Here is a 70950-nt window from a genome sequence, read left to right on the forward strand (position 1 = left end):
TGTATTTTGTGCGTGTATGAGGTTCAATGCACTCTGTTAATAGCATTATTCATTATATTGGCATAGTTAAGGAGTCTTAACGTTAAGGCTCTGAGTCTCGGAACAGAATGACGCAGGGAAGCAACAGGATTAAATGTGTCTGAGATGCCACACAGTGCCGACATATTACGAGCCATAAAGAATCTGACTGTGGGGAAGTAACTCCAAACACACACATACATAAACACATACGCACACTCACAAACAAACACACACACACACACACACACACACACACACACACACAGCAAATACTTTTTTGGAAGTAAGTGTTGAAGTGTTGGGAGCAGAGGCCTGAGCAGCAGCAGCAGCCGCAGGAGAAGTGCGGCCCAACACAACCACCAAGAGACGAGAGAAAGACATGAGTAAAACACATGTGAACATGATGCGATTATTTAGACAAATGGCCCAAAGGGAAGTTGAAGAAGTCAGAGGTGTTTCATTTTAAGATATTGACGATTATGGAGACAGCGTGTCCTGGAATGAAGAGAGGAGAGACACCAATAAGAGCAAGAGGGAAAAGACAAATCATAAGAGCAGATCAAAATGATTTCATCGAACCAAACCTTTTAGAAATTGAAATAAGAAACTCTTGGCATTGCACCTTTACGATATAATCCCATGTAAGAGTCTTCCTCTGTTTCTTCTCTTCTTTCATAACCAACGTGTCAAACCTCAGACTTTTTCTAAACAAACATAAACATTTGATTTACATATGATAAATACATCTGCTGCCGCCTCATGTGACTGTTCCCGCGGTGGTCCTCATTGTCCGGACACCAAACCAGCACCAGATTTATTTCTGCCTGTAAAATCTCGTTGCGTGTGTCGTTATCTGTCTCTTTTTTTTTTTTAAATCAGACGTCTAATGACATTCCTCCAACATGACGGTTTATCAATAATTAAATGTTGACCTCCCCACACATTTGGCCTCATCAATTATTCAGTTGTAATTGAATTTGTGATTTGTTTGTTCTAGTCCAATTCGGGAGATTCAGTTTAACGAGACGATGTGGTGATATGATCTTGTGAGGGCTTTTGGAAGAGTATTTTGTTACTATTATCTTTACCATTAATTCAAATATTTTAATATAATGGAGGCCGCATTTGGCCTTTTACTCAACGGTGATTTCTAGTTTTTGTTTAACGTAGAAATCCACAGAGACTCTTCTGATAAACCTTGGTTCTGTAAATTGGACTTTAGAAAAAATACAAATAATTTGCAGTAGCCTACATCAACTATAATGTACTTTCCCTGCAAGTCAATTTAATCCTATAGTGGCATATGACCATTGACTGATATACGACATGTTTTGTAATGGATTAATACATTTTCTTCAATATTTCGATTTTATTTTGAATACATAAAAAAGCCTCCTTTGCCAATTTCATTTTACTTTGAAAATAGTGAGTCTAGAAATGTTCAGGTGCTTAAATATGACTATTTTGTCACACGTGCTTTTTTGTGTGACACGTGTGGTTAAAAAAAACTTGAACCTTTTTTCCCAAATTATTATTATTATTTTACGAGGCTAATGATATTGTAATTTTAAATGTAACATACAAACAATGTTGCTGCATAGACTCGTTAACAATGCTGGCACTCACGAGACTAATGGAATATGAACTGGCGCAAGGCTGAATGGAATAAAAGAAAAGAAAAAGAAAAATATCACATCAACTTAATAATATTAATTTTAAAACTGTGATAATAACATTAACAGTTATAATAATAACAATATCAACATTATTATATAAACGAAAAAAAACAATAATGATAATAATAATAATAGCCACATTCATTTTTCTACAGGTTTTGTTGATTTATTGATTAAATTACATGTTTGCCTATAAGCGGGAGTCTAATTTTCCAAATGTATACAACGACCTTCTCAAATGTGTTTTTTCGTTTGGTTGAATATTAATTCTCATGTCTTTTTTTACAGATGCTGCTTGGAGCCCACACACGCCTGACGGCCTGTTTGGAGAATGACCAGACGATTGAAAAAAAAAAAAAAAACTGCCTCTAAACCCTCGAATAATCCCACTACACGACTTTTCCAAGTCTTAACCCCCTTCATTCAATTTGCAAGTAGAACAGTTGAGTGAGACCACCCCGTGTCCGAAGATTGGTGCAGGCCAAACTGAATCTATGGAAACCTGCTCCTGAAACATGTCAATGCAATCGAGAAAAACGTGTTTGCAAAACGAAAAAAAATAATCTACACCTGTATTTTATATCAATCTGGCTACAATAAAAAAAAAAAAATGTATTAGTGCAATCAGACTGTCTTTATGCTTTATCACACAAACAGATTGTGTATTTGAAAATCGACTCAGCACCAACCAAAGCAGTGAAAAAGCTTTTACAAGTAAATACAATTTGTTTGTTGTGAAATGGCCCTGAAACAGGATATTTGTAAAAATCTAAATACTGCAGAAAAAAAGGAGAATTACATTTTCTCAGCAACACACCTCTGTAATTCAACATGGGTGGAAAAAAGAAAGACAAACATGTGGTCAAGTCATTTAAAAAGTAATAGTGCATGGAGTTTACTTAAAGATGTTTTTGAGGAAAAAAAGGGGTCTATATAGCAAAATACAACTAAACTTAAATTGCACTGTTGAAGAACATTAACATATTTTAGTATAGAACAAAGAGCAACAAATTATAGAAATATATAATAAAACAGCAACAATGGTCTTTATTTTCAAAGTATATGGAATAAAAGTTGTGAAGTTGTTTAACTTAATTAAGAATCAACTAAATTCTTCACTAATCCCAAATCTATACTCATCGTATCCTTATCGACTCATTAGAGGAAACACACTTGCATTTTTCTATTAATGTGGTTGAAATAATAATTTATACTCCCTCCTTCTGAGGCTGATGCACCATATGCTTGTAGCAGCATGACCTAATTTATATCACAATCATTCTCATGTATTTCTAAAAAAAAATGCAAATGAAATATGGTCTAAGTTCATGCTCCGTGAACTGTTTGGTTTAATAAATCAAAATCAACACAACTGTTATGGAACAAAATGATCCATATCATTTAGTCATAAACCTTTTACATATTAAAGCAGGATGTATGAAATCAGCCACCCACAGACAAGTTAACGTTCTGAGACATTCTGAATAAATAAGAAAAATAATTTGTTTTAAAAGTAAAAGTAAAAAAAAAAAAATTAGGGAACTGCCATGACCCTGATCATGTAAGGCAACCTATGAGCGTCAATTAGGCTGAAGTGTGGGTTAATGAAAGCCCTGAGCGCTGAGTCTCACCACAGACCCCTGAACCCGTCATTACTGCACCACAGTGGCTCTGATACCACGCTGTTATAAAGACCCAGCATCATGTGGGCACTAAGTTCCACAAACCTCAGGGAGAGAGAAGAAATGAACACTGTGGGCTCGGGCAGACAAAGTTCCCACAACATGCAAGGACCCACATTCTTGTCTGTGAGACCCCCCCAATATGAATCAGCCCATACAAGTTGTCCATACCAGGCAGGGATAAGACTGCAAGAAGAGCCATGACTGACGAGATGAAACAAATGATGGTGGCGAGAGATAATGCTCTGCACTGCTGCGGTCAGTGGATGGCACTGAGTTGAGCTGCGGCAGGTGAATGAATGTTCCCTTCTCAAACATGGACATGACCCCAACACGTGTTTACAAAAGGCTCAAAAGAGGACAAAAAAGAACAAACAGTGCAGAAATTGAGTCTGCAGACAAAGTGCAAGCTTAAATCAACAGGTATGTATTTGAAAGAAATCAGTGAATAGTCATGTTAATAACGAGGAAAATAACATAAAAAAAAGCTAAATAGTTTTCAGGTTTCAGGAGAACAACACAGCATAGAAAGTCTTTAGCTGTGAATCCTAGACTACGCCGAAAAGAGTTCCTCATGATGAACACAAAACCATAAACAACAACTACTAACCATAAAAATGTTGACAGAGACTATAAAAGAAACATCTTGAGTCAATGTGGTGCAACCACAAAGAACGACCATGGCTGTGAGGAATTTAGAAATCAGTCAAACAAAAGTGACACCTGTCTAAACGTGCTGTAAATTTCATGTGTCCTCCATAAATCACAGTTCTCTATTTGTGTGTGAAGTGATGATCTATTGTTGCAAAATCATGATATCTTTGAAAACGTGTCCTCAACCCTGGCTCCCCTATAGCTCACACATGCGGAAAAATCACACACACCAACACTGGCAATAAGCAAAGTTATGCACAAAAGCGACAGCAGAGCAGCAGAGTAGATGTGGGAATTAAAGAAAAGCAAAAGAAGCTAGAAACCAGACGGCAGAGCAACAAAGTGCAACAGACAACACAAATAAAAGGCCCCGGTCCCACTGTGGCGGTGCTGCACTGACGTCAGAGGAAAATGAAATGCTCCCTTGGCCTTAAACAAAATGTATTCTATACCAAAACCATAGATCAAACTCTGTTGAACTATTTTTCCCCCTCTCTACAATCTTCATACCTCCCCCCGCTGAGAGAAATGGCCCGCAGAATTCTGCGTCTCCATGCGAGAGGTGCAATAAGCAGTGGAAAGGAGAAAAACACAAGGCTCTATTTGTCTGCGGCGGCCGAGGTTTTTTATCCCCAGCTTTGCCGAGCGTTGTCTAGCATTACAAATCTCTGCAGCCCTGGCCTGGATGGACACATGCAGCCGGGCTCTGCATGCTGGCCCTGCCTCGCTCTGTCTGCCTCCTGCCTTTACGCTCTGCCATGCAAATAAACCCAAATGAGAGAGAGAGAGAGAGAGAGGGCTGGAGATGGAGGGTTGTTGAAGGAGGGGGGGGAAAGGGGGTAGGAAGGAAGGGAAATTAAAGGAAGAATGAAGGGATGAGGACGGCTGTGAAGGGGTAATGAAGAAATGTATGTGGCAAGTATAAGGGAGGAAGGAAATGGTCGTTCTGAAGGAGTTGCATAGGGACAAAAAAAGAAGAGAAGTCTGTGTGTGTTTGTGTGCAAGAAGGGAGGAGAAAAGGAGTGAGTACTAAGCGGCCTTTGGAGGGGTGAGGAATGCCCGGCCCTGGCACAGGAGAATGGGACGGAGGGTGGAGTATGTTCACATCGCTGCTGCTGCTGCCAGCCGAGCACATTCCCTCTGCAGAGTCATGGAGACTTTTTAACCTACAGATATTGAACAAAGTTCCCCCCGGGAGAGTTTCCCCACTGCGGAACAATAATGTAGGTCTTAAATGTGGCTTTGTTTCCAGAAGGGGCTTGGAACTCTCTAACAGGTGCTGAAATAATCTGCTCAGGCCTTTTTCAGAAGATGATATTTTTGGATTTTTCACTTGAAAGCAGAGAAAGACAGCAAATCAAGCAAGGTGCTTTAAATGTATGGTGTTCCATCGTGCCTGTGGAAGGATCAACCAACCACCGCTCACATAGGAACGGCCTTCTATTAGTTAACAATGAAACATGGATTTGTGATGTCATGAAGCACTAAGGAGTGTGTGTGGTCAAGGATATTTGCATGAGCCTTGAGGATCTGACCATGTCATTAAAGCTCCTCAGTTTCTCTTATTTGACAACTATTACTATATTAATACACATCTTCTCACATCCCTCGTCTGCTTGAGTCAATTATGTGTAACAAAAGTTAAATTACCCAAGTGCTTTACTCGAGTACATTTTTAAGGTACTTGTACACTGCCTGAGTATTTCTATTGTATGCTGCTCTACACGTCTACTCCACAATATTTCAGGTGAATATGGTCCTTTGTTGCAGCTCATTGGCAATAGTTAAAACTAGCTAGTTAAACTAATAATTTATAATTTAATTTTTAAATGATATAATTTAATACAAGACTGACATGATGAAACAAATGATATTTTGCTGCAGTCAGTGGATGTCACTGTTAAACTGCTGCTCATACATATTACCTTGGAACTATAATTTTCAGCAATATTTAATAATGTAACCCAGGTCCTCCCTTTGCTTAATGAGTAATTTTACATTTACATTTTGCTACATATATATTGTCTTTATTACTTTTACTCTTAAGTTAAGGTATTTATACAGATTCACTGCTTTGTCATACTCTGCCTTTGACAGTGAGAGGTCAGTGGCAGAGGTCACGAGCCGGAGTTGATCAGACGTGAGGAACGTGACGAGCTGTTCGTGTTTCTCAACAGAGATCTCATCTTTCCAAGTATTCTGCTGTGTGTGTGTGTGTGTGTGTGTGTCTTTGTGTTTCAGCGGGTGCAATGGTTTATCAGTCGCTGGCATAAGGCTCAACTTTGATAACACACACACACCCACACACACACATACAGTTTTACTTATGAGGCATGAGCTCAGTTTTGAATCAAATAGTTGCTACGAGGAAAACGTTGATTAGTCACATGACAACAATGATAATATTAATCAGATTAATCAGAGCAGAATTGATTGGTCGATTAGTTGATCAACAGAAAATGAATACGAAATATTTTTAAATTCTTAAAATAATTGCATATCTTCTTCTGATGTAAAAATGCTTAATATTTGCTTTTTAATCTTTGGGTTTTTAACTGCTGATGGGGAAACTCGAACTTTTGATAAATTATGGTTGGTGGTTTTAAAGTTTCATGCACATTTTACAATACAAATATAAGAATATAATACAATTTTAAGAGATAATTGATTAATCAAAAAATAATTGCTTATATAATTGATGATTGATGATTGATGATAAATTAACTAACCTTTGTTGCAGCAATATAATTATAATAAGAATGCTCATAACACCACAATAATAATTATAATAATTATAATAATTATTATATCAAGACATATTAATGATAAGAATTGTTGTCCTTAGGAACACACATACTCTCAAGGACGCGCAATGACACAGGACTCGCTGCAGTTTCTATAAGGATTGTGTTTCCTTGTGAATTCCCTGTGAAGATTCCCTGTGAGGACAGATCATCCCTCACATCTTTCTTCTTTGTGTCGCACACAGTTACACATCAACGTGAACTGATGTGAGGTCTCCACGTCTCCACCCACTCCCTGTGAGCGGGGACAGCTTCAGTACCGAGTGGATTTGTTCTGGGCCGGGCAGGTCAGCGACGGGTCCACTGTAAAAGTTAGTTTTATGTTTTTCTGAAGAGGGGGTTTGAATGGAGTTGTGTGTGTGTGTGTGTGTGTGTGTGTGTGTGTGTGTGTGTGTGTGTGTGTGTGTGTGTGTGTGTGTGTGTGTGCTCCCCCAGGAGAAAAGAGGACTCCTAATCTGTTTTCCTGGCTCTTCTTTAAAGGAAGAGCAAGACACACTAGAGGCTCCCTCTGATCTGCTGCCCCATCCATCCCTCACTTTCCCTCTCTCTCTCTCTCTCTCCTCCATCTCTCCTTTTCCTCACTCCCATCATCTGTCTCTCGCTCCCTCTGCTTTTAGCCCTCGTTTTTCTCGGCCCCCTGTCCCTATGCTCTCTCATCTGTTGTGTTGGCCCGCGCTGGTCTTTGTATGGCGACAGCCCCCATCTCCAGATACTGCCTAAGAGCTCTGATTCCACTTAATCACTCCCTTTTTTATTAGTTTTCCCTCACAGGGTATTTTGTGTTCTGAATTGTGTTTATCTATTATGCTGTTTCAGATTTATTGCTTTAGGAGGCAGACTGTGTGGCACGCTACCCACCAATACGGTACACGATGCTGTGATCTCTCTACGTCTGCCCCTCTTTATGCCTGTCTGCTTTCATCCCTTCAAAATTAAATGAACAAATACACAAGTCGGGTGCTGTGCCACACTCACTCACAACTCCTCTCCAACTTTTTTGTGTTCTTGTTTCTCATTCTTTTTTGTTGTAATGGGCGCCTCAAACATCCAAATGCATTCATTTACGGCGGAGTATATGCGGCATCAGTTTCTCGGATGGTACCCAACACCAGGTCCGTCCAAACTGGCATCTTTTAAACGCTTTGCTTCACTTTTCCAGTTTCAAAATGAAAATGAAAATCCGAGTGTGGCTTTCTCTGCCACAGATATCTGTCCTTGAATGGAATTTATAATTTGCTGTGTATTTAGAGAGTCTTGACTGTGGCAACATTAAATCACATTGTGTTCCAAACAAGGCGAAAATGTATTGTTTATTATTCATTCATTGTCTATGTGCTAAATACATTTCCAGCAAATGAACATGAACGCTCGAGGTCATTTCGCTGCCACGGCTTTGCACTGCAGTCTGAAACCATCTATTTCTACTCAATTATGAGACATGGCACACATGCTGAAAATATTTTGCCCCAAAATGGCGGCGCATCATCCCGGCCCTCCATTTTGTCGTCTCGCTGGATGGAGTCTGGATCCTGCACCTGACTTGTTGGATCAGTGTTAGCATTTGAAAATACCCTCTCAACGTAGCCCGCTGTTACTATGCGCCTCTCCTCCGGTGACTGGTCACCACGAGTGTCGTTAACCCGCCGCACCAATCGGAGCGCTGCCCTCTGACTGACGTTCCCTCCTTCTCCTCTCTGCTTCCAGAGGGGGGGGGGGACATGGGCACTGGCCATCACCTTAACCAAATCCAGAACCTAAATGAGGGAGTGAGACCGACAGAGACAGAAAGACAGACAGAAGGAGACAGAAACAGAAACAATGAATCAGTGAGAATACAATGAAGAATTATGATTATGATGATTTTTATTGATAATGAAGACAAAACAAAAAATCCCGATGGCCATATCAACCATGAGAACTCTGCTTTGAAAAAAAAGAAAGAAAACAATGAATATTCATGACCCTGTCCCTCCCATCCAAATTCAGCACCCTCCCTCCCTTCCCACCCAAATCCTCCCTCCTCCTCACTTCCTCTCCCCTCCATTGGGTGGCAACACTTGGTAGGGCACATGGTGAGACAGCTGTTGCAGGGCAACATGGGCATCTGTGGTGCTGCAGAGACGAGATAGGGTGTGGGGAGTGTTTTTTAGGAGGTGGAGACGGCGTCAAGAGATGGAGATGGTGTCCTGTCTCTGCATGGGCACATATGTGCTTGTGTTTGAGTGTGTTGTACAGTTTCAGAGGTTAATGTTGGGTCTATGGGGAAGTGTGGAGAGGTATTTCAGGCACAGACAAGAGAGAAAATGTGAATCCAAAAGAGGAGGCATCACTTCTTATCCTGTCTATACGGGCAGCTGAGGTAGAGGAGTGACACCTGTCCTCCGGGCTGTGACAGAAACGACATTAGCATAAGAACACAACGATGGAGGCCTCTATGTTAGAGCCTCCAATAACTATATCACACTCACGCACACACACACACACACACACACACACACACACACACACACACACACACACACACACACACACACACACAAAAACACACAAACACACACACATACACACACACACACACTCACAGACACACACATGCACAAAATCTGCACTGTCTGTCTTACAGGCACACACACAGACGAAGAGACGACACCCAACCTCCCTCGCTCTGCACCTTTCCCTTCAGAGGGAGTGGGCATTTTCCCAGGGTTATTATCACATGCCAGGTGCCCCCCCGGCCGCCAAAGACCCCACCCTGCAGGCTTCATATACACATACACAGACGCACACATATATCTCACCCCCACCCATCTCTGTTGCTCGCTCCTCTCCCCTCCTCTCTCCCAGCACCTACCACGCACCCATGCCATTTCTCTCTTCCCCCAAAGCGCCAGCGCTCGAACACACACACACACACACACACACACACACACACACACACACACACACACACACACACACACACACACACACGCACACACACACACAGACACACACACTCATGCAGCTATCTAGGGCACCAGAAGGCCCAGGCAACGCCAAGGCAGAGGCTGCCCACTTTGGCATCATGAGGTGGGGCTGGGTGTGTGTGTGTGTGTACGTGTGTGTGTGTGAGAGCACTGGCCCAGCTCTGTGCGGACAAAGCCAGCCCTTTAAACTGTGTCAAGGCTCCAGATGCTGGGACAGACTCAGATTAACACAAGCGTTTGTATGCAGACATACACGCTCAAACAAACACACACAAAACAGTCTGCGGGCCCATATATTGCATCATACTTCAAAATTTTATTTTCTGTCGTATGTTTTGACCAAACAGTCAGCGACTCTTAGACACACACATAGAGTACGATACAGACAAAGAAAGTAGTTCACTGCTTCAGTTTTATCAAAACAAATTCACAAAGCGCCACCACATCAGCTTCCATCACTCTTAACTGACGAACGCTCTTTTATGACATTAATAAATTGCTGGATCAGACAGCGAAATGTATGAGATGGGATACAAAGGTATCAGAGATGCTATGGCGAACCAACACAACCTGGCAGTGCTCGGAGATGATGCACTGATGCCAACGCTGCACCTCAGAGAGTGGATTTGGATTAGGCAGACAGAGAACAGGACCTTGGAGACCTGACATACACACAAACCCCAGTGTCCGTACACTAGGCCTTTAGCAGCATGCCACTACCCTGAGGGCAGACACACCAACACAAACACACACACACACACACACACACGCACTTACACACAAACATACACACACACACGCACACACAAATGTGCAAAGACACACACAAATACCCACCAAGCGTCCACCTACTGTTTCTTTAGTAGCATGCCACTGCCCTTAGGGTTTGCAGATCTACACACACACTCACACACACACACACACACACACACACACACACCAGCATGGACATTCCACTGGTGAATCATTGCACCTGTACGCAACAAACAGGACAAAAGGGATGTGAGTGATAGCGAACTACCAAGATATAGTCCCCTGAAAGCTAAGAGAGGCTACAGACTGCTAATTACAAGTATACAAGCGTGTGTGTTCAAGTGTGTGAAAAAGAGAGAGTTCAGCTCTCTCTCTCTCTCTCTCTCTCTCTCTCTCTCTCTGTGTGTCTTGCTGAGCAGTAGTTGTGGTTCCAGTTATGGAGTGTTTGCCATAGCAGGGAGCTGCCTTGGCACCGAGCCCTAATTTAGGGGAATTAAAAAGCACTAGACAGGCCCTTTTGTGGCACCGTGCGCCCGCTTTAATCTCCCCACGCCTCAGCGGGCACCCACAGCACCAGGAGTGGGCACGGTGCCCACATGACCCCAGGCAATATGGAAATCGCCACCAAAAATCCCAACTGAGCGCCGAGCCCTGCCCCTGGTGCACAGTGTAGCCCGTGCACACAAGACATGTGCAAAGAGATGCTATCAAACACATGCATGCACACACACGCACACACACACACACACACACACACACACACACACACACACACACACACTGGTACAAGAGGAGCGACACTCAACTCACAATGGTGAATGCACACTGTAATCACACATGCACATGCACACACACCTGCATGTTTGTATGATTAAAAACATGAGAAAGAAAAAGCAGCCTGTTCACACGTGCACATAATTACACCAGTGAGATACACACATAGGTGTTTTGCAGGGTCACAGGGGCATGAAATGAAATACTCCTGCTGCTGTCCCTGTTGGCACATGCCAGCATGTACACACAGAGACACACACACACACCCTTTTCCACTCGCCCAAAGTTGGTTTGCGTTTGCTCTCTTTGAAGTGAAGGTGTGTGTAGTGCTTGTCATGAGGTCATCCATCAGGGCTAATGAAACTGGCAGACCCTGACACTGTCTCACTGGGCAGCACCGCTGGCGCCGCGAGCTAACTCAAGGAGAAATGGACTGATTTAATTACACAGAGAGGGCACATGTACACACACAAACACACACACACACACACACACACACTTGCAGACTCATGCACGGAGAGATGACATACATGCACATATACCATCATTACATTTACCTACGTAACCCATGTGCAAAAGTGCAATACGCCAAATGTTGGGAAGCATAGGCGAGGGCGTACGCATGCACACCCACACACACGCACACACACACACACACACACACACACACACACACACACACACACACACACCAGCAACACTTCTTCAGCTACTTCTTGCCAACACCACGTAATGACAGCTCGCACACTGGCGCAACTTTCTAAAGGAGATAAAACAGAGTGATCTCAACATCCATGTTGCTGATAAGCGGGTTTCACTACATCGTCATAGTAACAATAAGTAAGGGTCACATCTCTATAGTAAATCTAACTGAAGGCACCGTTAGCAAGCTAGCCCCCCCCCCCTCACTGCAGGTTCACAATGTTCCCTTTCCAAAAACAAAGACCCACTTTGGCCCTAGAACAGGACGCATGCACTCCCATCTCTCTCTCTCTCTCTCTCTCTCTCTCTCTCTCTCTCTCTCTCTCTCTCTCTCTCTCTCTCTCTCTCTCTCTCTCTCCATTTGTCTCCCTACTGGTTTCACTTAATAGGCTTCAAATGTTTCTGGGCAACGTGGCTTTCACTAAAAAAAAAAGAAAAAGAAAAGTTACCATGGCATTTTTTTGGCACACGGCATCTTCCCTCTTGCTGAGGATATGGGGTTGCCATGACATCGGTGGGCACCTTATAAAGCATACAATTGTGTACGTGTGTGTATGTGGTGTGATGGGCATCTTGTGTCAATCTCAGCTAAATGCTCAGACAGTGGCTGGGCGGAAACCCAGGACTGCAGGAACGCTAGCGACAGAGTTCAACTTTCCCTGTCGACTCATGCTTACGGACACATGCACACAACAAACACTATTTTCCCACTGCATTCTAGTCCCTTCTGTTCAGATTACTACTTTAAAAGATCCAGGTTGAAAGTTTGCATTTGCTCTAATTGTTTCGGCCCTTTTCAAAATGTTGATCTGTGAATCTGAAATTAAAATAGCACAACATCTTTGTGGCTTTGACACATTATTGATTAATAAACTCAACAACAGAAGTACTGGCTGAGCGCAAATAGCGTCCATGCATTTTCTTCAAGTACATTCTGTGTTTGTTTTGGTTAAACTTACTCCAGAGAGTCTCAAATCCAAGAGCTAACTTTAAAATTGGCTCTGGATTTGCACGGATGCTTAATGTTTTCATTCTGGCATCTCTCTTTAATTCTGCTAATGTTTGAGTGTGTGTGTGTGTGTGTGTGTGTGTGTGTGTGTGTGTGTGTGTGTGTGTGTGTGTGTGTGTGTGTGTGTGTGTGTGAGTGAGTGTCTTTCTCTTCATAAACAACCATCCAAAGTAATTAACAGTGAGTGCAGACACAACCTGAAATTCCCAAATTGAAATAGACAAGACTGACTGTGTTTAATCCAGCATAGAGGTATATAAAGGTCTGAGCTAAAGCAACTATGACAATAATAATTAGGATCATAATGACTATATGATAATAATAATCCTAGTGTGTGTTTTTGTATTTAAGTAATTTATAACAAATTGGTTAAATGATTCCTCGACATTAAAGTTGTATTGGCTTAAAATGAAAAGATACAACTTTGTGGTTCTGACTTTTTTAGTCACTGCAAACTTCAGCCAAATTCAACCTCCATGCATGTGAAATGAATTAGAGCTGTGAGCGACTGCAACACAATTCATGATCTTAATTAAAATGATCCCTTTTCTAAATTGTGTAATAACTAAAGCCCTCTGTCTGATGACAGCCAAAACCGGACTTATGTACTTTAGTGGGTCACTGCTGCTGATAATCACTGCTGATTATTGCCCCACACATGCAAGTGTATTATCTATACATTTTATACATTCCGGTTTTTATTGAGGTTTGTTTTATTTATTTGAAAATTTGGTTTTAGAATTGTAATTCCTTCTTTTTATGGGCAACGATTTTTACTAAGTTTTGTATGTGTTTGATACTCTAAATTGCATTGTGAGTGTGTGTGTGTGTGTGTGTGTGTGTGTGTGAATTTCCTTCTTGTCAATGTGTTGGTCAACTCTTTTTATTTGGCAGTAAGCTAAATAGTGATTTTGCCCAAATTAGGTCGAAAAGTCTTTATTGCTACAGAAGGGGTCTAACTGGGTGAAATGACCAGGATTTATCTGAGGTGCAGCAATGACAAGAGCTGTTTGAAGTCTCTAAACGCTTAAGACATGCAGGTGCTTCATTGCTTCCTGTCTTATCTCCTTCAGATTAGTCCAAACTGAACCATACTTTATTAAAGGAAAGGAAGTATTGTCACCCCACGATTCAGTTACATGGAATTGCTTCTTTTAGCACTGTGGGTATCTTTTCCTTAATTCTTAGGAATTCTCAGTTTTTATCTGTTCTTGATCTCATTGGAGAACAGGGAAAAGGGTGTGTGTTTGACTCCATCACAGTTCTGGACTAAAGGATAAACTGATTAGTCAAAGGTCAAAGATAGACAATGACCTCACGTCCGTCTCTGAGGTATATAACTGGAGCCTCTGGAGGGAATTTCATTACATCTCACACAAACGTCCACGTGGACTCAAGGATGAAATGATTAGAAATTGGTGGTCAAGGGTCAAAGGTCACTGTGACTAACTGAATTTGACCAAATACACTTAATGTCCTACTTATTCTTCATTCTTTTTCTTCAAAGTCTTCATTTCATATATTATATGAGTCTGGACTGATGTGGATAAAACGGCAAACCCAACAAAAGTGGTAAAAAATAGTAATTTGCTCAAATATTTTTTCAGATCCAGTCAACTAATTTTAAAATCATCCGTCACGATCGTGTCTTAAAAACAGGAAATATTGTAGAACACCTCTTCGGGACAACATGCCTTCATACGCTCAGTACAGCCATGCAATCCTATGGACAGGGCCTCTAGTGGCCTCTAGTGGCCTCTAGTGGTTTATATATGATGTTGCTGTGACAATACATACGGTATTCTCTGGACCCTGTACACAACTGTATCCAAAAATGCACTTTACATACGAATTCTGTACGTTCTGTACTACATTAAAAATCATCAAAGTAAATATATCAACATAATAGAACATAATCAAACTTTAGAAAAAGGCTTCAAATTTTTTTCCTCAATATTTGTACAATTGATTCCCTTTATCAGCCGGGGGCCCATGTTTCTCAAAAAAATACTTTGATTGGCAACACACAAATTCGTGTGTATTTCATATTAAATTTGATATGACTAACTTGATCAAACTAATTTATGTGTGTGTATCCAATTAAGTATTATTAAAAGGTGGTTATAAATTGATTATGCTTGGAGCCAGAATATGTTTTGTAAGTAGGGTGAATGCAGAATTTTGCTTCTTCAAACATCCCACCTGGCATGGGCTACATGTAGATCTATACACTCTGAACAACAACATAAAAAATATGATTTATTATGCAATGAAAACACAAATGCTCATTCTCTCCTGATTAATAGAGCACAAATTGCAGTGGTGGAGTAGGCACATCACATTACACATTACAAACCAGAACCTTAGCTTCAATCCTACGCTCTGTTAATACCACAATCTGCCACAAACAATCCTGTTTTCATCATCATCCAACGATAAAGTCATATCCTTAAATCATCCTCAAAAGAAATGAAGAAAAGGACTTGGCCTAAAATCTGCTTCATGCTGCAACTCTTAGAGAGAAAGTACTTTTGTAATTTGTTTTTTTTAGAAGAACACCAACAGACCACATCAAATCCCTAAATAAATTCAGATTGTGTTTTTCAAATCAAAAGCTCCAAATGCGGCCTAACAGCCAGAGTTTATTTTTCTTACTCCAGAGGAGAAAGTCCTGATGGTGTCTGTAAACACCCGCGGGGTTACAGAGGATTTACCGAATCAGTTTTAAAATACTAAGGAAATAAAGAGAAGCACCTTCATAAAATTTTCAGCAAATGTTGGTATAATCTTGTGTTTTCCACAGAACCGGTGCCATCTGTCCTGCGTCCGTTGAGCTCACTGTCCCTCTTGTGTGCTCTTTCGAAGCTTTGTGTGACCTTTTCCAAGCAAAAAGGATTGTGGACCATCTCAGGCTCTGCCAAAGTTTGCCTCAGTCCCCCCCAAAACATGAGAAAACACTGCGTTACACAAATAAGCCGGGATAAAATAATCTTTCATATATTTAATAAAGATCTAAAAACAAAATGTTGGCATAAAACTTTCCGGAGAATGAGACAAATTCTGTTTTCTGGGTGAGATGTGAGCAGAGATCAGGCCGGTAATAGGGGAACAGAGGATTTTAAAGGCTTTGGAAATAAGCCTCTAACAAAATTCTGCAGTTGCAATCTTAAATAATTTGTGCACAACACACCCGAGCAGTATGAAACACCCTGCAGAGCTCAGGTCATATAATTTGCCTCCTCCCAGAAGAAAACCCCGCCTCAGGCCCCTGAGCATGAGTTTAATAGTTATTCTTATTAGCCCGTACAACTGCTGGGAGCCTGCAAAATAAAATAGCTGTTTCTCTGTTGATCTGTTTACGCTCGCCTGAGGAACTTTACCACCGAAGGAGCCAAGACTACAGAGCAAAAAAAAGAAGAAAAAAACGGAGACCTTTCTCTCCCTCACAGCCAAAGTGGACTTATTATGTTACTGATGGCAGAATTCCCAGTGTGGAATTAGGACTTTGAGCTCCGATAACGTTCCTGAATCCCAGCACGACGCTGCTTTTACTGGTGGTGGTCACACACTGCTTTCTGTCTTGCCCTGAGCCAAACCAAGCCGAGGAATTAGTCACTAATAGGGGGACAAATTCAGGCGGCTACTGTTTCCCATGCTGATGAAGAAAGAATATAATTGTACAATGATCTTTGTGATGTTGTGGGGGGTGAGTCTAGAAACGTTTCAGTAGATGCATGTGTCTTGAATTCGTAAATTCTCTCCCTATGGCTCGTTTTGAGGATTTGAATGTGAGACATTTTCACTTCCAGCCTCCTACGAGCTTCCAGACAGCTCCTCGTCTGCCTCCCGGCCCCCATGTGCCCTCCTGCTCCTCATCGTTAGCCGTGAAGCTCTGTGTCCCTGTGCAGCCATAGTAAAACAATGGAGTGCAAATCTTCCAATCTCCTTAATGTTCACTAATCTAATGAGCGTGGCAGGGGATATTAAGCAGATTGCTGAGCATTTACGTTTTACCATTAGAGACGCAGCCACCAGCTATTTCAGCACTTCTGAGCCCCCCCCCCCCCCCTCCCCTCCCACAAGTAAAAATCTGATTTTACCATTATTCCTCCAGTCTGATCCTATCGGCCTGCTGCGTCTTGGGTAGATTATGATTTGGCATGATGGAGAGACGTAATCAAATCATTCTGCTGCCGCTGGTTACTGCTGAGTGTGGGAGAAAGTGGGAGTGGGAGAATGTGTCACCATGTGTGTTTGTGTGAGTGTGTGTGTGTGTGTGTGTGTGTGTGTCGGTGACAAGAAAGAGAAACTGGCCTGATAACAAGCCAAGTTAATAAAGGGAAACAATTAGGACATAAAAGATTGATATGGTTCACATATTCTAATGCCCTTGTCTGTCTTAATGAAACCCTCTCAACTATATCTGCTTCACCCCCCCCCCCCCCCACACACACACACACACACACACACACTCATTATAGTGGTCTCACTGCTTCCCTCAGGCTCTCCCGACAGGTGTGGCTCCCACACACAGACACACATAGATAAACAATCACAAACACATTCACACTCTCTCACATGCGCTCACACACCCCAGACCCTACAGGGCATTTTCCCTATCCTGGGACTGCACAATGGGCACTTTGTACACCCTCCCACCTCCCCGCCCCAGCCCTTACCATCAACCCCCCACCGGCTTCCAGCACATCCCTCTTTAAATGGGAGATTATGCAAATGAGCTCACACCACAGCGGCACCCCACATATAAGTGATGTGCATTCAGCAATCCGCAGTCATGTCTATGGGAGCATGCATGGGAGTCAGCGCATGAATGTTTCCTCTCACTGGGAGACGGATGTGGCCTAAATACACAGTCCAAGTCCCAGGTGTTGGAACCAGAGTATTTTCTCTTAGTTCCGAGCTTCAGTGCTTTATTGTGGCCTCCTAGTAAAAAATGTCTTTCACCTCAAATATGTTCTGAAAGATTTCTGCTTACACCAGCAAAAAATATGTCCCATGCTTGCAGGCGGATCTCTGGACTCGCTGCTGAGAAAATAAAAGATTATCTGATCCGCAGCAGCTGTGAATGGACTGATGGAAGCTCACTTACAATATGTTGCTTGGAACAAATTTACCGAGCAAGTAAAGTCGAAAAATGTGCGGCATATCACCAGGACTATTCATTTCAGCAGAGGACGAAGGATTCAAACCATCGGCTTCAGTAAAAGTATAATGTGTGGACACAATCAAAAACTACTTCATATGAATCTATAACGAATCCAAATAATGCAGTGTGTTCTAACAAGTGATCTTTGCATGATTTTTTTTCTAAAGATATTTTAAGAATAGGAACTAAGAATATGATAAATGTAGTGAATAGAAGTATAAAGTTAACAGACTTAAGTAAAGTATCGTAATCTGACCTTTTACTTAAGTAAAAGTAGTGACTAGAAAAGCTCAGTGGAGCTCATACAATGCCAAGGCCCAACTAGCTGCACTACATTTTACACACTCATAGACATCAAGTATCATCGACTTATGTTCTTATTATGCCTGAATTTTCACCCAACCATTATTTATTCTCTGAGAAATCAGTAAAAAAAATAACAAAAAAAATCTGCACAAAAATGTCGTGGATTCCTCCCTGACCCAGACGACAGCCTTCCACCAAGTGTCATCGTAATCTGTCCACTTATGTTTTTGTAATCTCGATAACAAACAATCCAAAAATATACAATCAAACTGGCCGGGGTGAAAACATGACCTCCTGAAGAAAGGTAATAAAACTAGTTAGTAACAAGTAAAACTCTTGTGTCCAAACACGTTATTCAGCCAAAGTAGCCTACCAAATATCACCAATAATATGTGAAAAAATTCAGATAAAAGTAAAAGATATGGAGGAAGAATGGCTCGTGTCATGTTGTATGTCTAAGTATTATATGCATATAAAGTATTTATTATGTAGATAGTATTAACATTGATTCATTAGTGTGTGAGCAGTGTTATACATTTCAGCTGGTATAGATAAAGGTCTTCTCAATATTTGGTTAAATTAAACAATTATAAATGTATTTCTCCTGATCTACACAGAGGCTTTTCATGGCTTCATATGAAAAAATTACTGGAGTATTATTAGAGTATTAAAAGTTTGCCTTTAAACTGATTCTGCACATGTGCAAAAGAGCAGAAATGAGCCCAGTTGATGAAATAGTGGAGATAATAAGTGTGAGGATCTCAGCGTGTTGGGTTCGACTTTAATCTGAGAACTCCAGATAATGGTGGGATCATTGAAAACCACCTTGGCTCCAAACTCGAGAGCACTCCTCTCAGGTAAAGTAACTGAGAGTGTGGCTGCTGATGCTCACTTCCACTGGGTGCCGATTACATGAGTGTGTGGACCGAGACGTACCGGAGATAAACACACAAACACACACACACGCACACACTACAGGCTTGTTACATACAGCAGCTAGGTTCGGGGTCAGGCTGGGACACAGGTTACCACAGGGTTAAAGCCTCGTGCACATGAGAAAAACAGCAGAAACAGATTTAAGAGAGAGGTGGATGCCAAGAGTGCCATCTGTTTGAGTTACCCCCCTTTCCAGTTTCCTCTCCTCTCCTCTCCCGCTCTCCCATGCCTCCTCGTCTTTCTCCATCTTTGTCTCCCCTCACATTCCCGCGTTACCCAGCTCCCCTTCTAAAGCCACATACATATTTTGTCAATATTACCATTCATCGTTTGTCTTCCACGCTGCTCGGGCGCCGATAATAAACTCAGATGGTGCAGATACAGGGACACGTGTGGGGGGTGGGGAGGTGTGGATAAGATAAGTCCAAATCTGGCAACCGTCTCAAGTGTAATGACACCTCCATCTCTATGGAGAACCATCCCCTTTTGTCTTCACTTGCATGGGAGCGCTTTCTTTTTTTACTGTTTTGTTCCCAGAAAACCCATGGAACATTTGCCAACATTTTTAAGAGCTGCGAAAAGCAGGATTTTTTTTTTTTTTTTAAGTCTTCCACCTCGCAGGTGTTTCTTTTTAAGGCATGCTCGACAATGCCAAGCTCGTCTTGGCTCGTCTTGAATGCCGCAGGCCTCAGGGGGGGGGAGAGAAGAAAAAGGAAAAAAACTAGGTTGGAGAAATCTTATTGATTAGCAGTTGTCGCTTCCCTTTTCTTTATCTCACTATGGCTCTCCTTTACTGCCTCATTTACTCTATCTCCTCTCACTTTTAAGTGTTGACAGGGGGGATGAGGAACCTTTGTAGGACAGGCCAACAATGAAAAAGATGGCAAAACAAATCTAAACTATAGAGGAAAACCTATCTCCTCTCTCTCACTCTTGCAGGAACTGACTGGATGGGAAATGTGAGAGCTGCAGCTTTATTTTAGATTTTTTACGAAGAGCCATCATCACACATCTGAGTGTGTGAGCGTATGAAGCTCACGTGTCAGGAACTCTGTGGAAGAGCCCAACTGAGCTGGAGGCCTGAACGAGGGGCTTTTTATTAAGTGGTGTCTAATTTCCTCTCGGACCTTCAGGCGAGACACTGACTTCACAGATGCCGTCAGATCTGATTTATGATGCACGCCTACGTGTGATACATAAGATGAAAAAAAGAAAGAAAGGAATAATCAATCTTATCTCATTCTGATGTGCTCATGTTTGTCTGATTAGTATTCTGTGGGTAATTGACACGATCGCAGCCAAAGCTCGGTTCATTAATGTTAAGACAGATTGCTGCTCGTTAGAGCCACCATGTGGTGCAAACTCAAACAGCAGCCATGTCCCTGAGAGTGGAGGAGGTAGCTCTGTAGGCCGTGTTCAGTCTGAACAGAACGCCGTGGAAAAGTAAGTGCAGTAAGTAATAATGAAATCGTGTTATTGCCCTTGAGAGACATAAGAGATGATTCAGGTATTTAAATTGACGAGGGGGGGGGAGGGGGGGGCAAGGTAAACAGGTGGAGTGCCAGTCAGGATCAGTGATTCGTCGACTGGATGGAAAGGAACAGGACAAGAGGGAGGGGGAGACTCAGAGAGAGGGATGAAAAGAGGGAGCTGGGAACCATCTGTTTTTTGGGGACAAGGAAGATAAAACTGTGAGAGGCGCTCTGAGGCAGAATGTATGTGTAGACTGAGGGTGGGAGAGGACGCTGTGTACAGGGGGGAACTACAAGGGGCACGGGGAGGTAAGGGAGAGAGGGCAGATAAGTGGGAGGCGCACAGATGGAAGACGGGAAGATGAGAGAGGGAGAACGAGTGATGGAGAGTGGAGGAGGAGGAAGAGGAGAAGGGGAGCAGAGATTGGGTCTGGCAGTGGTTTGAGCGCACTGGGCACGCTCACATCAGGCGGGGGGGACATGACTCGACATGCCGGCTCAGCCCAGCTGGGTCAACGCTCGGCGCTGCCATGTTGCTTTGGCTTGGCACCCGCTTCTCCAAACACACTCACACACACACACATCCAGGCTCAAACACACAAACCAACAAACAAATCCAGTTACCCCCAGCCTGCTCCCTCATTCTCCATCTCTCTGCTTCATATCTAGACGCACACAAGCTCACACACACACACACACACCAGCTCACACCCAAAATGCCATGGTTTTGGCGAGCGCCGGCCAGGCGGGCGAGGGCCCTGGACTAATGGAAACGCCAAACTCGTTACTCTAACGCTGGGTGACAAGGGCACCTTGGGCTGCAGATGTTCCTGCTGATGACAGATGGAGCCTGGCACTGCCAGGGGACAGTGGGCCAGGCCTGCGCCAGCTCCATGCCACCTGCACCCCTCCTCTGTACCCCTCCACACAAACTCCAACGTACACACACTCCCTCGCTTTCTCTCTTGGCCTATCTCTCTCCAGCACTGGCGCACTGCCCCCCCACCCACACCCCCATTTGCCCCCACCTCCTATGTGCATGTCTCTTTCTCAGGCGCTCTTCCTCTCTTTTGCGCACACACACACATACACACACACACACACTGGCATGCTCCTCTTCCTCCTCTGCCCACTGCGAGGATGACTGTTTGTGGACAGATATCCATGACACTGGCAGAATGAGTCGGATAAATTGCATCTGTGTTGGTATTGATCCTATGAACAGACAGAGCCGGAGTTAGCGTTTGGTAATCATGATTCACAAAGGGAGAAATGAACAAACTGCGTGGTCACTAAATCGTCCCGCACAGCGTCCTGATGAACAAGAAAAAACGCAGTTAGCAACGTTTGTCACTCTTTCTGTCAGTGATCCGACGACTGAGAGAATAATCCACAGCTATTTCCACTTTCGAGCAGAGAGCAGATTCCAGATCAGACTGTGTAATGATACCATTTATCTTCATGGAAGTGGTGACAGGCTCCTGGAGGTGATTTGCTCGGCCTGGCTCACAGAGACCGTCCACCAGGATAATTTGCCTGATGCTGTGAGTCGCCAGATTACCAAAGTGTGCTCAGCTGTAATTTTGATGATGGTAGACTTCTGCTTTCAGCTCACCAGGAAAAATCTGTTTCGAATGTCACCAGCGATTCGTCTTGGTGTATCACTATGCTGGGGGCGTGGGGGGTGAAATTGATGCAGCTGATCTTTGTATTGCTGCATATTTCCGGTGCCTCAATCACATTTTCTAACTCTATCCTTGGTCAGATGCTACAGACGACTCAAAAGGAAACGGTTCCTGTAGATGCACACATGAGAGAAAAAGGACGAGGTGAAAGCAGGGTTCACATCAAAGTCTTTTTTTTTTCTCACAGAAAATGTGATGAGATCCTGGAAAAGCATTTGTTCTGCCACGGCAGCTATAAATCCACACACATCGTCTGTCAGTCTGGGAATCCAAGTGTTGAAAGAACACCAAGACACCAGGGATTCATTTTTTTTTTTCCGTATCATAAATTTGGATAAATCTGACCAGACCTGGAGACCAGAGCTGTCTCTCCAGCGGAGCTCTGGTCTTTCCCAATATTTAGGAATGTGCGAGCTGTGATATTGAACCACTCTGTGATTCATTTGGATTTTGACTTGGAAATCTTCCTGTGAGTGGAAGACGACAACGTGCACAAACGTCATCAAAGTTTCATGTTTTCAGTGTGTGAGTCTGTGGGTATGAGAACACACTTAGCAGATTCCGACGTTGCGTTGTGGCCAAGCCTTTTCTGTATGATTGACTTTCCTGTGCCGCGATCCTCTCCTCCACACTTTCACCGCACTTGCACCAAGTCTGCATCCCCCCCCCCCACACACACACACACACACTTTCACCAACTTCGTCCAAAAAACCATGTGCAGCATGTCATTTCAACTCCCTCCACGCGGGAAGAAGGGCCCAGAACGAAACAAAACAATTATCTCTTCCCTCGTTAGGACCTGGCTCGCCTCCCCTCTCCCTCCCCAGCTCCCCCCCCCCCCCTTCCTCCTGCCGGACCCAGCCTTCACTCTTCTCTTGTGTGTGACAATAAGTTGGACTGAGGGTCTCTTAAGTGTTTCCTGAAGTGGAGCGTTTAGCTGACTCTAGGCGTCGTCATGTTTCTTTTTAAAGGCCTCTGCAGGCACAGGGGCGCAGGAGGGGCGCGGCGTGTAGCAGAGGGTGTTGCGCCCGTGAGGGAGGCATGAAGGGAGGGCAGGAGAGCAGAAGAAGTGCGACCCACGATGGCGTGCACGGCGGTGCGAGGTGGGCGCTGCGGTGTGCTACGGTGGAGAGGAAGGGGAATGGATGGGTTGGCAGTGGGAGGGTTACAAGGGTTTCACCGTGCCAGCTCTTAATTACTTTAATTGGAGTCATTAGCTAAGTGAGCGTGAGAGACATCACCTGCATAGCATGCAGGACCGCACCTGCCACAGCCACACTGCTATCATCATCACACTCCAGCCGAGGGGCTTCTGACAGCGCCACACTCAAACGCACTCCGAGGCTGCAATCAGCGCAAACAAATACACAGACACACAAACATCATCATATAGTCACTTGCAATGTGCAGCCAAATGGTCACAACCTGCAAGACTCGCAACACGACAAATGCACAAGTTGTTCCTGTGTATGCATCAGGCAGTGTTAATATAAAGCATGATGCATTCAGCTCAGCTTTAATTTGTGTTATTGAGCTTTTATGTTTGTGTGTCCTATGAACTCCTGCTGCGCTGAGTGCACTATATGAACTAATGTTTAATTTTTTTTAACAACATGCTCAGATTAGTTCAGCACTTTCTAACACAAGAAGCCGATTGAGAGCTGATGTCAGCTCTTTATCGGAGTCAAACTTCAAAAGTCTTAGTTAATCATCATCATCCCTGTGTTATGGGGAAAATAAAAACCAGCCTCAACCAATGAACCTGACTTTAGAAAGCATGGAACAGAAACACATGCAGATGATTACTGTACACATATGAATAAAGAGTAACCCAAGGAGGTTCTGTTTTCACCCCTTTGTTGGTTGGCTGTAAGCAGGGGGATTACACAAAAACAACTAAAGGGATTACCACAAAACTTGCTGCAAGGATGTGGTATGTGTAAAGGAAGAACCCATAACATTTTGGATCTGGATCAAGGAATTGGTTTTTCATTTTCTTTAACATTCTGATACAGGGCCTTTCCATAATTTTCACCTTCCCCCCCCAGGGAATATTTCATGGATCATGAAAATCAGGCACATTTACTGAGCTGATCTGTGTGTGTGGACCTCGGTGCAGCTTGAATGAATTTGACTGGTGGGCCGTGGGAGGTTATGTTTCCAATGTTGTCTGTTATTTAGCAGGATTGCGCAAAAGCTAGTAGTTGCTATGGGTCAGGGAGGATCCCAGAACCCACTAAATGTTGGTGTGGATCCAGGAGTTAGAGGGTCTTGCAACATTTAAATTGATTTCTCAGAGAATAATATAAAGAAAATCTGGCATAGTTAGGGAACGGTTATCTAAGACATTTGGTGCAGATCCTGATGTCCCCTCTATACAGGAGTCAAACTTTATAAACAACTTTACTTTTAGACAACTTAATCATCATCATGTCGAGTCTTGCTGAACCAGATTTGTGAGAGGAGGCTTAACCTTTGTTCATTTATATTTATTGAACTGATATCTATGACTGTGTGTAATTTGGTGCAGATCCAAATCAAATTCTGATCTGCTTTTAGCAGCAGCAGAGGAGGCAGCAGTGTAAGATACTAAAACCACAGCCGAGTCTCATCCAAATACAACTTTGATGTTGTTCGGATCCGCAGGCTACACCTTCCTCTGTCCTTCTCAGCACCCAACAGACAGCCTGGCAGGCGGGCTGGCAGCCGGGCAGGGTGGCAGTGGGCTGGCAGGCTTAGCCCGGGGGCATCATCTCCAGCAAAGCCAGCTCTGACCAGCTGGTCCAGACTAACACCACTACAGAGCAGGCCTGTATCAGTGTGGAGGTAAATGTTAGCTGTGGTCCAGACACCCTCACACCCAGGGACTGACACATACTGGTGGGATTAAGGTGAAAGAACTCTGTCTGGTCTATGACTTAACAGGTCATCCAGTCGTTTCAGGGTATTCCTCCTGCCACTGTCCTGATTTAGTTCCAGAGAGCGCATGAGGCATCCCTGTTCATTCTCACTCGCTGGTGCCAGATCCTGGAGCCTGATCCGCAGTCTCGTCTGATCAAATCTGCCATGACCGCTGCAGAGCCCCAAGTGGATGAAGAAGATCCTGCAGACCTTCCACTTCCAGCAGCATTCAGCGACCTCTCTAGCTTAGCACTGTTTGGTCTACGAAGCCACAGCAAGAGCCTCAGAACACCACACAGGACGGGAGGGATGAGAGGAATCAGCCCGGGGAATATTTGTCTTCTCACCAATACCCATAAGGCCCAGCCACGATGAACACCTCACGGGTAACGAACTGGACTAGTGCAGTGCCCGTTCTAAACATGATGGTTTTTATAAACAGTCTGCAGAGTGAAGTAAGACAGCGTTGTGTTCATCCTACCTGGTTTATCTGCAATGAAGATAGTATAGTTTATTACTGTTCACATGTGTAGCTCGGATGTAAGTTTGAATAACTTACTTCAGTGGTGTTTCTCTTACATTGCATGTCGGCTATTTCAGAGGTCTTTTAGGAACACGGCACAATCTTCAGACCCAAAGTCACATCTTTTCCAAATAAAAGCTCAGTAATTTAGCTTGATATAAAGCTTTACATAAACAAAACAAATGTTTATGCTTTTTAATTTGTTATTTGTTATCAAATTGCTAAAAAAGGAAGTGATCCCTTGAAAGTTGCTGCCATGACGGACATCAGCACCCGCGACACCAGTGAAAGTTTGTGCCAGTCTGATATTGTGAAATAAAAATATTGGTGGTGATTTCGGCCGGCGGGCTGCCAGTCGCCGACTGCAGCAGAAATGAATCCGAGGACGTAGAAGACGTCCACAGACTGAGACACACTGCCCTGCCCCAACTTTTTGAAAGTGTGAAGCTGACAAAATGAACATTTAGCGAGGTGTTTGTTCCACATACCGACGTGGCGTCAGTACTAGATGCACTGGTCTAGAAAAACTTTTTCAAAGTAAAAATTTAGGCAAAAAACAGGCCTAAAATTCTCAGTTTCACCTTGATACACCTTGATCCAACCGCTATCGTTTGGACCCCCCCGTCCCCGTCCCCGTCCATCGCTCAAACCTCCCAACCACTTCCATGTCTGACAGTTAAAAGGCCTACACTCACACACAGAGAGAGAGAAAGAGCAGGCAGCTCATTGTGCGTTTTAAACCGCTAACTAGGCCACTTAGCACCCCGTGACGCTGATCTGATCCCCGAGGCGCTGAACTTGGCAGCGGGCCCTCCTCCTTCTCGCTCCTTCCTTCCACCCCCCCTCGCCATGGGAACCAGGCCATCCTTAATGACGCAGGAGTGCTCCACCGGCTCCCACAATGCAAAGGGGGCTGACATCTGTCTTGCTAAGTGGCGCACTCTCTTGTGCACCTTGTTTGTTCAATCAACAACTGCTCCCCCCTCCCACCCCTCCCCCCACTGTGCCCACTTTCTTCTATTTTTTTTTATCTCTCTCACTCTTTTTTATTTTCAAGAAGAAAGGGCAAAAAGATGGAAGAAGAAGAAGAAGTTGACAAAGAAGAGGTGGTGCAAAGTTCGAAAAGACCACGACTGTTCGCGCTCCACCAGCAGCAGGGCAGTGGGTGGATTCATATAGAGATCAAACGCACCGATGCCTAATGACGGATGCCTAAACAAGATGGTTCGGTTATTAATTGATAGGATTCTGCGGATTATGAGGAACCTTCATCTCCACTGTTGAAGCTGAACGAGCAGATAAGTGTTAGCACAGCTGTACGAGGGCCCAGCACCCTCTCCACTTTTTTGCATTTTTAGAGAAAACAAGTGCCTGATTAAAAGTGCCCCTTAATTCCACATAGTTAAGACACGGGCAAATATTTGTCCCATCAATCTTGGAAAATATAGCCATCAAACCAAGATGTTAATCACATGCTAATAGAATCCGAGGGACTCAATGCACCCCCGTAGTGCAATGAACGCTTTCACTATTTCCAAAAGCTCGAGTGAATGCAAATGGCTGTCTAAACAGTCATTTTGACAACATGCCAAGGCAACGTAAAGAGCCCCCTTCTTTATGCTCCTCTGGGAATGTATGTAAGGATGTGTGGGATGAGTTCACTTTACCAGGCCCAGGTGCCAGGGTATAAATGAATAATAGGTTTTATGGGCCCTAACTGGAAAAAAAAGCACATGCACACATAATCACACATGCCCCGCTCCCTCAAGTGCATCTGTAGTGAATGATGCTCAAATTCCCACAACTACTCTGAAAAGAGATTGGGCATGAGAATAGGTGGGCCCTATACATAATTCAGGGGTCCATGCTGAAACAATTATGTTTGCTTACCGCTAAGTACCCGCGCTCAATAGCTCGTTTGCTCTCTAGTTTGGAGCTTTCAGATGTAAGTGGTATGTGCTAAAAGTCGGCGGGAACACAGCTTTTTAATAAAATATAGGAGCTGACACTCGAGCGCCTGAATACGAGAGTGGGTGGAAAAAAAACAACAAATGCTCCTCATGTTTTTACTTGAGCTTTGCATGCAAACTAAATTGCACTTGTAAATCTAACAGCGTTGGCAGGAGACCAGCGAGGCAGGCAGGCGAAAAAGGGATTTGAACAAATGGGACAGTTTTAATGAAAGTGTCACACATCACAACATTTCAGTTTAGAAGAATCTAAACACGGTTTGATGCATTTACACACGTCCAGTATGGACAGCTTCATCTGTTGCAACAGAAAACTGCATGACCAGAAGAAAGAGGCCATTTTGTCAACAATCAAGAAGTGGAAATCACCACCAGGTTATTATACTCTGAAAATCACATTCAGACTCATATATACAAATAAAGTACACTTACAGTTACAGATACAAAGGGATTTGACAGAGAATTAAAGATGTCAATTCAAGTGAAAAGTTCATGTCTCCTTGTTCCTGTGAATAATCACAGCCGTCACGTCATGTAGTTTTGTCTCCACAGCTACAGCTGCATGGACGCTGCAGACTCAGCACTTCTCTCCTCGATGCCCGTCTCACACTTGCACTCCTCCACCACCATCACTCGCTTCTCCCGGACCTCTCTTCGACAGCGCAGGGGCACAGTCACGGTTTGGGCTTTGGATGGGGCGCAGCGCGAGCAGGGGGCCCGGCGGGGAACGGCCCCCGTCCTGGTGCCCAACCCGGTAAACTCACCTTCGGACGGCACAAACAGAGAGCTGCACTGACCGAAACACAGCTTGTTGTGCACCGTCACTGTCTCGCATCCGTCTGCGGTCACATGCTGGGAGGAGACGGCAGAGGAGGAGAAGATTAGATGTTGATTTATCTCTTACCACGTAAAAAAACTACATTGTGTTTCTGTAAATCTAAGGAACAATCGACAATTTTTCTATTTCTATTTTACTGTATAGACAATCCGTCAGTTCTATTCACTTGTTAGTTGGTGTCACTATGTGTTCACAGAAATCCATTTAGCAGAATAAGCTAATTAAAATCTTTGCCTCTTACCTGAGTGAAAGGCACCGCAGTGCACGTCTGTTTCATGTCCTTCAGGTTGACCGGCAGGGACAACTTGCCTCCTTTATCCATGGCTCTTTGCCACATCTGCAGCCCCTGTTTCTTCTTCAGGTCCCTTTCGGTGGGGCCTTTAGGGTGCAGGTGGTGCAGGGGACTCACTGGAGCCTTGAAGGCCGGGCCCGGACCTGGTCTCCCCTGAGACAAGAATGAAGGGAAGGGCAACCTCTTTCGGAATGAGGGGGCTGTCCTGGGGCTCACTCCCTTTCTGAAGAACCCTGACTGGGCCAGAGCGCGCTGGTCCAGCTGAACCACCCGGACTACTCCTCTGATAGGCTCCTCGGGTCCGCTGCCGGAGGATTCAAAATCCACCCGTGACCTTTTCATCATGTTCTCAAACGTGTTAGGAGGAAAAGTAAAAGCCAGAGTCGTCCAACTTGACAAAATGACGAAAGTGAGGAGAGAAGTCATAGTTTGACACACAGAGAGATGCTGATTCAAGTCTAATCGATGATTAAAGAAATATGATCTCTGCAATTAATTTCAAAAGACTGACGAAAACAAGAAAAAAGTTAAACAAGAAGTTGTCTGGTTTTGTGGTTCAAGGTTCCAAATGGCAACCTTGCTGTCAGGACTTTGTCAGTGGGATGGAGGGAGTCTTTTATATAAGCAGCTGCCAGTTCCCGCCTGGGTCTCAATGCATAGAAGGTGTCACAATTCCCACACCAGACCAGACATCACACCAAGCTTAAAGCTCCAGGTCGTGGATGGTTGCCAGCCGGAGAGGATTTCAGTTTCAAGGTGAACGTTAAAGCCCTGGTCATAAAAACATCAAGTCCGAAGGGATCTCTGTGATCTTTGAGTTTCAAAATAGTGGAGGTTGATTCAAGACAATCTTCTACTTAACAAGTTTAACCATTGAGATTTAATTTAGTGAAATTGTCTTTAGATGAAAAATTATAGTAAAAACAACCATGAGCCACCAGAACATTTAACTTGAGTCTTTAAGAAACTTGAATCTTAGCATAAACAGAGAAATGGGAATGAAGGGAGCACCAAGAAAATATATACGAAATGAGCTGAAATCAAATCTGGAAGTTATATTTGACTCTGGCCTTTGTTTTGTGGATCAAGTAAATAAATGTGTCTAATCCTGTTTTTGTTTCCAAATCAAGCTTATTTCAAAGATTAAATCCTTCTTAACATTTGAGGATTTGAACTTTTTCAGCTAGATTCTGTAACACCCTCTACACAGGTTTAACTCCGGCCTCCCTGCATGGCCGTATTATTCCTGGTTCAAGAAAATATGACGACACAACAGCATCCTCTTTGTTTTTGCTCTGATATTAAGATTTGATTGATGACATTTTAGGCTTTACACAACCAAGACCATCAAGGATTTATTGCCTCTGAATGAGCCTGCCCAGCATCTGAGATCAGCTGATAGTGGTGTTCTTCAGTTACCTGGTGATGTTTTGTGCTTTTGCAGTAAACTCACAAGCCGTGATCACAAATGTTACATCTGCTTCTGCTTTGGGTGAATTTGAATTTATTTTATTCACTTTTATTTAAATTTTTCAACTTTAATCTTTTATTTAAATACTTATTGTTCTACTGTCGTTTTTTCCCCTTATGTGAAGCACTTTGTGACTTTCTTATGAAATGTGCTCTTCACGGTCAATGTGCTTATTGTTATTATTATAGCGGTAGGTAGGAACTAAATTCTTCCAGCAGATATTTGCTCATTTTCCTTTTTTTATTCACTATGTTATTTTCAGTTATTTTGATGACTGCGGTGGAAACTGCTGCCAAACGAGTCCGTCCAGAACCTCCTGTGGATGCTCAATTGGTTGAGATCTGGTTTCAGCCACAGGACTTTTTATATTCACATCATTTTTAAATGGTACTCAAACAGTTATCCTCTCTTATATTTATGTATAGCCACAATCAATACAATTCATTATTTCTATAATCTATTATCTATTATTTATCTTTTGTTACATTCGTCATCCTAAGAAATGGAGATTGTCAGAAACTAGTTTTCAGCAGCGTCATAGATTCACAAATTGCAGTTCAGACCAAACTTCAGCAGGAAAACCACGTTCCACTTAGGAAACACTTTCCTGGATCCCACAGTTAAAGGACGTCTGCTGTGGTTCAAAACACAGCAATAAATCCTGTCTTTTTTAAGTAGGTGTCTCTGTGTAACCTTTGGCTGTAAAGCAATAATGGGTTTATGAAGCAGCTCGTCAGTCTCTCCCTCGACATCCCATCATAACACCATTAGACTTCACTGCGCTCCGTCACCCGTGACCTGATCAAACGCTTACTGCTGAAGGCCTGACTGTGTGATCATGTGCTGTAGCAGAAAGGCTGTTTGACTTCCTCACAGAGACATTGGTATTAAGAGGAACTTTACTCTATTTGCACTTGTATACGTCTTGTTTCCCATCCACCACTAAACAGGGTCCACAGAGGAAAGTGTGAGTAAATGACCCACGGAGGTTTAGCCTGGAGACTTTCTCACCTACACTAACCTGGGACATTCACACAGTAGGGGGGGGGAGCTCTGCAGTGCCATTTTCACTGAGCTTTTGAAGTATGAGTTTGTTATGTCGACTGTGTGTTCAGTATTATAATGGGAAAATCCCATTCTACAGCTGCAGAATAAGCTTTGTCCACCAGGGGGCACAGTTTACAAAGCACTGTCTCTGCAAACACCACTGTTCTCTCAATATTTACAGTAAGGAGGCCTGGTAGAATTTAATATCGGTATTTTTGCATTTCCACTTTGTTTCTTCTACACACACATACGGTACAGGAGTGGTGAAGTGATTCTTTGCATTTTTAATTAATTGCAAATCCTCAGTGATTGGTATAAACTGCTGCAGCTCCTCAGTGGGGTGAAACAGAGTTTAATGTGGCAGTTGTCGAGGCTTTCAAAATGATGATGAATCCAATTTGCCGACATGAGAAACTCAATTAAGAAGCTGTTTAGTCCGTCATGTCTTCTGCAATGAGCCGAAACAGGCGGGAAACCTTTTTTATCCCAGCTGTTGACTTTATTTCGCTTCCTGCTTTTGCCGGTGATGTAGCCAAGACAAACTGTGTCAATAAAACCAAATAAAAAGACGTTTGACTGCACATATTGTTCCCTGACCAGTTACTCACTGGTTATGAGTAGCTGGTCAGGGAACAATATGGGCAGATTCTGGATCGTCTCAGGAAAGTGACCCGTGAAGGTGGAACTTAAAAAAAAAGGGACCTGTCTCATCGACTGTGTAACTTCTGCCATAGAAGAGAAGAAAACAGCTCCATGCTGTAAAACACTGTTTTGCTAGTGAATAACATACCAGGATGTATGAATTAATGCAACGTGTTCATCTTTGAATTATGATAAATAAACTAAACACATGTTGTATAAGTAAGGGTTTCATATTGCCGTCATACCTTCAGTGTTTATTATGGTCCGCTGTGGTTCAGGAGATAGACAGCGTCTTCCCTGGGCAAGACACTGGACCTCTAATTGTGTAGGAATATTGTGATAGAATAAGCGCTGCGTATAGAAGTGCTGGGAAGTTGTGTGTGTGTGAATAGGCGGTTGACACACGCACACATACACTATAATCAACCCTGTGTCAAATACACGGTTCACCTGTTGAATTGAAATGTACTTTCACTAAAGCAAAGCATTTATGACCATACGGCTTAATCATTAGAACTTTCTGTTCCCCAGGCAGTAACTAAATAGGTGTTCATTGATAGTATTTAGAAGTACGCTCCATTATATGACACACATGCAAAACTCTATGCAAATACAAAGAAAAACCCACAAAACACACAAGCCCTGAGACTCAGAGTCTGTCTGTGATCACGTGTTGAAGTCTTGAGGTTTTTAAAACCACTGTATGAATGTGTGAATGGCAAAAAGAAACTGTAGTGTAAAGTGCTTTGAGTGGTCATCAAGACTAGAAAAGCTCTACACCATTACAGAGCATATAGCATGTATGAGTGACTCTTTCTCCTTCCTCCTTTAAACCTGTGTTGAATTAGTTTTATGACAGATATAAGCTGCAATGCTGACAAATAAACCCATTTACTATTTATAGCAGTTCATTGCATTCATGAAGGCAGTGGCTTCAAATTAAGAAACAATTCCGCCAATTTATTTAAGGCGGACGTGCTTGTCAATGAACCAGATTCAATATGGATAAAGCGAGATGATTTAATATATCTGATATTTCGTGTAGAAATTATTTCTACACACATTTACTTGTTCCTGAGGATTTTATGACCCTGAGGAAAGAAGATATTCTGTTGAAGATTAACTTTGACTTTTTCCTATTCACTTAACGCTCAGCATTTTCCAAAGCTGTAGGTTGTTGAATGTTTGACCATCAAGTCATTAGCGGTTTAATCAATAAAGAATATGAGCTAATATGACACTAATATAACTGGTGATAGAGACAGTGTCAGGGCCATTCCTGTTGGGGTCTTGTACATTTTCCACTGGTGTGATAACAATGTTTTATCGTGTTCTTATCTTAAGTAATAATATAAACCAAAACCCTTTTCCTCCATGTTCTCAGAAAAACTGCAGCAAACAGCACTGACGAAAAATGTTTTATGTATTTAATTGAAATTAACTTTTTGTTGAAGGATCAATTTGTTGTATATTTCATCAATTTGCAGTCCGACAGTTTATTTAAATTCTCATATTTGCTGCTTGGGTGTTTTTAATGTCTTGTTAAGGATACAATGAATTTTATGTGGATAATAAAACAACAAAGATCAACCTGTTAATAATCCTTAAAGGTCAAGATTGCGATATTTATTATCTATATGTGATCAAACAATAAATTCATTGTTTCATTGCAGTTTCATGTGGGACAGAAACAACTGACACAGCCTGTGCAGGTCATTCTCCGCACTGTGCATCATTACATATCACCAGATGTATGTTTCAGCACATGCCACATCACTTGAACAGCCCTTTCTTTATTTATAAATAAATCACAGTATAAATGTGCTCAGTATAGATGAAGAACACAGTAGTTCAACCGACTGCCTCTCCATCTCTGGTTCTAATGCTCTACACGCCAATAATGCATTCACGCCTTAGTTTGTCTGACTGTGATGATTGTTTTTAAAAGAGAAGAGGAAAAACTTTATACAAACAAAACAAATTTCTCCAACCAATTACAACGTCAGCATCTCATCCCGAACGGGACACATCACGCCTTGCTGCCGATGTCCTTGTAGAGAACCATGGAGACCACCATCGCAGCGATCTGTAAACACAGCAGCGCTTCAGTATTTGGCAAAACACAGTGTAAAGCAGCTGAGATGCAGATTATAGACTAAAGACAAGTTGATCAAAAAATCTGTGGAATTATACACCTGTTGAAAAACCCATGCACTGTCAAAACTGAGGTGGTTTCATGAAAAACACAGTCTCAGATTACAAAACCCATTAAATTAAGTAAAATAAAAACCTCCTTGATCAAGTTCTAATGTGTTTTGTGGCAACAGGGTGGATTGTGGTTATTAAATGACTTCATTGACTAGAATTTTAGTCCTGCCACATAAAACCATGAATTGAAAACTTTAAAGTCAACTTCACAGAAGAAGAATCTGAAGACTACGAGGAAGTACAATAACTCAAGTTTCTCTTGTGAAGGATCTTCTGGTTTAGATTTGATTTAGGGTCATGAATGAGCATGTCTATATATGCAGATAAAATAAGTGAGTGGGAATAATATGCGACATTTAGTAAAACACGTGTCAGTTTTGACCTATTCTATCAAACTAACTATGACCAAAGAAGACACTGCGGCACAGAGCTGCTGTTGAAGGATGTGAATAACATGTGGACTATTCTGTACCTCGATGGCGACGATTCCTAGAGCCACACCTGCGATGACCACAGCGTTATTCTCTATCAGCGCCAGCAGCTTATCATAGCAGCCTTCCACCGCCTGCAGGGAGAGAGAGCACAGGTTGGAACAGAGGCACCTCATCGCTGCTAGTAATGGTGATGTGTGAAGTCAAACCACCAGTGAGCTTGGTCACGTACCGACATGTGCGCAAGGCTTTCAGTGCATGTTTCAATGGTTGAATTGCAACATGCGATTGGGTACAGATTTGCAGGTTGGTTAAAAATGGAGCCGGAGAAGTCTGTGTAGTTGTTGAATCCGCAGCACGTTAACTGGAAGGAAACCACAGAGTTTTAACGTCACATCTCAACAAAAACAATTCAGTCGTCTCGCTCTGCGCAGCCATGATGCTACAGGGTGTGGAAATGTAAAAACCAAATTAACTCTAGTGACTTATAAACCTGGATCACAGCAGTAGAACATTATTCGCTTCATAACAACGTTTGAGTTTCCCACCCTGAGCGTGATGTGGAGGAAAGTGGTCTATTCCTGAGACGTATGGTAGAAGAAGACATTTCACACAGAGGTGAGTGAATTGACTACAGATCCAAAGGGATTGTGTTCAAGAAATCGAAGAATTGCTTGTTGTACTCACAGAGCCACTACTTTCATCTAAGACGTTGGGTCACATGGGATCAGAGAGCCGTCTGTATCTCAAAACTCAAACTCCAAGTGAAAAGCACAGTACCTCCTTCATGGTATTGTTCCAAATCGAGGTCAAAGGTCCCTCGCCTCCGTAGTGTTCTTCAATGCTTTTTTGAACTTCGTCCCCAACACTCTGGAGAAGCTCCCCAGCCTGAGAAGGACAATAAGCCATTGTGTTATTTGTGATGATAAATGTGTCCACTGGAAGCTTCAGCCAAGATGGATCTTTTTCAAGGGGCCACTCACCACATCCTTGAAGACAAGCAGCACCACAGCTCCTGCAACCTCGATGATGAAGATGATCAGCACAATAATGAAGAACTACGGGGAGAGGAAATGATAAATAATCACTTTCACTGTCAAATATTTGATTGGGAGTTGCACTGTATAGCTGTAAAATCAAGTATCACCAACAGAGTCAGAAACAGGCTGTAAATGTAAAAAGACAGTCAACACCGCTGGGATCAAAGTCAAACCTTAGACTGTATATAAAAGATCAAACCAAAAGCTAAGTGATTAAAACAGCTTCTCAACAGGACGTCATCAAAAAGTGGAATATTTACTGCCATCTCATCTGATCTCTTAGATTTAAAGTTTCATTTTACTTAAAAACCTAAATCAGATGACTTTAATAGATTTGACCCTGGGAGGTTATTATTTCCTTTTCTAACATTGTGAAATTACATGTTTTAATTGATTTTTGATAATTTTGTGCCGATCTACTTTTAAATCTGGATCTAGTGGATTTGAATGTGATTTCATTCGGGGGGGGGGGGGACTTTTTCAGAGCTAGAAACAATCTAACCTCACCCTGAGACTTAGCGGACGTAAGTGCTCCACTTCTAGTTCGTTGGTTGATTTGTTTGTCAGCAGGATCACACAGAAACTAATGAACGGATTTCTGCAAAACTTGCTGGAAGAACCAGACATGGGCCAAGAAATTACCTATTACATTTTGGCGTTTATCCACATCCAGGATTTTTTTTTTTTTTACTTTCTTTTACATCGTGAGATAAAGTGACTTTTTTTGACTTTTTAACCAATTTCCCAGGGAATAATTGATGGATCTTGATGAGAGGAAACAGGCATATTTAGGGGACTGATACCTATAAGTATTTGCAATTTGGAGCAGCTTGATTGAATTTAAGGTGCGGTACGTGCTCCACTGAATCCATTTCCAAGAAGTGTTTTCATCCTACTACAATGGTGCGACATTGTGGCACCATTTCAAACACACAGAAGTTACTGTTCGAAAAGAATAATCATTATAACTGAGCCAACTCTTCGGAAGAATGAAAGCCTTTTTTTTCCGTCTTTTACTTAAATTCAGTCTATACTCCATAGACTGATCAAACATGGCTCACCGTCAGCAGCATGCACCTGCTCTCCTTCATGGCTCCGCAGCAGCCCAGGAAGCCAATGACCAGCAGCACAGCCCCCACGGCTATGAGCAGGTAGCTGACATTGACCAGCTGCGATAACCCATCTGGTGCATCAGGCATGTTGTCCAGTATACCCAGCAGAGAGCTGCTGTCCACCTTCACCCAGATTCCCACACCCAGGATGGCTGCACCTGCTAACTGCATAACGGGAAGGACAAGAAAGGAGAGTAGGGATTTAACAGTATTGAGAAGATAGAGAATAGAGAGGAGTGACATTAGAAATAACAGAATATTAATGGCAGAATAGCCTGAGAGAAGAGGAAGGTCCACTCGGGAAATGAAGAGTCATGGTTTGTTCTGACACGTTACAAGTGAACTCTCAAACAAACAAAAAGCTTTTATACGAGAGATTACAACTTGATATTTAGGAAAAATACTTAAGAAGAGAGTCTGTCAATCTAAACCAAGTTATGATGAAGTAAGGTTTACATTTTTCCTATGGCAGGAGCTGCAGTGGACATCAGTTTGTCCTAGAATATGGACACTTTCCCTCAGAAACATTATACTATTTTTTATTTTCACAGAGACTAGGGAAATAAATGTTAAAATGAGGGATTGCATAGTGTTATGGAATCTAATGGAACAACTCTAACATCTTCATTCCTTTGCTGGGCCATGGAGCTCTTCTCTCCCACTCTCCCCGCCTTCTCTAATCAAAGTGTTTATGGCAATCCAATCAGATTTTTGCCATGATCTCAATCGGCCAATCAAGTTGACCCTGGCAAACTTTAAATCTGTTCTCCTCAGCTGTCATGTCAGTGATTTGCTGTGACCCTCCTCCTCCTCCCCATTGGCCTCCACTCATCTCATTCAGATCCTCAACATCCTCCACATCCCTTCAACCGCCACAGAACCATCCAAGGTACATTCACCAGAAGCTACGAGATAGTGAAATGTCTGCATGACGTCAACAGCGTTTAAAAGAACAAACTACCCACAATCCTCAGGTGTAATAGTGAGTCCAAAAGGGGGGAAATCACTACAACAAGGTTAAGCTCAAGAGGAAGCGTGATGAAGGTCAGGATCATTGTCAATGGTTTATGGGATATGTAGTTCATTGCCTCTTGATATAGTTATGAAAACAGTCTCTATCCATTTACATTTTTCATTAATATTGTCCTTGGAGAAAATGAATAAAAAATTGACTTCAGAACAAGAGTTGTTCTACAAGTGGGTGGTCACTGTTACTCATTTAAGCAGGTTTATATCTCTGAATATATTCACTGTGTGGGTGAGCTGACTTCCTGGTGTCTCGTTGCCATGGTGAGTTTGACAGTTTTCCAGCAAAGACTCCATTAGTGCTTTGTTGTCTTCAGGATAGAGCTGAGCTAACACTTCTCTCTGCTTCCAGTCTCTATGCTAAGCTAAGCTAAGTTAAGTCTCCTGGCTCTAGTGTTATATTGAACTTACACGTATGAGAATGATAATAAATCCTCTCATCGAGCTCTCGACACGTGTTTTTTCCCAAAATGTCAAACTATTCCTTTAAGCCATCACTGAATATAGGAAGGTCACAGCTGTAACATGTTCCACATTTATCTGTAATGTTAGAAGATTAGACTCTGCTCTCCGAAACAGGAAAGTCAGAATCTTTTTTTTTACTTACGAAGATGCCGCCATTGAAGATGAACATCATCATTTTGAGAAAGCCGGAGCAACACATCTTGGCGTTTCTTTTTTATTTTCTCTTCACACTGTTGGAAAAAGATCAGAAAAGTGTGTGTTAGTGTAACTGAAAACTGATAAAGAACTATAATTAATCACACTCCCTCTTTTATTGGTAAGGACTTTTGGATGGACAACACTTCACTGAGAGGTAAAAGCAGATGTGTGTGTCTGATTCCAACAATCATGCACCAACAAGGGTCAACCAGCATTTGCTTTGGTTAAACATTAACCACAGTAGATGGCAGGGAGGTAGAAGAGGGCTTGATCCTCTCCAAATGTTTGTCATGCTGACGTAATCAGAGGTTTCGGTTGAAGAATGTTGTGCGTCTCATTTGTGTCCTCTCTTTAGTTTCAAACTAAACTTTCTATTTCAAGGATCATGAAGTATCTTTTGTTCTCTTCGTTGTCAAAGTGCAAAATCAGGTTTATCATACTGTGGAACTCCTTATCAATGTTGCCTTATGGGTTATAACCCACATGTGTGTCAGCAGAGACTAAAAGTAATTCCCAGACTGCTCCTGAGTTCAAACGCCTTTACCTGGGCTATAAAATCTATGAAATACAGGTTAAATGGCCCCTTTACTAACTCCGCTGATAAGTTTCATCATTTATGGTAAAGCCACAGTGTCATGAGCTCAGACCCATAAAACACACCCAAACACCAAGGTCTCTGTGTATCCGCGCAGTGAGATCAGCTTTACAGCTATTGACCTTTTTTTTCTTCCTTATTGCAGCTTTGATAATAACGGAAATTAGGAAGCAGCTTGGCAGAAGTCACGTTGTTTCCCGGAGGCAATAACATTTCAAGGCAAATCACATGTTGGTTATCTGAATAAACCGGACGACTGGCTTGAGGCAGCAAAACAGGACAAATAACAATGTTTAATGCGCCTTTAAAAAGAGTCAGTGAGAACGTTCAGAGCCGAACTCAGTCCTCAGCTGCTTGTCTTCTCTGCTTTGTAGAGTGAGAGTGTTTTATTTTGTATATACACTGTTAAAGAGAAGTGAGAAGTGAGAAATGAGCAACACTTTACTTAACAATACTTTACTCTTAGTCTGTTATTGGTGATTCTATAGTGTTACTATAACAAGTAAGAGGTTATCTATGACAACCACTGATACAAAACAATATATAATCATTGGTAACTTTAACTTCACTTTGAATGATAAATATCTGATTCCAAAAGGGTAAGAATATGATTTATCATTATTAGATAATCTATTCTCAACTTTTTTTTAATCTATTTTCATATTTTTACTACACAGATTAATTTTGGAATAAAAACATCCTGGATGTTCATCTGCGGCAATTAGACTTTAATTTGTTTAGATAAAAAATAAATGAATAATGATAAAATAGATAGTCTATCTATTTTGAACATATAGATATTTGGATGTGTACATTTTTAAAAAGTGTGAGAACACGCGAAACCCCTACCTGTACTGCAGGGACGTCCGTCCGAGGTCTGATCGATGAGGAGTGTGCTCAACGAGGCTCTCACATGCCCCTTTATCTTCTCACAGGTCTCTCCCTCTCTCACACACGCGCACGTGCACACACACACACAAATATGGAAAAGAGAGTTCATACCCTGCACGTCACTGACTCCACTTCCAGGGTAAGCCTTTCCCAGTGTCCAAAGTCCCTTCAAAAATAGTAACTTTTATGACCTGAAACTTTACAACCATCTTATGGTCAAGATAAAATATTGATGTTCATTAATGATTTCTTATATCAAACCCAAAGCTCAGAATATGGCACTTTAGAGGAGCCGATCTGTGGAATTGAATTATCAATACATTATTAATACCTAATGAATCTTTTGCTTTCTAATAAATGGAAAAGTTAAACTAAATTTTATAATGATTAAATAGTGTTGCCAACACTGAGAGGAAAATTCTGGGAACTTTTCCTAAAATCCATATTTTACAATGTTTAGAAAAATGAATTACTTCGCACACACAAAACACCAAACAGAGATATCGTATTCATCCATATCTTTTAATCTCAACTTTTAGAACAACAGAATAAACCTGGCAAATGAAATATTGGACTGGCATTAACCATTACAAGTACAATAAGAAAAGTATAAATTAAAATAAAATCCCTACAAAACAGTAATAACAAGACTGACGGAATGAGACGCATAAACCTGGAATGACACAGCGTCTTCCAGGTGTGTTTGACCTATAAAGATAGTGTGTTCATGTGCTGATGGAATAATCGGTAACATCTGAACTGCTGCTGGGAAGATTTACGTCACCGCCATCTCAAGATGGAAAAAGAAGTCTGTGAAAATGTTGCTGACGTCATCGGCCATAACCGAAAAACTTAATGTTACACTCGGCCTCAAATATAAGCTTCTGATGTGAACTTGTCAACAGTTGAACTTTCGACAATTGCAAACTGTATGTTCATCTCTTACAAGCACCTGACAGCAGATTTATTTGAGCCAATAAAGACGTGCATATTTCATTTTATTTATATGCCTGTCACACCTGGTTCTTTTTTCTTTGCTCTTTCTAATCATGTAAATAATGGAAAGAGGATTCGAGGTTGTTTAAACCCTTTAAACATAAATTCAACATTTCGTCCATGTTTTTTCCACATTCCTACTTCAAAGCACATGAACACATCGAAGTCAGGGTAACGACCTCTGAACTTGGCAAATGGTACTTTCCGAGGTGCACGTGAATCCACAGTGACAAACAGGATATACCTTGATGTGAGGGGCAGGGAGACACAGGGATGCAATTTCACAAGATACCCACAAGGGGGTAGCATAAGACAAGTAAATTACCCACCATGGTGATTTGGTTCATGCCTTTTGTTCACATCCTCACCTGCAACAGGTGCTACTCACCCATTCAACAAGAAATCATACAGGCAGGCAGAAGGCACAGCTGCTCTAGCACACACAGCTCTTTGGCATCAGTCACATTCAAATCATGAGGAAGCGCCGGCGACGCCGTCAAGTTGAGAACAAGAAATAAAGAAGGGAGCCAAGCATCCATGATAGTATTGCAGTAATGTATCATAGGGTACATTCACAATGGTAGATTTTTGGCTTTTTTTTTTCTCTGTGTGTTTTTCTAAGTGTGTGTGTGTGAGGCCATGAAACCGCAGTCAATGAATCCCCACTGTCAGCTATCAGCATGAGCAGCCCCCCTGGCTGCTCTGGGACGTGTCCTTCAGGCCGTCTCCCTGGGAGCCGCCCGCCGGACTGGCATCGCCGTTCACCGTCTCGTTCATCTTCTCACAGATGACGTCCACCAGCTTCTCGAAGACCTGCTTCACGTTGACATTGTCTTTGGCGCTGGCTTCGAAGAACTCAAAGCCTGGAGTGAGAGCGAGAGAGGGAGAAGGAGAGAGCGAGAGAGAGAGAGAGAGAGAGAGAGAGCGAGAGAGAGAGAGAGAGAGAGAGAGAGAGAGAGAGAAAACACAGTATGACTTATGAGTAATAATGCTGGTTTGTTTGCTCTTGCAGAACATGTGATAATAGAATGTGTGTGTGTGTGTGTGTGTGTTTGCGTGCTGACCGAGCTCTGAAGCCAGTCTGTGGGCGTCCTCAGTTTGAACCTGCCTCTCTTCCTCCAGGTCCAGCTTGTTTCCCACCAGCACGACCTGAGCGTTGTCCCACGAGTACGTCTTGATCTGCGTTGCCCTGGGAAACACCAACCACACATTGTTACAGCCGTCTGTGCTGCACTGACCGTGTGTCTCTTCACAATATCAATTATTTATTCTGAACGTACATTTAAAATGAATATAATGCACCAGTGTCGTATGTATTTCTGACATTGGTGCATCGAGCAGTGTTTAGAGACAGTCGTAGTAACCAACAAAGTACATTTACTAACGTTTTAAATACATTTTAAAATACATGTAATTGAGTTATTCAATTGTATTCTACTTTATACTTCTGCTCCACACTATTTAACATCGCGATCACTATTTTCGATTCCACTCCATTCATCTGAAAGGTTCAGTTACTAGTTACTTTGGAAATCACAAATTTACACACAAAACATATCTTCAACTTATTAAACATTTGTATAATGTATTGTAATAACACATACTTTTACTTTGCTACTTTTTTGCTGATAACATTTCATAGATTTTCATGATTTACTATCAAATTTAAGAGTCAATTTTTGATGGTACTATTGCTACTTTGAGATACACAGAAGATTTAACAGTGTGACACTATAGATTTATAAACGTTGTTCTACCCACCAGTCCTGAACAGCGCAGAATGAGTCCTCGCTCGTGATGTCATACATGAGCAGAAATCCCATGGCTCCTCTGTAATAGGCTGTGGTGATGGTCCGGTAGCGCTCCTGTCCCGCTGTGTCCTGTAAACAAACACACACACACAGCGTCTGACACAATCTGGATTCAGACTTTTCAGGACTCAGTTACTTTTACTCTTTACAACACAATAACCTAAAATGAAATTGGGAATTCACAATAGCCACATTATGAGTGGGTCAAAAGGAAAAACATTTTTTTTTAACATTGCTGGCAAATGATCTGAAATTAAAGTCCAACAAACATAGAAAAATCCTTCAAATAAATATTACAGACAAACACTTTAAATCACATTAGTGCTGAGATGAGAAAAGAAAGAGTTAACTAGGCAGCAGTGAGAAAGGGTGAATCATCGAATGTCTTCATGCCTCATGTCTTGTCTTGATGCTGCCACACCCTGTAAATACTCCAGGATGTGCCTCTGCTTTTTGTGAAGCCTCGAGGGACAGGAATAAGTTCTTTAATAATTATTCCCCTTTTCTTTTTATGAAATCTGCTTAGCATATCAAGGGATAATGATGATCTAATGAAACTGCAACAATAGACAAACGGGATTAAATGTCAGCTGCTGACATGTAGCCTATTATATCAACCTCAGGTTGGAGATCCAGGTCTTGTCAGTAGATTATAGCGGAGATGTTACCACTGTCTCAAACCTCCGCATTCGCTGGTTTGGTGCAGGGCTTTATAAAACGAGTGGAATTTATTTTAACGCTCTCGTGAAACCCATTCTGCTAAGCAGCCAGTATTTTACTTGGCACCTTCCTCCTGTAAAATTAAGCAACTGTATCATTGTTTAGGTGCGCACAGAAACCACACTATGCTGAATACATTAAACTAAAAGAACATCAGTGTATTACATCCCTCTAATAATAATCTGTGGGTGAGTCCTCGCCTTCCACTAACATTCAGTAATAGATCTGTCCTGGTGTCAGTCTGCGCAGTAAGCACATTCAGCCCCGGCAGCTCCGGCCCATGCATCTTTCATGAACCCTGCCGTCTGGGGACGATGTTAAACATCAGCTGTCATTAACTCCGGAGTGTGAGAAATCAGTTTACGCCACAGCCCTGACAGGCAGCAGCATGTAAGAGGGCAATCTGGGGAGCGGGGGGTGTGTGTGGGGGGGTGGGGGGGATGAGGACAAACAGTGTGTGTTGTGCAACAGTGCTTTCAAAAGCACCACTCGACTCTGGCTCCAGTTAAAGCCGGGGTTTAGAAGCTGTCCACCTCAGATAAATGCCTTTAATTATCTCCAGTAGATTAGAGTACATTAAAGAGACTGCACCATTCTGCTGATGTACTGTCTGTCAGGCCCGTTTGCTCTTTACTGTACAACTATAAAGAATTGAATCTGTCATTAGGGTGGAATAAGACTCTTGAGCGGTCTATCAGAGATAATTAGGAGCATTTCAGACCTCAGTGAGTCACAGCTCGTTCTAATATGTCACCTTTGACTAACAAGCTAGCGAGACTATTAATCCTGGGAAGCTAACTTAGGAAAGGTTTCACTCTTCTCAGTCAGGATTCTGTCAAGATATCCAGCACAAAGATTTTTGGTATGGTTTCCCTGATCTTGGTTGAATTGAATGATAATATATGCATCAGTGTGTTTGGTTTGAGATCTCTTTCATTTCAGGAAAACATGAGAAACTAGAAAGGTACTCAGTGGAGAACATATCTCAACCAGGGTCCAACAGTCCCCTTACATTTAACCAAGCAGCACGAAGATCCATGAATTATTCTCAGAGAAATCAAAAAAATCTTTTAAAAACAGGTCCTCATGCAAAATAGTGAAAAGAATGTCCCTTGATTCTGACCAGATATAATGAGTTCTTCCTTCGGGCCGACGTGATGCCCGCTTACCCACCATATGGTCATTTTGGTGAATTTAATACAGTGTCCATAATAGCGTCTATGTTTGCTGCAAAAATATTATTGTATTAATAATCTAAAGCAATCAGGATTGCTGTAGGTTATTATTATATTACTTTATTATGGCTTTGGTCTAACAGAATCTGCACTGTGGTATGGTGCAGACAGAAATTAGGCTTCAAACAGCACTTCTGCATTTGCAAGGTTAGTGAAAAACCAAAATATTCAGGACAACCTGGTGATGAATTAAATAAGGTGTAACACGGGCACACGTGTCCTCGAGCAGCAGGTTTGACTCCTGATCATTTACTGCAGGTTATTCTCCTCCCCCCTTCCTGTCTCTCTCTACTGTCACACACTGGAAAATAAAACACACAACTCCTGCTATACAGACATCAGGTTTTCACAAACAGCGCTCTAAACATTCGCGCGGCAGATTAATTTGAATTAAATCGGGTCAAACAGGGACACGGTGTGTTTTTCCTGTCTGGCTTTCAGCCATCGACTTCTGCCCTGATCAAACATCTTTGCTTAAGTCAAGAGGAGTCGCGGTGCGCCCTGATCCTTATCTGCCAGCCCGCCACACGTTCTTCCTGCTGTAGACAGGAGTCCAGACTGTGTGTCTAAGATAATAAGAAGCGTCAAAGCAGGGAGGTCAAGGAAAATAAAGGACTGTTTTAAGATTATTTTCATGATGTTGGATTTTGTAAAATCACATTGGCCCGAAAACAAGATTCACTGCTTTTTTCCTTTTTGCTGAATTAAAACTGCTCCATGAAAAGAAAACCAAGGTTACATGCCTCCGCCAACCAGTGCAGTTTCTGTCTACATATTTCTACATTATTTGTTTTTTTCATATTCACATAAGGTCACTGGGACCTTTACCTTTGACCAGAAAAATCACTTCATCTTTGCGTCCAAGTGACAAATGATTGAAAGTTGAAGAAATCCGCTGCAGGCCGTCGAGAGATATCACAGTCAAGTGGCCAAAAATCAGCTCATCAGTGAGTGCAAGTGAACATGTGTGCCAAATGTGAAACCAGAGCCCAGCTCGGTCTAATCAGGTCATCTATGAGCTCATGTGAGTTGTGCCAGATGTAATGAGCGGATAGACATGCAAACAACCGGAAAAACATCGAGGCCGTCCAGAGGCATAAAGACACACTCATCACTGATAGTCTGACTGTGTGAGACAAAGAGACCCATTATATTAGATTTCATCCATATTAAGCCCTCTACACATATGATTAACCTTCCTTCAGTGTTTGAATTAAACTCAGCATGTAAAGGTTATTTTTCCTTCTTACCCAGATCTGCAGTTTGACCCTCTTGTCGTTCCTGTAGATGGTTTTGACCTTGAAATCGATGCCCACTGTGCTGACAAAGGCTGAAGTGAAGGAGTCGTCTGCGTAGCGGAACAGGAAGGAGGTCTTTCCCACGCTGCTGTTTCCGATTATCAGCAGCTTGAACATGTAGTCAAAGTTTTGGTCGGCTGCATCTTTCTGCTCCGGGCTTGCCCCATGATCTCTGGCTGACTCCATCTATCAAAGAGAGGAGAAGTTGATGAACACACTGTGAGACTCAATCGTAACTTATCCGGAAAATGCCAAAGACTATTTGATTCCAGCTTCTCCAGTATTTGGTACAATATTAAACTATTTTAGTTTTGTACTGTTGGTGAGAACATTTTCTGTTACTACACAGACTAACTAATTATCAAGTTCATTGACAATGAGAAAACAAGTAAGACACTGATGATGAAAATAAAAGTTTCAGTTCTCAAGTGAACAAACTAGAAAAACTGTCCTACAGTTGTATGCCTCTGCCTCCCAGTGCAGGTTCATTCGAGCAGATTGAAACTGGTCAAAATTTGAAGAAATTCCCTAAAGGCAGAGACATCATGCTCAAGAGGCCCAAACCTAGGCTGCAGTGGACTCAGGCCATGAAGTTGAAACGTATCCTTGTCCTATGAATCTGGATGTATTTCTGATGGTAGCTTGATTCAACAGCCTGAATCCATTGACCCAGTTCAGGCAGCTGGTGGTGTGTGGTGGTGTGTGGTTTGTTTTTTTGGCAACATTTGGGCCCTTTACTATCAGTCAATCATGGTTTGAATGCTGCAGCCTCCCTGGTGTTTTTGATCACATTCACCTTTTAAGGCTCAGAGCATCTTCTAATGGCTACCTGCATTTTACTGCAGTACATCACAAAGCAGAAGTCGTGCACTTCAGTGACCTCCCCAGTCTCCAAGGCTGAATCCAGTGTTAACACCACTGGGATGTGGTACAACTAGAGTCACAGCATGAATGTGCAGCTGAAATTATGTGATGTAATCACAGCGTTCCCCCGAGGCCTACATTGATTTATTTGAGGCAGCCTGCCACAATATCAACATTAACCGCCACATATTGATTTTCTTCTTTTTACTATTTCAAATGGGTCAAATCTTATTGCAATGTGGAGCTGCAGGCAGCGTGGCGAGAAGGGATGAAAAAAAAAATGCAATTTACTCTCCTGCTGAGAACAGTAGTCTATCATGCATAGGACAAGAGGACTAATCTCACAAAGGACGGGGTTACATCTACAGAGAACCAGTTTATCATAGAGCTAAACGCAACAAGTCTGTCGACTATTTGTTTAGCTGATGAATCATCAATGCTACTGAGAACATGCAACTAAAGATGACGAGAGTAAATATATATGAAGTATACACACATACCCAGTGGGGTTGAAAAGTCTGAGAACAGTAACAACTACTCAGAGAGCTGACCTCCGCCAGGGCCCAACAGCGCCTGATCAAACCGCATTCAAATTCTCTAGGTCCGGATTTTTAGGAAATGTTAAAAACTTCATATGTATGTAGAAATAAAAACCATGGATTCACCCCAGAGTTTAATGGGATCTCCCCTGACCAACATCTCAGCCCTCCACCAAGTTTCAGGGTAATGAAAACGTAAACCTCCTTCACTGCTTTTTGCATATAGTCCCTGTGCCTGTTTGGTTTTCAAAGACATGCAGCCTAACTTAATTAGAAACTCTAAATTCCTTGTGGTGTGAATGGTTGTTTGTCTCTGTGCGTCAGCCCCTGTGATGGACTGGCGACCTGAGGGTGCACCCCCGCCTCTCGCACATTGCCAACTGGGACTGGGACTGACCTCCGCCCTTGACAGATATGGGATGGATGAACGGTATATCATGGAAATAGCATTTTCTACAAGTAATGAGTTCTTTCGTTTGATACTGGGCTGATACTTGGATGTCTTCAGTAGAAATGCAAGGCTGAAACTGTGTGTTTGAAGTTATGTGCTGTGGTTTACTGGTATTTAAAGAAAGAAAGACAACATCAGATTTACTATCACGGTTTTTCATGTTGAAAAATGTCTCTAAAACTTGTGTTGGAACATGTGCAAACGAGCAGGGAGCTTAGTCCAATGCCAAAGAAATGTTGATGCATTACACAAATGAAATGATGCTGCGTCACACAACAGACGGAGAGATCAGCTCAAGTTTGTAGTCTTTCACTCATCAGGGCAGGCAGGAGATCTGCTGACATTTAGGATTCTGCTACCTACTGACAGCATTTAACCCACATAACTGCATACATACATATCACCACTGCCTTGTGAAAATGGAAAAAAATACAGAAAATAATTATTAGCAAAACATGTCTAAATTAATAATCCATATTTAACTAGATAAACAATAATTATATCAAAAAGCCTAACACTAGATAATATTTGTGCAGGTCTTCTACTAAAGTGGCACATTATACCTATGGATGAATATTACACAGAGTCACTGAGGACATCCTGAGCTCCAAAGAGGAGGTCTCCACTTTATGAATTCAACTACAGATCTTTCAATGAGAGAAACATCCCTAAAATGATGAAGCCATTCTATAATCGATGGAGGCTCAGAGGGAGAACCTTGAGTGAATTATAGTTTTCTTGGCAGCAGTCAAACTTGCAAATAAGATTTTCCTGAGTGCTGCTAACCTGGTGTTCCCTCTGAGGGCGCAGCCATGGTGAGTCTCTAAGAATGAAGAAATCTAGGATTTTTTTCAAGAAACGTATCAACAAGATAACAAGATGTTGGATACTTCAATCAAATTGTATTTGTGTAGCCCTTATTGACAAATCATTATAGGCCTTGTGTGGCTTAATCTGTACAAGGCCCTCTGTCCTTCATCCTCGACTAGGGTGAGAAAAACTACAAAAACCAGAAGTAGAGCACATGTCTCCACAAAGGCCCAACAGACTCCTGGCATTTCATCAAGCTGTGCCAAAAAAGTGCACCCCTACAGAAATCAGTTCCCTAAATATGATCAGAGAAATTTTCCTGGGAAGATTTAAGAAAAGGCTAAAAGATGCGTGGATCCACACCGAAATGTACTGGGTTCTTCCCTGATCCATATCATATCCTTCCACCCAGTTGAAAACATAACCTCCTTGGCAGAGGTAATGAAAAGCCCTTTGAGCAGGGGTAGGGGATAGATACCTCAGAGAGAGGAACAAGAGGGGGAACCTGGTCCCTGAATGGACAGAATAGATGACGATTGATCAGAGCACATTAACAAAATAACAATATTTAAAGTATTCATGAGAAAAGACAGGGTCTGATATAGCTGAAGAGCATCAAAGGGGTTATGGAATAATCTCATGCATACAGGGAGGATCCCAAGAGGACAGGAAGGTACACAACAACACTTTTCTTGCTATAATAAGTAGTAAGAAAGCTACGCATTTCCACAGAAGCTCAATCTATCAATGAAAGTAGACATGTTTTTGTTTTTTTACCAAATTGTAAATATATGGTCCCAGAGGTTCATATTTCTAGAACTAATTTGCAAGTAACTGGTGCAAAAATCAGCCGAGCAGCTTTTAAAGTTGCTCTAAACTATTATTTTTAAACTGTTGTATCCTTCCTCCCTCTCATCTCTAGGCTCTAAGAACCAGACCATGGTGTGTGTGTGTGTGTGCTCCCTCCACTGTTTCTCCCTCCATCGCTCACCCTCTCTCTCTCTCTCTCTCTCTCTCTCTGCACATTTGTCACATGGCCTCTCGTTGTTAAACTTATGGGATCACTGGACGCTGAGCAGTGGGCAATAGATTCTCCTCCTCCCCCCCCGCCCCCTCTGTACATTTCATCCATCATGCGTCTGACCATTCGTTCACCCGCTGACACTCCCACCTAAACACACACAACACACTCCCACGGACCCATTTATCTTCCTCTTCTCCCTTACCCTCATATTCATCCATCTATGCATACCCACCTGTCATCCATCCATATCTCACCCATCTCCTCCCCCCCACTGCTCCTCCTCCTCTCTCTCTCTCTCTCTCTCTCTCTCTCTCTCTCTCTCTCTCTCTCTCTCTCTCTCTCTCTCTCTCTCTCTCTCTCTCTGCATCATCAAATGGCTGAGCCATCCATTTATCCACACATCATCCCCCACACGCCCTCTTTTAGAGGGAGAGATGCTGAGCTGGGTGACTCTGGTGAGCATTGCACTTCCATGATCAGTAAGGGGGGGGGGGGGGGGGCATGCTGCTGTACAAACTCATCAAAACACTCATTCGAACGCATGCGCCTGCACATTAGAGATGAAAACACCCTCCAATAACTGATGAGTGGTTGGATTGACTCTTGCAGGAGAAACCCCATGTTGTCATAGACTGTGTTTATAAAGCATGTTGCATATAACACACAGTCCATAATTCAAATTAGGACTAAAGAGCAGATGTTGACATCTGGTTTTAAAGTTTTAAAGTACATAAGGGAAATTAAACTCCAGTTACTTACTAAAGAGTAAGGCTGTGCACTTCATATGGCTGTTTACTTAGGGACACGTGTTCTGGTGACGTTGTAATAGTTGTTCAATCCAGCTGTAAAGTGACAGTTTGAACAGTTCAGGCGTATTTGTTCAGTGCACCGCCCCACCACACGACAAACCACCTAACCTGGTAAGAGTTAAACAAGCGCTCTGCTCTACAGTGAACTTGTGTCTGTGTCTTCTTACCCTGACGGTGTCTCTGTCCCTGGTCTCCGTCCCCCCCGCGGTCTGTCCCCTGGACCTCGGAAGCCGATGGCTGTGCGCTGCGCTCAGGACGCTCCTCTCCCCGGATCTCCAGGTCGGGCATGTGCCGGTCACTGAGAGATCCACCGTGGAGCCAGTCAATTTACACAGCGTGCATACAGCACACATCCGGTAGGGACTTTCAAAATAAAGTCGAAGGCTTTTGAAAACAGAACTGTTTTACTCTTGCTTGTTGTCCTTCCTCTTTGGTAATAAAGTAATGTCACCATCGTATATAACAGTACTGTACATGCATGGATCTGGATTCTTATTTTGCACCGAATTACACACTCATGAATCACTCCGTCTTTTGCATCTAGATCCATTTGTCATTCTCAATGAAAATGTTGAAAAACACTTATCTTGCAGTGTTGAAGAAAATGAAAAAAGATCCATGGATTTAACCCCTGATTCAAATCTGCACCAAAATTCCCTGACCCCAAAGTCTGATACTCAGTGTAATGTATCCCTCTGGCAAGGCCCAACATTTCCTTTGTGAAACAACATTTAAATTAACACACTCATAAAAATCAATTCACTAGACATGCCAGATTTTTTTTTATCAAGATCCATGAATTATTCTCTGACAAAAAAAAATTAGAATCAAGGAAAATGCTTAAAATGCCATATACTATATACAGAATTTGCATCCTTCCACCAGGTTTTGTGAAATTTGCAGAGTTAAACAATGCGGATGAAAGCGTTATTTGCTAAATTGGAATTGTAAATTGATTTCACCGCTCGTCCCCACAGGGCAGGTCATTCGGTTCAACCTGAGCTTTACCAACTGTGCTACAATTCTTTCTAAGTAAGAATAACCACGTTTCTAATAATTTCCTCTTCATCGCTGGCTGCTTGACACAATTCTGGTAGTAAACTTCAACTGGGTTTACTGTTATTTGTTGTTGGTGCACGATTTACGCACCATCACGCACATGCACAAACTCATGACCTCTCAGTTAAATTGATCACTTATGTACCGTGGATAAAGTAGAGCAGCTGATTTGTGAAGTCTAAAATCCCCATTTAGTACACTTTACTTGCAGATTCAAACTGCAGAAATATTACAAGTCTGAAGTTAGATAAACCAGTTATGGTCTTTATTGACAAGCATCAGCCTGACTGGGAGTATTGCAGTCATGCACCCAGGCACATTTATCATGTCCAGACCAGATCAACTCCACAGGCAAACCACAAAGGCTGGTACTGTTAAACACTGAGAATACCAGCACGTATTTGTGCTGTGAGGCCTTTCGGTGAATATGAAACTAAGTGAATCATGTTCGAGCAGGAGAAAAACTGCTGCTGTGGGGCATTGATGCAACCGACCTGCCAAAACTGCAGTGTGAAAGAGGTTGGTTTTTGGCATAAATATCTGACGCAGCAGTATAGCACATCCTGGGTTTTTACAGCCGGTGTAGTCTAGAGCTACTGTAAACAAACTGAATTGTGGACTGATTTTTAAAAAATTATTAAAACTCAACATCTGAAGACTGTGTATATAAAATAATAGATTATTGATTATGTAATGGTTACGAAGGAACAAGATCAATGTAGTCACAAATGACAATCAAAAAAAATTAACTGTTTTAGCTGGTATAACATGTTTCCAATCTGTGACACAGTATGCACAAATATAAACAAGGTTTTGAAAACTTAAGAAATGTTCTAAACTAACCGGAACAGGGGATTACATGTTTTTAAACAGGCCAAATTATATATGAGATAACATCCTCATCTTAAGTCTGTGGCAAGCGGACGATTACAGCACTTCAACAGCAGTACACAGTGATGTACAATTTATAAAGAAATAAACCAGATTCTGCCTGATAGATGTCAAAATCAGGCCTGTCTTCTTATATACATATTAAAGGCTTTCAACTCCTGTCATCTTCCACAGCAACATCTTCGATTGAACAAATCTTCAAGAACTTAAAGTAACGAGTCTATAACAAGACAATATAGATTCTGGAGGTAAGCTGACTGCAAGGCTTTTACATACAGACCTTCAACCTCACACACTCTGATTAAACACCCATCACAGCGTATTAGTCACAGGTTCTAGAGACAACGTGAGCAGGTTTTTGGTCGACTGCGTGATGGTTTCGAGCCGGATCGTTCAACGCCCATAACCTGCTGAACTCTGCGATGAAGGGTCGCACCAGCTCGGGCTCGTCCGTGATGAGCACGTTCTCCATGTTGCTCTGCACTGCTGACAGCGTCCAGTTGAGGGAGCCAGTGATGAGCAGCCAACCGTCCACCACTACAAATTTGTGGTGCATGTACACAGGGGTCCCGTCACAGCGCACACAGATCCCTGGAGAGCAGAGGGTAGACGGAGTGAAGAAAGAGGGGAAACTCTGCAATACCTCGTACATAGAGGTAGTACCTACACACATGTTCTAGAGCTTATTTTAGATTATTACATTTGAGACTTTTTAAGACCCCAACCAGAATTTCCAAATGGACAATACAGGTCCTGATGAGTTGAAATCAGAAGGATGAAAATGTAGAACAGACGTAAGCTTCACACTTTACACCACATAAATGTTAACATAAACATTAATGTTTTTGAATAACATTTCTCAAACCACTTTAGACAGAAGAATTGCTTTGCTAGAGTGTCTGATTTGAGTTTCCAGTAGTTCTTCTATACACGACTACAGACTGATCTCAGACAGATATAAGACCTACAAGTTCTCTCTTGTAAAGCGAAGGTGCCCGTCTATATGAAAAGAAGCAATAAACAATCACCAGAAGAGTATTTCTCTTCCAAGGATCATGATCCCACTGGGTCCTGAGGGCTGAGGTGGAGAGAGTGGCTGGGAGTGGGCTTTTTGGCTGTTGGTGATCAGCCAGATTTTCTGCTGCATCACGATTTCCCTCGGTGTTTTTTGTAACCATTAACGTGAAAGAAAGAAAAGGTCCAGATCAGAGTGTTTCTGACAACTCTTTAAAAAGAGGTGATGTGACATCAGCTCTCCTCCTCTGGGCATGTGTGTGTGTGCGTCATTGAAAGAACGTGACTTCTTTGAAGTGAAGTCTTTAATGTGAAAGATCACTATTGTTTCTGTGTTCACTAAAATAGGGGAAAGAACAAGTTGGGCAATACAAGTGTAGAGAGCAAGAGCACAGGAAGAATCTGGTGGCCTCACATGTTTCGATCCCAAGCTCCTTATGAACTCAGCTCTTCATATGTAGTGAGTGTCCTGCTGTGAGCCCTACTGGCCAAGCAGGCAACAAGCGAGGAGCATGCAGCTGCCTGCCTGTGGTCAACCTGCAGGAGGACACCCTGATGATGGCAGTGAGGATGAGATAAAGGAAAACACAGCTGCAGTTAGTATTGGATTTGAAAATGATGATAGTGTTGGTGATGACCGTGATGATCATGATGGTTGGCCATCGTGTTGAGAGCACAGGCATCTTCCTTTTCCTCCAATTACTGCCCTGATCAATGTGCCTCGGTCTCAGGCAGAGCTGCAGGTGGGCAACCGACCTTTATCTATCTCTAACTTAATACTGAAGAGTATTATCCAGTGGAGGCTTTCTTTTTCCAAAGAGAAACCCCCTCACACCTGAGCAAAGCAGAGCACTAATGGCGTATGCCAGCTAGCAATGAAAGACAGCAAGCAGGGATATGATGAGGATAAGAGATGAGGATAAGAGACGCTTCACTGAATGGCCAGCACGCTATAGGACATGCGATCACTGTAATGGGCTCCACCTAACACAGAGTTTTAAAGTTAAACATTTCTAGCATGACAGTGGTTGGCATTTTGATGGTAGGGTGCCCCCTCCTCAACCAAGGGAAAGAGCTTGAAGCTGCTGGTCCAGTACGATTCTCTGCTCCATGAACACATGAGAAACCAGGTGGGCTGGGCCGCCTACCTGAGCCTTCCATCTCAGAATGAGTCAGTTTCTGCCCAAACCGGCGAGACACTTTCAGTCTCAGTCATTGTTGACTCCGTCATTGACTTTACTCTCACTACAGTCATCAAATGCTTTCATGTTTCAGTGCACTGATATACTTGGAAATGCAGTCAATGCTTTAGGTCTGGATGTTAAACTGATCTGGGGTGAGGCATATGATGAAGCAGAAACAACGTCTGCTCATTAATCAAGGCTGAAGCCAGGACTGGCACCAATGCAGCTGCTTGGGATGTGGTCAGCCAGGCAGTAAGACACGGTGCATCCTTCTGCTTGTATCCTGTGTGTCGCCAGGTGCTTCATCCTGTCTGTTGTGTTCCTTCCTTGCCATGGAAATGTTTTCAAACATTTGCTGCACATTCCAGTGTCAGCATCCTCTCACATGAAGTACAGTCACACTGACACACTGTTTAGCCTTAGGCCTTTTGTTATTGTGTTGACTCAAGTAAGGCAGCTACTAGCCAACTGTAGGCTAACGTTTAGAGCTGCCAGAGTCATGCAGAGTGTGTTGCAACCAGAGTTAAGCTCAATTCATGCCGAACATTCCTAGTTGTGCGTAGGTGCGTGTGAGTCGTGGTGCAATTACACCGCTGAATCGCTAGTGGCGGTAGAGTTTCTATGCTGTTGTTGAGTGTCTTCCGATTTCCGGTCTGACTATTTACAAATTCTCTGGCGTCTCGGTCTACTTCAGAACAATGGCGAGTGTCACTAAGTGGATTGTTTTGGAGTTGGAGCTGATAGATGCAATAACTTTTTCTTAAAGAACTGCAACGAAGCAAAGTAAGACGTTGTCCATGTTCGTTCCTTCAACTCAATTAAAAAATGCCGTCAGGTCAGGTGTGCTGCTACCAAGCGGACCAATCACAGCTCTTGCGGTCTGCTACGCCTTGATGCGTAGTTATATTTTGGGGGAGGTGCACGTCAGGATACTGCGTAGCTTTGACCTAGAAGCATGAATTGGGCTTTAAGAGTCTCATGTAGGGATGTTTATGTTGCCTGTAAACAGAGAGTGAAGGGAAAAACTGAAAACGAAACTCAGGAATGAACAAACTGTGGACCAACCAGCCCAATCACTTTCAGCTGCCTCATTACAAAATGTTTTTGCAGAACAATGACTAAATACCCAAACACAAAAGATTCTGTATGAAAAGAGGAGGGCGACTGTCCCTTGACTCAGAGGCACTCAACTTGCAACACACACACACACGCACACGCACACGCACGCACAACGAAACACTTTGCCTAATGAAATGTGTTGTCTGGTTGCCAAGTTCTTACTTACTTAATTCTTACTTAACGATATGCTCCGACAGTAATATATTAAATGCAGAGGGGGCCGAGAGAGAAAGTGAGACAGTGTGAGTCAGACATATGACACAAAATCTTTCCGAGCTTTCAGAGAATGATTACTTTGACTCACAGGAGAGCTTGTAGTGGCAACCTCCCTTCACCCAGACAGTTCCTATCCTCTTTCTTTTCACTCTGACAGACTTAATGACAGTGACATCCGGCAGTGTCGAGAAACACAGAGTGAGCACCTTTTCTTGAGAACCCCCTGAGTCATCCTTCCCGTATTTAAAGTGGTATTGTCTACAATAATTCCCTTTCGGTTGGTGTGTCGTTTAAAAAAAAATGTAACCACTATATGAGCTAAATATGACTCTCTGGGTCTATATTTGTGAAACTTCTTGACAGAAAGATGCTTTGTCACACTGAAGGCTTGAGTCACATTGCATGACTTCATATGCCTTGCAAAGATAAAAACAAATAAATCAACAGATCTGTTTCCCTTACCAGCCTCGCGGAGGACCCCTATCTGGGAGCCAGGGATGGCAGAGTAGTCCTTGTCAGTGAGGACTTGGATGGTTACGCCCTTGCTCTGCAGCGCTAACAAAGCCCTGCATAGATCCATGTTAGAAAAGCAAAAAATGCACACGTCCAAAGAAGACTTGGCAGAGAGGATGCGGCAGAGAAGACGGGAGAAAGAGGTCTCAACGCCATGAGGCAATGTGCACAAACAGGAACTAGAGGAGCAGAAGACAGACAGAAAACAGATTTGGGTTATCCACATGGTCTTTCATGTGTTAAACTTATTATTCCTCCTGCATCAATTTTTTACTTTCGCCAAGGATGTTAAGTTTTCATCGTCGTTTGTTTATCTGTTAGCAGATGAATGCAAAATCTACTGAACCAATTTTATCGAAATTTGTTGAAAGGATGAATCATGGGCCAAGGTTGAACCCATCAAATTTTAGAGCAGGTTCAATAAACAAAGAACCACTAAGAGTTTTGTCACTTTCCTTAATGTAGTAAGATAGGATGTAAGCCTCCAACAAAACTTGTTGGAGGGATGTGGCCTGGGCCATGTAACACATGTAATGTGTATCAAGGGGCAGATCTAGGGATTTATTTTGCTTGCTTTAACATTGCAAAACAATTCTACATTTTCTTTATTTCTTCATTTCCTTTGAAATCCTATCAAAAAGAACTGCACAATAAAGGATTTTAATTTGGCCTATTCGGAGATATGCACTCTACCAACAGTCATTCTAGTTATGAATAACATGTGTAACAAAGCCTCCAAGGCTGTGGCTGAGGGGGTAGAGCATCGGATACTGAACCCTGAATAACCCCTCATAGCAAAAGTGCTGCACATAGATGCACTGTATGAATGTGTGTTGGAATGGGAGAATGGAAATACACTGCACTGTAAAGCGCTTTGAGTGGTCATCAAGACTAGAAAGGCGCAATAAGAAGATGATCTCGTTACTGCTTTAATTCTATCACGGTTTGGTTTGTAGGATAAATTTCATCTGGAGAAATTACTTCAGTGCAGTGCAGTATATTCATGCTGAGTAAGCAGTGGGGATTAATAATAACAAATGCACTGATTAAATCCACTTATAAGTGAATTTTGCATTAGTGGCCGTACAACAAGAAAATGTACAGTGATACTGAGAGAATATAACATAGCTTCTATTTACACTGAGGGAACGAAGATGTGCTGCACACAGGCCATTTCTGAGGGGAAGAAGAGGACCTCATGGAGGGTTCGTCCCGGCTTGAGGCGCCGGCGGAGCCAGGCAAACAGCTCCACGCTCAGAGAGAAGGCCACCACCCCGAGGCCAACTGCCTTCACTGTCCACATCATCGATATCTATCACATGACAAAATGAGAGGTGAAGAACCAAATTGAGAACAATGTGGACTTACTTATCTTTATGTGTGATCAGAAAATGCTTTTGATTGATTTTGTCTCACATGATTAATTCTATTTTCACGGCAGTCTCATGCAAAATTATGATCTGTTTTGTCAACGTGTTCTCTACTGCTCAATGAGATCTATTAATAAATTTAGTCGTCCATTTGGGAGCTTACATGCAAGTCTGTGTCACAAAAATGAACTAAATGTAAGGAAAAAAAAGCAGATCACTGTAATGTACCTGTACAACATCTGTAATGAAATTCCAGTCCACGAATACAATAATTCTACTTTTCTGAAGTTTGTAATGATCAGTATTTGATAAAAAATAATGATAATACTTTATTAATATAGAACATTTCAAAACAGCTGCTACGCAGTGCTTGTAAGATCAAGGTTAACAAATGGTATCATGCAAAGTCCATTGTTTTATTAGAAATGCTTGAATTCACCTCCATGCCTCTGCTCCTGGGTGAGGGTTGTGGTTATATACTTATGTATCTTTTTGCATCTCTATCTGTGGAGTGAGGGTTGGGAACGGTTTGAATGTGGAGCTAAAACAATATCCAAACATAACTCAGTTTTAAATAAAGTACAAATATGTGTTGTTCAAGAGGCACAGGGGTGAAGAGGAGATTTGATAATCACACAGTGTTTCTTTATTTGGTTACTTATTGTTTCTTAGTTTATATTCCTCTTTTTTTGCTATAAATAAGAATGCAAATTTGTTTATATAAAATTTTGGGTATGTAGATGTATGATATATATCCTAATTATGACTGCATTCATTATTTCATATATTGTTCATACATTATATAAAATATAGAGCAACGGTAAACAACATATGTATAGATACGTAGGAAGCTGGTTAAGTATAAGATAATTGGGTCGATGACGTAAAAGGATTTTCAACAGGCCAATTTTAAAATACAAAAAAAAAGAATATCTATCATAATTATTCAAAGTTTGGAATATCTCCATTTATTTTTTACAAATTCTCAATAATATAAAGTGATTGGTAACAAAGTAGTTGCATCTCTTTTGAGTTTTTGTAAATAATGACCTCATATTTTTGCTCTATAATGTCACTGTCCCCTTATTAAATTTAGTTAACAGACTTATTTTTCAGGTAAGGTGCATTAAATTGATAAAAAAGATTTAAAAATTCCATTCATTTAAGCATACTGTGTCAGTGATTCATATTTCAGCCACAGAAATGCTATATTTTACTTTAAATTTAATACAGGTCTTGGTATTATTGGTCGCACCACATGATGAGTAGTCGCGCCAAATGATATGAAAACCTCCTATTGTTTAAAAAGATCAATAAACAATAAATTCCATCAAATATTTGACTGAAACCAGATTTTATTAAAATTTCATAGAATTTTCATGAACACAAACATTTCATGAACATTTTTTTATAAAAATCTCAACATGAACATTTAAGTGCAGCACACATTTTTGTGAACAAACATTTGCATGTTCTGGCTGCTCTGGTGCTACATCTACATCAACCAGAACTGGTGGAATGTTCTCCATATGGCGGTGTAAGGTCTAACAGCGTTTGCCATATTTTTACTTTCTCTGTAAGCTCTTGATGCAGCCCTCCATTTCTCTCTGTTTCCCTTTCTCTCTATCTCTGTCAGCTCATTTGCATATGGAATCTCTCCCTGCTGTTTATTTCTCCCGTAGCTGAAAAAGATATGTAATGTCACGCCATATTTTGGACTAATAATAGATTAACATTTTAATGCAAATATGCATTTCGTCCAGTAATGAAGAACAAATAAGAGCAATATGTACTTCTTGTTGCTTTATTTGTAGTTTTCATTTTTTAAATGTTTTAAAATTTTCTCCGAGCAAGGTTCTCCGCTCTTGCTGCAGGGGCAGAATTAACACGCCTGGAAGTGGCATCTGCTAAAATAAATGTAAACAGTCAGTTATAAATAAATAAACACATAAATAAATGATAAATTACTAACAAATTAATAATAACCCAGATAAAATGACATGTTACATGTTGGGGTTGGTATTTATTCATGATATTGTAAAAATGTTTTACATTTCAAATATAAGAAAAAAATACTGTAATTGCATAGAAATATTTTTCAAATAATACTAAAATAAAGTACTTTATGTATATAAATCATCTAAAAGCCCCCAAACTCCCAATCTAGGACATAAATCTATCATGTCAAACACTCTGAAGTGGTCGCACCACACGATTTTTTTCTAGTTCAGTAAAAATTTACAGCCACAGAATTGGACACCTAAAGAAAACAAACTAGGTCAGCACAAAAGGTCAGTATGAAAGTTATAATCAAAATATGTATATTCAGAAATAACAGTTTTTGCGGTCATACCACATGATATGCAAATGTTGCAACTACATACCAGCTGTGAAAAAGGTTATTTTTTTCCAAATTTGAGAGAGGGTTATAAAACCTGTTGCTGCTTCTGTGGGTCCTTGGCTAAATGGTTATTGATGCAACTTCCTGTCGAATGTTGAATGGATTTCAACATCGAAGTCCTAAATTGGTCATTTCTTGATGGTCGCACCACATGATATGGAAATAACTAATGGTTTTGGGGAAATGTAAAGTGTGTACATATACGGGAGAGGTACTACATATATATGGTATTTCTTTATGTAGTTAAACCTTTTTTTAACAGAAGAAAATGCAGTCGGACCGAAAATATAAGCGTCACGTCAATGACCCAAATATTAATGATTTATGGAGAAGAGGTGAGGTGAAATGAGTTTGCACTTCTTCTCACTCCTTTTCGAATATGTACCTTAAATCATTAAGTGATTTTTTTTCCCCTCATCACTGTTTGTGATGAATGAAAGAATATAAGAGGGAGTTCCATTAGACTGTGCATATATATCCTGCACACTACAATACAGAGGTATAAATGAGTGAAACCCTGATATAATAAATATAATAAAGTAGTGGGTCAACAACAAACGGTAACGTGACATTTCAGGTGAGTGGACATTGATGAAGTGCTGTTTGCGTGTTGCTCTGTGAGTTTCCACGTCGTACACAACGAACCCTGGAGAAATGAGACACACCACGACACAGAAGCTCGTTCAGAATCCCTCCGCCTGTGGACGCGTGTTCACAGATGAAGTCTGAACGGGTCCAGGGCGGAAGGAGCGAACAGAAACATGAGAGTTGGAGAAGACGCTCGAGCCGCTCACCTGCTTCTGTCGCCACCACGCGGGAAGAGGCTGCGTGTGGCAGACGCGCTGACGTCACTGCCCGCCGCCCTCACTGACATGTGACGCAGCCAATGGCTGCCCGCGACCCGACTCGTTCTCCTCCAATCATATAAGCCGACTGGCTGCCGGTGCTGGGCCTTGCAGGAAACCATCTTCCTCATTACAGCAACGTGTGTTTTCGTCGATCAAAGGTAAACAAGAAAGTTATGGTCGACAACAGTGACAATGCATTTAATGAACCGCCTCGGTTGAGATATAACTAAAGTGGTTCTCCTCGTGGAGTATGTGTAACTTATGTTTCTTATCGCGAGGCTTTAAGATCAACAACAAACAGGCTAATGTTAGCATGCTAACTTACCAAGATAGTGGCGGAGCGGACTGGAGTGGGTTTCTCCTCCAGGATCCTCTCGTGTCTTCTCCCGGTTCCTCCCAGTCCCGCTGAGTGACTTCTCTTGTTGTGTACGTGTCTTTATTCGCAGACTTGAGATTCAGTTCGGGTGCAATGGGTCGTCGCAAGTCCAAAAGAAAGCCTCCTACTAAGAAGAAGCTGACGGGGGATCTGGACAACCAATTCACTTGTCCCTTCTGCAACCACGAGAAGTCGTGCGATGTCAAATTGTAACTAGCGGAATATCAACACACGATTCAATTCTCTGCTCTCCACTGGTGGATTTCTGAGATCGGTGTTGCCTACTCTTTCTTTCCTCTTCTTTGTCAACAGGGAGAGAAGCAGAAACACCGGGATCATCTCCTGTACGGTGTGTTTGGAGGAGTTCCAGACGCCCATCACCTGTATCCTTTCACTTCACCATCTCTGTTTGTCATACAGCAGTAAATAATGCTGCACTCATTTTAACAAACGGTAAATGGTCTGTATTCATATAGCACTTCTTTAGTCCTGATGACCACTCAATGGGCTTTACAATACAGTTTGGTCATCCCTTTTTCACACACACATTTAAACAGTGTATGTGCAGCACTTTCTATATCACCCACACACAGTCTGGAACAATTCAGGGTTTGGCTTCCTTGGACGCTTTGCTATGTGAAATGGGGAAGACTGGGATTCAGCCACCCACCATCTGATTAGTGGACTACCCGCTCTACCTCCTGAGCCCCAGCGGCCCAAATAATCAACCTTTGAATGAAATCCTTGAATACAGACAAACAATTGGTTCAACAGATTGAAAGGTCAGAGTTCACCTACAATCATCTTTATCTCAGCAGATGCACTAATTTGATCAGTAGAGGCTCAGTGTTTTATCACTGTATTTAATACCGTTTCAATTAAAATCAAAACATGGCTCTTCAACATAGTTTTCTATCTGTGATCGCTCTGATCAACGTTCATTTATTACCAACATCCGAAAGATGAAACCACTCCCCTGGACAGAGTGCTGGTTGATTTCCTGAAATTGAAATGTAATATGAGCGTGCTCTCAGCATTTGGTATCAGATGTGAATGGACCTCTCACCACAGACGCCCGGGTCGATGAATCCCACCACCTCTGCGGTTGAAGGTTTGCCCAGTTTGAGTCTGTTGGTGTTCTACCAAGATTTGTACTCGGCTTTGGGAATTTCTGCACTAATAGAAAACATTCACAACTGATCCCAATTATCCTCTTTGAACAGCGACAGGGCTGAAGGTTTCTCCTCTATACATACACATGTCCATACAGACTCCCTGCTCTGTGTTTGCAGTGTCAGGATAAACTAGTAAGTGATCCCAGAGTTATGATTATACTGTCAAACTATTCCTATAGCTGCAGATCCCATGAGGCTATTTCCTCATTATTATGCAATATTTTTTGGAAATATTACTGCTTTACTTCTAACAAGAATAGTAATTTATATAATTAACGAGGTGCTCAAATTTCATCAGTAGTAGCTCTATCAGTTGACGAAATGTATTACTGAGGCTAGCCAAACTGAAGCTAGCTTGTAAAGGGACTTTAAAAATGGTGATCACTGGATTGTACTTGGAGATTACTGCTCACCCTCAGTGTCACAGCAAATGGCAGCTTTACTTGGAAACTCTCTTCTTTTTTGCTGTACGTCGATTTTTACAATTTTATATCATCCTGCCTTCATTTGAATTCTTATCCTGCAGCAACAGAACCGTGTTTACCCTTAACCAACTGCTCCTCAGATCTGTCAGAGGCCGTTGACGTGTACAGTGATTGGATAGATGCCTGTGAAGCAGCCAATCAGTAGCCCGAGTGGAGCGGCAAGCCAAGACGAGGTTGCGGCGGGTGGGTCTGTGCCCTGTAGGATCAAGCTCGTCTGAGGATATTTCTGTATGGTCACTTGAAATGTACAGCAGTCTTATTTACAGTATGAGGTCTTCAGCACAAACAAGCTTTGAATTGTTCCTGCTGAGTGAGGTTCAGAGTAATGGTTCAGCCCACAAGTGTTGTCTTTACTCTTGAGATTTAGTTCTTTATTTGCAGTGTGTCATTATTGAGCACGGCTTTTGTTTGATTTTATTCTTTAGAATTATCTAAAAGACCCTTTAGATCGTTTGTAGACAACCCTTTATAAAACATTTTATGTTGAAGATTGTGAAAAAATTAGCTTTAGTTGCTTTTGTTTGCTGTGTAAATGTAATTTTATACAGGAGACTGCTCGGTGCGAGAGTAAGATGAAAACAGTCAATTACACAAATCGTCCATCATACAATGTTTTAAAGCAATCATCTTTAACCAGGCGAAAATGTGTGTCTTGGTGTTTCTCTGAAGACATTTCAGGCCAACGGTCACACGGCTCAATGCACCAGTTGATCTTCAGTATTATGTCATTGGCAGATCTGTAATCCTTGTTGATCCCTCTCAGGTAGCATTGATGTTACGGGTTCAGTCATAAACAATCACAAAGATCTCCTCATCCTCATGCAGACGGCCGTGTCACAGCATTAGGTCATTCCATTGGAGAGCGGGACGGAAATGTGAAGGGTGTAAGCTTAGCTGCTGACTTCATAAACTTTAAGTTCTTAATTTGATGTGGTATTGTGTTTTGCTTACACGTAGAAAGAAATTTAAAAACTCATCTTTTGTTATAGAGCAATTATGTAAAATAAGAAAAACAAAAAAATAACAGTAATCTTATCCCATAATCGAGCTGTGATATAGTATATTTTCATATGCAAAGGCCAAAAAGGAGGAAGCTGTTTTTTCATAATTTTTTTTTTTTTATGTAATTAAAACATTCAAAGGTGTGACGTTGGAAATAAATGAGCAATAATACTTGATACTAGTAAAAGTTGATTGTTTATTTTATTATATTATGTGTTTAATACCATGTTTGAGTAGATGTTCCCAAATAAATCTTGCACCATCATGAGCAAAAGATGACTCTTTGTATTTTTGCGATCACGATGTCTGTCCTTGGTTTGTAAATGTAATGGTTTTTTATCTCTCTTTAAAACGAGGGGAGGGAAGTAAAAGGTGATGATTATATCCTACGTGACAAATGTCCTGTGTGGCACTGAGCACCACCAGCTGATGACAAATGGAGGGGCAACCTCAGGGTAAAGATATTACAGTTGGTGTTTAGATGACCTGTCAAAGATGCAGAGATTGAATGAAGAAGAAAAGGCAGAACATTGATATTCACAGATGAGTTAACTTTAAATTCAAAGTTCTGGAACAAGAGGTGTGTGGAATAGATATAAGGTGGAACAAGATGAAAGAACAGATTACAAACGTGCTTTTATTTGATTCCATCTTAATGACAATGCAACGATTACAGCTATTATTTATACTGTTTATATTTATCACTATACAGAAGAGAAGCACACTCTTTTTGATAAAACCCCAGTACAATGGGATACCTCCAGCTGGTGACTTTATATAGAGAACCACTAAACTCCATTTGAATAATTATAGCACTTTAAACTCAAAGGTGTCAAAAGGTGCTGACACTACAGTGAAACGTCTCTGGGTGCAGCTTCTGATCTGCTCTCCTGTGGCATCTGGGACTGTGACACATATTTAGGACTCCAGTGTCCGTTTGTCCCCGCGGAGTGCAGGATGCAGCAGATCACAAATGAAAGAAGACACAGTGTGGCGAGGCTGTGCACCAGGCAGCGCTGAGTGATAATAGATGAGATGTGGAGTGCTGCCTGGGCTCTCCACCCAGGAGGAGTGTGTCCGTGCATGCGCGCACCGCACCGCGCATTGTGTTTGATGATGGACCCCAGCTGGAGAGGTATTGACGAAGCCTTATGAAACACGCTGGAGGATGATTACAATGGAGAATGATTATCACTTCGTCTCTCCTCTGTCTCTGCCCGTCCCCTCCCACTGCCTCCCCCTCTCTTCTATTTCTCGCTGATTCTTTCTCCTCTTCCCATTCAGCACGCGAGGTCAAGTGTCACTCCGTCTCCGTTGTCAAGGCTGCCAATCACCCACACAGTGAGTGCGAGGCAACGGTTGCCAAGGAAACAGAGCGATTTGGTTGCTAGGCACCTGGAGCTGTGCTCACAATAGTCATTTTGTTGCTTAGAAGCACACACACACACACACATGCATACACAAATACACACAAAGCCAGAGAAATGGCTTTGCCCGATCAACAAGTTTAAACATCCTTCGAGTGAAACTCATATAAATTACAATTATACAGCCGTGCTAATAAATATGAGATTTGCTTACTCAGTTAATCATGGAATAATAAATGATAAGAGAGTAATTTATCATGGGCACATTTGCAAACAGATGCTAATATATTGCTGAATGTGCAGTGAAATGTTGATTTTCTAATTTATAATACTTAGCAATAATGCTAATGTGCCAAAAATGTAACTCAGGATGTTTTATTCTAGCTCGTTCGCTGCCTGATTAATCAGCATGCCCTGACGTCCAAGAATTCGTCAAACCCACACCTAAACTTGATCAATAAAAGACATAAACATCCATCACTCTGACTAAAAATAGTTACCCATAAAATCAATCAGCCCCTTATTTCCCCACCGGCACATGGACCCAGTGAACCCAGCTTTATACATACGCGGGTCTGCTTGTTTTCATAAGCTCCATCAATCCCCCGACTCTCGACTGGCATGTAGATCATTTTAACTCTCATGCAATATATATAAACACACATATATATATATATATATATATATATATATGTACATATACTGTGTGAGTGTGTGTGTGTGTGTGCTTCTGATTCTCCATCACTGCAGCCAGTCAGCTGAGCCGAATGTTGAAATGTCAGCCACGGGTGCAAGCCTTGACTTGTCCTCATGTGTTACTGTCTCCTGTTGCTGCAGCTACAGGCACCGAACTCTCACATATTTTTAGCATGAGCCAGGGAGTCAAAAATAGGAGTGCACGGGTAGTTTGTAGTGGAAAAAAGGGATGATGGTTATGCACGGTATTAACATACCGTAGCAGAGGTAGAATTTCAACCATTTACGTCCAAGGAAAACCACAAAAAGCCTTTTCTGCCACAGATTTTTCAAACTACAAAATGTCCGTTGGCTGCCGAGTGTGAGGGACTGTGAAAGAAATGATAAGATTATGGGCTCACTTGTGTGTGTACGAGTGACAGACAAGCGTACGCAATCAAGACGTTTGAATTAACGTCTGAGTCGGGAGACTTTTGTGTTAAGCTCCCTGAACTAATTCCTGGGAGGGTTTAGCTTAGTGGCTTGGTGCAAATCTTCCCCACCAGCGCCTCTGCAGGAGACGCTGAACATGGCCGGGCGAGGTAGAAACTAATTTCCTCCACAGGTGTGAGGAGTGCCATGGTTGATAAACCTACGATGATAAAACCTTTTTCAGGGGCTTGATTTGATTTGGGCACCTGGCTAGCCCTGATTGCCTTCTATTAAAGAAATAAAACCTCTCTGATTGAACTAAATAAGCCTTTTCCCATAAAACACCACCTCTGGTTGCTTAATTAAAATTCACTCCGTTTGTGTGTGTGTGTGTGTGTGTGTGTGTGTGTGTGTGTGTGTGTGTGTGAGTGTGCGTGTGTCACCTCCTCAGCTTTTGCTACACATCTATCTGTGTCTGCCATTGTCGTCTACTGAATAGTGCTCTGCTTTTGGTCCAGTGTAGATGACAAAGCTTCCACTCGACTACGCGTATTCTCAAGCAATAACATCCACATCTGTATTATCAACCCAAGAATACCCGTGGTCGAGACCGGAGCAAAGAGGCCCACCTCCTCCCCTCCATCCCACTGCTCTCGGCACTGGAGCTCATTCGCCCCCCTTTTCTTCCTCTGCGCGCATCCGTTCGGCTCCTGCACAATGAGATTGCAGCGTGGAAGAGGAGGAGGTCTGTGTGGAGGCAAATCTTAAAGGACAGCACCTGGGACAAGACAGACAAAAGAGATCACATTTATCCTTCAATGGCAATTCAGCGGGGTGGCTCGGAGGTTATAATGCACATTTCAGGCGCGCTTCAAGTCAAATCTTCAGCACATTGTTAGACTAATAGCCCGATTGTAAGCTTTTACGCCACAGCCACACAAACACAGACACACACACACACACACACACACACACACAGACACACACAGAAACACACAGGCAGCCTGTATACCTGAGCTGCACCAAGTAAACAGATTACACTGCCAACAGCCAGTCCCATCGCTCCCCCCAGTATCAAGCAACCATTTAGCCGAGAGCTGAGGGAGGAGGGCCGGCTCACCAATTATCAAATAGGTGTCAGTGTGTGTTCTACTGCACGGAGGGGAGAGCCCGATTACCAAACAGATGTTCAGCCCTCACCTCCTCGACTCCCACCTTCTTCCAATGCATTTTCCACCTCCCTTTCCCCATCTATCTCCTTCCTCCCTCTCCCCTTCCTCACTGTGTGAAGACTCCCTGGTATGTCCTTCCCCCATCTCCTCTCCCTCTACACACAAACACTCTCTCTCTCCCTCTTTATCTCTTCCTTGGTCTGTCCCATGGAGAATAAGCCCAACTCTTCACCCTCCACACTTGCCAATTAGAGACAAGTAGTTGTCAATCAGGAGCAGAGGAGGACGAGAGAACGAGAGCGAGGGATATTCATTGGGGAAGTGGTGGTGGTGGTGGTGGGGGCGTTAGTGGGTGGGGGTGGGTTTGCATCAGCACCACAGACATGTACAAGCATGACTTGACTGTCTGCCTTCTTCTCGTAACCTTTCCTCTCTGATGATTGTAATCCCCCCCCCTGGTTGTTTCCCACTCTCGCCCTGTGTTTACGGCCTCTCCCCTGCGCTCCTTCCTACTCTGTCATCCTCCGATCAGCATTTTTATCCAACCAGACACACACACATAAACCCCCCCCCCCACCCTCACTTAGCAAACCTGCTCACCCTGAAACCCTACACTCCCAGAAAAGTTCCCAGTTGCCCCTGATGGTCCCCATTGACTCACTAACCTCCCGAACGTGGTTAGTCGACTTCACTACCCGTTGTCGTTGTAACGAAAATCTGAAGCCGAGGACCTTCACGTCAAAAGATATCCTGACACTGGTCTGTCCTCATTACCTTCCCTCCTCCAATCCTCCTCTCCTCATCTCTCTCTCCCCTTACCTCGGCCTCCTCCCCGACTGTCCACGTCTGGGGCCGCCGATGATGACAACTCAAGTGGACGTGTCTTCTGTTCTCACCAAGAGCTGTGAAGAGATGTACGTAGGTGTCAGAGATCTGGTGTAAAAATACACCGGGCTGCTGCCCCCCCTCCACCACACAGGACCGGTGTGTGTCTGCTCGGTGTCACTGGGATGTCTCCGTCTAATTTGAAGACATACTACAGTGTGGTTCTGGCTGTGTATGTGGAAGCCGAGCTATGATAGCATGACACTCACATATGGGTGTGCCTGCGGCTGCAGACCTGACTGTGTGGACCAGCCCGCCTTCTCCTTTTTCTTTTCTTCTGGTCACCACAGTTTGACTTTTCCCAAACTGGTCCACATCTGCATATTTACGATCAAACCTTCGTTCCCGATACTTTTCTTTAGATTGGATAAGAAGTTTATCTCGTGCCACAGGACATCTGGTTTGCATTTATAAGAAAATCCATTTCCTGAATTGACTTGATTGAAAGTGAGCTGGCTCCAGCTTGAGGGACTAATGAAAGAAAATCGGTCTGGGTTGCGTGGTTCTGCGTGACGCACGCGGTCTTATCAATCCTCAGACCTAATGTCAGATAGGAGGCAAGTGGCAAAAGACAAGACACTGAGATGGAGACAGGAGAGCGAGCGGACACTGGGGCCGCCTCTTGCACATTACCGCCTAATTGCTTGGAACTAAAGATGCTGTTATGAGGATGCTTATGCTTGTGCCTGCCACAGCAAATCTTCCCAGTCTTTCTGGCCACACTGTGGAGTCTAATAATCACTACCCAGGCAAAAGAAATCAACAAGATATAGTGTTGGCATCAAATTCTGCCTAAAGTTGCAGAATAAAGACAAACCCCCTCCTGCCTTTTGGAGCCAAACTTTTAGTGACAAACTTAACACAGCCACTTTGTCTTTTTATTAATGTTTGCCGCATTTAAATGCATTTAGGCTCGTTGGCCTACTATAGTCCAGATAACAGCAGACAGGCACTGTAAAATTGCAGATAGCCACCACCTGTCCTCTACGTGACAGGCTTGGATATGAAGCTTTTCTTTGTTTGTAAATACATCCGCTGCCACTGACAAGGACCCAGTTCAGAGGGGATCGAGCCTTTAACCCTTTGCAGGGAGCAGGGAGCAGGAAGGAGGAAGGAGGAAGGAGGAAGCAGGAAGGTTGGGTCTTTATTGTACAAAGGAGGCGGACGGACACGCTGTGGGTTCGACGTGAACGCTGCGTGCAGGTGCAATTCTCCACCCAGGGGTTAAACAGGCACTTATTGGTGCTGATGCTGACGGGACCAACCTGTTCAGTTAGCAAATCACAAAGCCCAGAGATGGATCGGGCGTCCATCCCGGGCCATGAGCGCTGCTCCGCAAATAATAACCCGGATCTCTCTGATTAAAATCTTGTTTTTTTTTTTAATCCTTCACTTTAGGGATAGTCAACAAATATGTGTGGATATGAGGAGAGTGTCAAGTGATGGGAGCAGGAGCGGCGCCGCGCACTGAACTGTGTCCACGTCGCTTTTCGTGGTGAAATATACATATATAAAAAAGATTCAACTTACCGCTTGTGCACCTTGTTTTTGATTGTGTGTCCTCCTGCAGGAAGCCGCTCCACACGCCGCACATTGTATCCATGCTGAAGTGTGAGAACCGACTACACTGTGCAGGGAAACGCCCCCCCCCCCCCCCCCGCCTCCCCTCCTCTCTCCTCCTTTCTCTCCCGTGCGCTTCTCCTCCTGCTCGTGGGGGAATCACATAACCACTCCTTGTTTTTCCACTCTCACCCGGGGAGGGATGGAGCGATGGAGCCGATGCAGCAGCAGCATCCCATGCAACTCAGCTGCAACCTCTCACCTCTCCTCCTCCTCTTCTGCCTTTCTCCTCCTCTCCTCCTCCTCTTCCTCCTCCTCCTCTTCCCCTTCTCGTTTTGTCCATGCCTCCTCCCAGGCCTGCCGTCAAAGAGCATGCCCTGATAGTGCAGCG

The 70950-nt window shown here is 42.5% G+C and overlaps 6 protein-coding genes and 1 long non-coding RNA gene across 18 annotated transcripts in view; 2 read left to right on the forward strand and 5 right to left on the reverse strand.

Annotated features, from left to right (window-relative positions):
• Window positions 1–2321, forward strand: part of LOC128437051 (uncharacterized) — a 3930-nt gene extending 1609 nt beyond the window's left edge. For both annotated transcript variants that reach the window (XR_008338159.1, XR_008338158.1), the window contains exon 2: window positions 1986–2321. This is a non-coding gene — a long non-coding RNA (uncharacterized LOC128437051). The remainder of the gene's footprint in view (window positions 1–1985) is intronic.
• Window positions 1–3718, reverse strand: part of LOC128437050 (nuclear factor 1 X-type) — a 108699-nt gene extending 104981 nt beyond the window's left edge. For all 9 annotated transcript variants that reach the window (XM_053419046.1, XM_053419047.1, XM_053419039.1 and 6 more), the window contains exon 1: window positions 3551–3718. In XM_053419046.1, coding sequence (XP_053275021.1) covers window positions 3551–3703 — 153 coding nt within the window. In that variant the 5' untranslated portion in view covers window positions 3704–3718. The remainder of the gene's footprint in view (window positions 1–3550) is intronic.
• A 24836-nt stretch (window positions 3719–28554) lies between these two features.
• dand5 (DAN domain family, member 5) lies at window positions 28555–29558 on the reverse strand. Its single transcript, XM_053419459.1, has 2 exons — window positions 29082–29558; window positions 28555–28854 (listed from the first exon to the last, which is right to left on the reverse strand). Exons 1-2 carry the CDS (start codon window positions 29556–29558, stop codon window positions 28555–28557), a joined length of 777 nt encoding a protein of 258 aa, XP_053275434.1.
• Window positions 29559–33886: 4328 nt separating this feature from the next.
• Window positions 33887–40346, reverse strand: tspan34a (tetraspanin 34a). The gene is made up of 8 exons (XM_053418520.1): window positions 40217–40346; window positions 38717–38804; window positions 37033–37248; window positions 35915–35989; window positions 35712–35819; window positions 35164–35295; window positions 34973–35065; window positions 33887–34378 (listed from the first exon to the last, which is right to left on the reverse strand). The coding sequence occupies exons 2-8, from the start codon at window positions 38771–38773 to the stop codon at window positions 34322–34324; spliced, it is 738 nt and encodes a 245-aa protein (XP_053274495.1). The 5' UTR covers window positions 38774–38804; window positions 40217–40346; the 3' UTR covers window positions 33887–34321.
• Window positions 40347–40761: 415 nt separating this feature from the next.
• On the reverse strand, window positions 40762–51143 carry LOC128436651 (ras-related protein Rab-3D). 2 transcript variants are annotated; one of them, XM_053418448.1, is made up of 5 exons: window positions 50983–51143; window positions 46271–46504; window positions 43016–43134; window positions 42319–42443; window positions 40762–42117 (listed from the first exon to the last, which is right to left on the reverse strand). In XM_053418448.1, the coding sequence occupies exons 2-5, from the start codon at window positions 46502–46504 to the stop codon at window positions 41930–41932; spliced, it is 666 nt and encodes a 221-aa protein (XP_053274423.1). In that variant the 5' UTR covers window positions 50983–51143; the 3' UTR covers window positions 40762–41929. The 2 variants fall into 2 exon arrangements, with proteins under 2 accessions (XP_053274423.1, XP_053274425.1); XM_053418450.1 differs by lacking the exon at window positions 50983–51143 and adding an exon at window positions 50766–50840.
• A 974-nt stretch (window positions 51144–52117) lies between these two features.
• On the reverse strand, window positions 52118–57177 carry pld6 (phospholipase D family, member 6). 2 transcript variants are annotated; one of them, XM_053418451.1, is made up of 2 exons: window positions 56761–57177; window positions 52118–53356 (listed from the first exon to the last, which is right to left on the reverse strand). In XM_053418451.1, exons 1-2 carry the CDS (start codon window positions 57035–57037, stop codon window positions 53088–53090), a joined length of 546 nt encoding a protein of 181 aa, XP_053274426.1. In that variant the 5' UTR covers window positions 57038–57177; the 3' UTR covers window positions 52118–53087. The 2 variants fall into 2 exon arrangements, 1 of the variants encoding a protein (XP_053274426.1); XR_008338097.1 differs by lacking the exon at window positions 56761–57177 and adding an exon at window positions 56387–56511 and having other exon boundaries at window positions 53232–53356.
• Window positions 57178–61453: 4276 nt separating this feature from the next.
• LOC128436653 (transcription elongation factor 1 homolog) lies at window positions 61454–64742 on the forward strand. Its single transcript, XM_053418452.1, has 4 exons — window positions 61454–61588; window positions 61877–62015; window positions 62119–62189; window positions 63547–64742. The coding sequence occupies exons 2-4, from the start codon at window positions 61900–61902 to the stop codon at window positions 63609–63611; spliced, it is 252 nt and encodes an 83-aa protein (XP_053274427.1). The 5' UTR covers window positions 61454–61588; window positions 61877–61899; the 3' UTR covers window positions 63612–64742.
• Window positions 64743–70950: the final 6208 nt, after the last annotated feature.

This window comes from Pleuronectes platessa, chromosome 3 (genome assembly GCF_947347685.1).
Source record: "Pleuronectes platessa chromosome 3, fPlePla1.1, whole genome shotgun sequence".
In the NCBI taxonomy this organism is placed as follows: domain Eukaryota; kingdom Metazoa; phylum Chordata; class Actinopteri; order Pleuronectiformes; family Pleuronectidae; genus Pleuronectes; species Pleuronectes platessa.

Excerpts from the sequence above, each read along its gene's own strand:
- dand5 (XM_053419459.1), bottom strand. The coding sequence starts at position 29,558 with ATGACTTCTCTCCTCACTTTCGTCATTTTGTCAAGTTGGACGACTCTG. Across the intron at positions 28,855-29,081 it reads CTGCGGTGCCTTTCACTCAG|CATGTGACCGCAGACGGATG; the intron begins GTAAGAGGCAAA and ends GTCTCCTCCCAG.
- tspan34a (XM_053418520.1), bottom strand. The coding sequence starts at position 38,773 with ATGTGTTGCTCCGGCTTTCTCAAAATGATGATGTTCATCTTCAATGGC. Across the intron at positions 35,296-35,711 it reads GGAACAATACCATGAAGGAG|TTAACGTGCTGCGGATTCAA; the intron begins GTACTGTGCTTT and ends GTTTCCTTCCAG. Across the intron at positions 35,066-35,163 it reads AAAGCCTTGCGCACATGTCG|GCGGTGGAAGGCTGCTATGA; the intron begins GTACGTGACCAA and ends CTCTCCCTGCAG.
- LOC128436651 (XM_053418448.1), bottom strand. The coding sequence starts at position 46,504 with ATGGAGTCAGCCAGAGATCATGGGGCAAGCCCGGAGCAGAAAGATGCA. Across the intron at positions 43,135-46,270 it reads GGGTCAAACTGCAGATCTGG|GACACAGCGGGACAGGAGCG; the intron begins GTAAGAAGGAAA and ends GTTTGTTTACAG. Across the intron at positions 42,444-43,015 it reads TTCTGCGCTGTTCAGGACTG|GGCAACGCAGATCAAGACGT; the intron begins GTGGGTAGAACA and ends GGTGTTTCCCAG.
- pld6 (XM_053418451.1), bottom strand. The coding sequence starts at position 57,037 with ATGTGGATAACCCAAATCTGTTTTCTGTCTGTCTTCTGCTCCTCTAGT. Across the intron at positions 53,357-56,760 it reads AGGGGTCCTCCGCGAGGCTG|GGATCTGTGTGCGCTGTGAC; the intron begins GTAAGGGAAACA and ends TCTGCTCTCCAG.
- LOC128436653 (XM_053418452.1), top strand. The coding sequence starts at position 61,900 with ATGGGTCGTCGCAAGTCCAAAAGAAAGCCTCCTACTAAGAAGAAGCTG. Across the intron at positions 62,016-62,118 it reads AAGTCGTGCGATGTCAAATT|GGAGAGAAGCAGAAACACCG; the intron begins GTAACTAGCGGA and ends CTTTGTCAACAG. Across the intron at positions 62,190-63,546 it reads GTTCCAGACGCCCATCACCT|ATCTGTCAGAGGCCGTTGAC; the intron begins GTATCCTTTCAC and ends ACTGCTCCTCAG.